General features: G+C 35.8%; 11 protein-coding genes and 1 long non-coding RNA gene across 21 annotated transcripts; 7 read left to right on the top strand and 5 right to left on the bottom strand.

Annotated features, from left to right (window-relative positions):
- The first annotated feature begins 563 nt into the window (after nt 1-563).
- Nucleotides 564-2752, top strand: LOC147569147 (small COPII coat GTPase SAR1A-like). Its single transcript, XM_086655595.1, has 3 exons — nt 564-1105; nt 1220-1351; nt 2204-2752. Exons 1-3 carry the CDS (start codon nt 977-979, stop codon nt 2522-2524), a joined length of 582 nt encoding a protein of 193 aa, XP_086511721.1. The 5' UTR covers nt 564-976; the 3' UTR covers nt 2525-2752.
- Nucleotides 2753-3481: 729 nt separating this feature from the next.
- Nucleotides 3482-5913, top strand: LOC147569146 (small COPII coat GTPase SAR1A-like). The gene is made up of 3 exons (XM_086655594.1): nt 3482-4141; nt 4244-4375; nt 5371-5913. Exons 1-3 carry the CDS (start codon nt 4013-4015, stop codon nt 5689-5691), a joined length of 582 nt encoding a protein of 193 aa, XP_086511720.1. The 5' UTR covers nt 3482-4012; the 3' UTR covers nt 5692-5913.
- Nucleotides 5914-7265: 1352 nt separating this feature from the next.
- On the top strand, nt 7266-11626 carry LOC147569145 (acetate--CoA ligase CCL3-like). Of its 3 annotated transcripts, none has more exons than XM_086655592.1 (4): nt 7266-7355; nt 8358-8626; nt 9801-10391; nt 10642-11626. In XM_086655592.1, the coding sequence occupies exons 2-4, from the start codon at nt 8411-8413 to the stop codon at nt 11536-11538; spliced, it is 1704 nt and encodes a 567-aa protein (XP_086511718.1). In that variant the 5' UTR covers nt 7266-7355; nt 8358-8410; the 3' UTR covers nt 11539-11626. The 3 variants fall into 3 exon arrangements, with proteins under 3 accessions (XP_086511718.1, XP_086511717.1, XP_086511716.1); XM_086655591.1 differs by having other exon boundaries at nt 7311-7380; nt 8346-8626; XM_086655590.1 differs by having other exon boundaries at nt 7313-7373; nt 8346-8626.
- A 169-nt stretch (nt 11627-11795) lies between these two features.
- Nucleotides 11796-14329, top strand: LOC147569144 (Late embryogenesis abundant protein (LEA) family protein). The gene is made up of 3 exons (XM_086655593.1): nt 11796-12538; nt 12682-12901; nt 13966-14329. Exons 1-3 carry the CDS (start codon nt 12333-12335, stop codon nt 14179-14181), a joined length of 642 nt encoding a protein of 213 aa, XP_086511719.1. The 5' UTR covers nt 11796-12332; the 3' UTR covers nt 14182-14329.
- Nucleotides 14330-15409: 1080 nt separating this feature from the next.
- On the top strand, nt 15410-19624 carry LOC147569143 (transcription initiation factor TFIID subunit 13-like). Of its 3 annotated transcripts, none has more exons than XM_086655588.1 (6): nt 15410-15631; nt 17132-17302; nt 17401-17438; nt 18675-18734; nt 18841-18915; nt 19354-19624. In XM_086655588.1, exons 2-6 carry the CDS (start codon nt 17188-17190, stop codon nt 19462-19464), a joined length of 399 nt encoding a protein of 132 aa, XP_086511714.1. In that variant the 5' UTR covers nt 15410-15631; nt 17132-17187; the 3' UTR covers nt 19465-19624. The 3 variants fall into 3 exon arrangements, with proteins under 3 accessions (XP_086511714.1, XP_086511713.1, XP_086511715.1); XM_086655587.1 differs by having other exon boundaries at nt 15410-15701; nt 17154-17302; XM_086655589.1 differs by having other exon boundaries at nt 15521-15651; nt 17186-17302.
- A 1509-nt stretch (nt 19625-21133) lies between these two features.
- On the top strand, nt 21134-32704 carry LOC147569142 (uncharacterized). 4 transcript variants are annotated; one of them, XR_015231205.1, is made up of 24 exons: nt 21134-21613; nt 22052-22131; nt 26704-26790; nt 26868-26918; nt 27048-27165; nt 27270-27326; nt 27670-27734; nt 27907-27990; nt 28215-28334; nt 28444-28494; nt 28595-28657; nt 28735-28781; nt 28996-29065; nt 29152-29214; nt 29767-29856; nt 29933-29971; nt 30379-30528; nt 30644-30721; nt 30858-30943; nt 31063-31111; nt 31417-31497; nt 31579-31672; nt 32001-32116; nt 32185-32704. XR_015231205.1 is itself a non-coding variant. In XM_086655580.1 (23 exons), exons 1-23 carry the CDS (start codon nt 21496-21498, stop codon nt 32057-32059), a joined length of 1800 nt encoding a protein of 599 aa, XP_086511706.1. In that variant the 5' UTR covers nt 21134-21495; the 3' UTR covers nt 32060-32704. The 4 variants fall into 4 exon arrangements, 2 of the variants coding, with proteins under 2 accessions (XP_086511706.1, XP_086511707.1); XR_015231206.1 differs by lacking the exon at nt 28215-28334; XM_086655580.1 differs by having other exon boundaries at nt 32001-32704.
- Nucleotides 32705-34717: 2013 nt separating this feature from the next.
- LOC147569141 (Tetratricopeptide repeat (TPR)-like superfamily protein) lies at nt 34718-36311 on the bottom strand. Its single transcript, XM_086655585.1, has one exon. It carries the CDS (start codon nt 36255-36257, stop codon nt 34800-34802), a length of 1458 nt encoding a protein of 485 aa, XP_086511711.1. The 5' UTR covers nt 36258-36311; the 3' UTR covers nt 34718-34799.
- A 5207-nt stretch (nt 36312-41518) lies between these two features.
- LOC147569140 (uncharacterized) lies at nt 41519-44105 on the bottom strand. The gene is made up of 3 exons (XR_015238571.1): nt 43628-44105; nt 42120-42424; nt 41519-41850 (listed from the first exon to the last, which is right to left on the bottom strand). It is a non-coding gene; the product is annotated as an uncharacterized LOC147569140 (long non-coding RNA).
- Nucleotides 44106-45592: 1487 nt separating this feature from the next.
- LOC147569139 (uncharacterized) lies at nt 45593-54334 on the top strand. Of its 3 annotated transcripts, none has more exons than XM_086655582.1 (24): nt 45593-45714; nt 46413-47004; nt 47521-47600; nt 47845-47931; nt 48033-48083; nt 48214-48331; nt 48450-48506; nt 49001-49065; nt 49238-49321; nt 50477-50527; nt 50628-50690; nt 50774-50820; nt 51004-51073; nt 51156-51218; nt 51744-51833; nt 51909-51947; nt 52338-52487; nt 52600-52677; nt 52809-52894; nt 53025-53073; nt 53189-53269; nt 53346-53439; nt 53679-53791; nt 54033-54334. In XM_086655582.1, the coding sequence occupies exons 2-23, from the start codon at nt 46887-46889 to the stop codon at nt 53741-53743; spliced, it is 1686 nt and encodes a 561-aa protein (XP_086511708.1). In that variant the 5' UTR covers nt 45593-45714; nt 46413-46886; the 3' UTR covers nt 53744-53791; nt 54033-54334. The 3 variants fall into 3 exon arrangements, 2 of the variants coding, with proteins under 2 accessions (XP_086511708.1, XP_086511710.1); XR_015231207.1 differs by lacking the exon at nt 45593-45714 and having other exon boundaries at nt 46428-47004; nt 54033-54087; nt 54175-54334; XM_086655584.1 differs by lacking the exon at nt 45593-45714 and having other exon boundaries at nt 46585-46794; nt 46856-47004.
- A 255-nt stretch (nt 54335-54589) lies between these two features.
- Nucleotides 54590-55439, bottom strand: LOC147569138 (uncharacterized). The gene has a single exon (XM_086655586.1). The coding sequence runs from the start codon at nt 55354-55356 to the stop codon at nt 54757-54759; it is 600 nt and encodes a 199-aa protein (XP_086511712.1). The 5' UTR covers nt 55357-55439; the 3' UTR covers nt 54590-54756.
- Nucleotides 55440-59484: 4045 nt separating this feature from the next.
- LOC147569137 (uncharacterized) lies at nt 59485-59835 on the bottom strand. The gene has a single exon (XM_086662047.1). It carries the CDS (start codon nt 59833-59835, stop codon nt 59485-59487), a length of 351 nt encoding a protein of 116 aa, XP_086518173.1.
- A 1440-nt stretch (nt 59836-61275) lies between these two features.
- LOC147569136 (zinc finger protein GIS3-like) lies at nt 61276-62356 on the bottom strand. The gene is made up of 2 exons (XM_086671716.1): nt 61701-62356; nt 61276-61379 (listed from the first exon to the last, which is right to left on the bottom strand). Exon 1 carries the CDS (start codon nt 62334-62336, stop codon nt 61710-61712), a length of 627 nt encoding a protein of 208 aa, XP_086527842.1. The 5' UTR covers nt 62337-62356; the 3' UTR covers nt 61276-61379; nt 61701-61709.
- Nucleotides 62357-67698: the final 5342 nt, after the last annotated feature.

The following is a 67698-nucleotide window of genomic DNA, read 5'->3' as shown; positions in this document are numbered from 1 at the left end:
TTTCCTTCGTCGGAGGTCTGGTTCACCAGAACTCGAAGGTCTGGTTTAACAGACCTCCGGCGACGGGCAACCCCTTCGTCGGAGTGTTTAGAGAGAGAGGGGGGAAAGATTTTTTTTGTAATGTTTGAAGGTCGTCGGCCAGAAAATTTTCCGGTCGGCGTCCTTTGCCGGTGAAGAGATAGGTGAGGTGGAGAGAGAAAAAAAATATTGAACTGACGTGGCAGAGAGAGAGGTGAGCGAGAAAGATGACGTGACAGAGAGAGGTGATGAGATAGAAGAGAGAGAGTTAACGGAAATTTAGCTGTAACAGAAAAAGTGACCATCTGAATATTTTTGACAAAATAAGGAGCTATGCGAAAAGTTGGTCACAAAATAGGGGGCTACGCGCGAAGCTGGTCACATAGTAGGAGCCTTTCGGGAAATAACCCAAACAAAAAAAACTAAGACAAAGACAGGCAATGAATTTGCTTCACTGCTCGTATGAGCAAAATCAATCCCGCACGTGTAGCACGTGGGTAACAATGAGTTCTAGCTGTTTCAATCCAACCATCAATAATGGATCCGGGCATCCAAGTAGAGATGGAAACCGTCAATTCACAACTAAGCGGTTCGATTTGACAACTAATATCATTGCTGGCTTGTTGACCGGACATAAACCGACAATCCCAAGATTCCAGTCATCCAGACTGTCCATGGGTCCATGGGAACACACAATTTAACCGCCTCTTCCGGTAAGCCGTCAGACAAACCAAATCCAGCTCTAATGTCTAACTAGCCATCCAAATTAGGTAGACTTCTGAAAAAAAAAGATACTAGTAATAATTTTCTCTCCATTTTCTCACTGGTTTCCTCATCAGTTTCTCTCTAGGGTTTTCTCTCCCTCTCACTCTCTCTATCTCTATCTGCTACGTGGGGAGAAAGTTCTATTATTAGAATTTTGAAACATTGGTGGGGAGAATTTGATTATTTAGAAATCATGTTTCTTTTGGATTGGTTTTATGGAGTTCTTGCTTCGTTAGGATTATGGCAGAAAGACGCTAAAATCTTATTTCTAGGGCTTGATAATGCTGGAAAGACCACTTTGCTTCACATGTTAAAAGATGAGGTATAAAAATTTTCACAAGAATTGATCTGTTCTTCATTTCAAAATCTTTTTTTAAATAATTCTGTCCCAATTTTTCTTTGAATCTAGAAATGATTTTTTTTTTTTTTTTTGTAGAGATTGGTTCAACATCAACCAACTCAGTATCCTACCTCGGAGGAGTTAAGTATTGGAAAAATTAGGTTTAAAGCTTTTGATTTAGGAGGGCATCAGATTGCTCGTAGAGTCTGGAAGGATTATTACGCAAAGGTAAGTTCTTTCATTTCCTCTTTAATTTAATTCTATGATCAACTCTGGTTTGAATTAGGTCATGTTAAATTTAGTTAGCTTAATTATCAAATAAGCTAGTACGATTTCTGTAATTATTGTTGATCTTTTTATGAACAATGTGGATCTAAGAGCTCCGTTATAGCTCCAGAGTTTCTTTCTGAACGCCTGATTTGTTCTAGAAAATAATTCCCTTCCTCTATTTCTTAAATAATTCTCCGTTAAGTAGTAGCTTGCCTTGTTTTTGCAAGATTTTGTGATGCCTACTATGGTTTAATGTGTGGGGTCTGATTTTCAATTTTTATAGGTTGAGCACATTAGAAAGCTCTTAATTGTTAGGATTGTATCTCTAGATCTAGTTGTTGAGGTTTGACGAAGGGATTGTGTGCACAACTCATGATCAGACCTTACTTTGTTACAAAAATTCAAATTTTAACCTCACTCTAGAGCCTTAGATTTCGTGTGGGATCAATCTAGACTTCCTAAATCCATTGACTCACGGGGGGAATCAAACCAGAAAACCAGCTTCAAATCAGAAGAGCGCCAATCCAGCAGTCAAATAGTGTGTTGAGGGCTTGAGGCAACATGGATCAATTGCTATTGTCAAGCTGCATTGGTGGGGAGGGGGGATTGGTATTTGTGATTGCATTCATTAGGTTTTTGTGATTGCATCATATTCTGCAGTGTTGTAATAATTACTGCAACTATATTTGAAAGATGTGTTCTCTATCAACAGTTAAGCTTGGATTTGATCATACGGAAGACATCTGTCTGCTAACCTTAAGAGCACTCGGACCATTGTATTTATTTTTTTGCCTTATTGACGAGGTGCAGGTTGATGCGGTAGTGTACCTGGTGGATGCATTTGACAAGGAGAGATTTGCAGAGTCCAAGAAGGAGCTAGATGCATTACTTTCAGATGAAGCTCTGAGTACTGTCCCATTCCTGGTGTTGGGTAACAAGATCGATATTCCATACGCAGCCTCTGAAGATGAACTATGCTATAGTTTAGGACTGAATAACTTTACAAGTGGGAAGGGGAAGGTGAATCTATCGGAGTCCAACGTCCGCCCCCTCGAAGTATTCATGTGTAGTATCGTTCGAAAAATGGGGTATGGTGATGGATTCAAGTGGGTTTCTCAGTACATCAAGTAGGGCACTGCTTGTGGCTTTGGAGGTGAAGTGAAGGGCACTGGTTTTTTGTTCTACTTGTAGGTTTGAAATGTATGGTTCATTCTGCATTATTTCTTTCTTTCTCTCTGTAGAGATGAATTGAATGATTGGGGAAACGGGGTGTCAACTACTACACATAACTATTTAAATCGAATTTTTTACCATTTTGTAAACTGAAATTGATAATGTGTTCAATTGGATTTCTCCAAAGCATTCGTGTAGGTATATTTTGGGCAGAACAACAGGCGTCTCTTCAAGTGTAACACAAAGTAATGTCAGTAAGAGCATTTTCCGAAAAGCCTTTTAGACTTATTGTCGAAATTACCCCTGACTGTCAAAAATTATAAGATGTCGGGTAATTTTCATATGATGCGGTACACAAATATCTACGAGTCACTCGTTTTGGAACTATCCCAGCTTTCTTCTTTACTTCACTAACACTTATGACACGACGACCTTCTCTCTCCTCTCTATCACCCTAGATGAAGGTTACTAAAAATCCTCGACCAGGGAGAAAAACAACATGGAAAGGAAGAGAAACAGAGATGATGGTGGCGGTGATAGTGGAGGTCGCCAGAGGAAAAGGGCGGTGAATTTATTTGTCTGAAACTAGCTGCGAGCAGATAGTCGGGCAGTCACCTATCAATGACTAATTCCCGAGAATCCCCACTAGAAGAAACAGAGAGCTGGAGAGAGCCCGGGACCAAAAAAAGCAAGTAACTTTCTAAGTCCTCAGAATGATTGCCTTCCAACACAATAAAATAAAGGCTAGATTGACTAGTTGTTGCATAACCCTTTTGTCCTAGCAACTGTCTCTAGACCCTAGTGTCCCTAATACATCTTGAAATTCCTTATGAATCTTGTAGGTGTCGCTGAATAGTGTATAAAACAGTGCAGTTGAAAGTGTAGTACTAATGTGGCCAAATTTTAAACTAAAACGTCGCAAAGGTACAAAATAATGACGAAAAGTTTTCACATAAACGTTACCGTATAGCATTTCACTAAGTTCAAAAACTGCGACATTGATATTACATCGTCGAGAGGGCATCCAGAAGATTAGAACCATCTGAAAGTTCAACAAGTACATTCACAACCGTGTAGCGAGATAGTCCAAAAAGTACGAAAAATTCCCCCGAGAAGACATCACAAATGCGTCGGCTAAAGTGCCACAAGTGCCTCTGCTAAAGTGCCACATAAGCGTCGCCTGAAAATGCCTAATCGGTCATAAATCGTGCCAATGAATGGACAACTATTAATGCATTTTCTATACGTTTTTATGAGAAAAAAACGCTTTTCGAGGCTTACCTGATCTGTCCCATTCTCTGAGTCTGAGTATCTATCAAGGGTTTTCATAAGGAGTATCTAGTATAACTCTCTAATCAATTTTGGGAGAGATTTTGATTTTGATAGATCTGATTTTCCACTCAAAACCAATCCAGAGTCTGTAGTATCTGATCTGAAAAATCAACAATGTTTCTTCTCGATTGGTTTTACGACGTACTCGCATCACTTGGTCTTTGGCAAAAAGAAGCTAAGATCTTATTTCTAGGTCTTGATAATGCTGGAAAAACAACTCTCCTTCATATGTTGAAAGATGAGGTTTTTATTCTGTTCTTTTGGATTTCCCCCAAATTTCCGATCTGATTTTTAATTAATTGATTTTTCAGGAGAAATTTAGTAGTATGAATTAATTGTTTGCAGAGATTAGTTCAGCATCAACCAACACAGTATCCAACTTCAGAGGAATTGAGTATTGGGAAAATCAAGTTCAAAGCTTTTGATTTGGGTGGTCATCAAATTGCTAGGAGAGTTTGGAAAGATTACTATGCTAAGGTTTGTTTCTCTTTCTTTCTCTCTTCTTTTAATGTGATTTGTTAGCTCTTCTTTATGATTTTATATTGTTATTTTTATTTGATTTGATCTTCTGTTTACAAATTCAAAATTCATTCTTTAGAGAACCCTTGTTGATCTTCAAAGTTTGTTTTTTTAGGGTTCTTAGATTTTGACAGGTACTACTAGTCTTGCTAGGTTATTTCTTTTGTTTCAAGAGTGAAATTTGAATTACCCATTTCCATGATTCCATCAATTTGCTTGAGTTGGAACAAGTTAAATGCTTGATGTGTGTTAACATTATGAATCATTTGTCAGTTAGGGTTTATTTTTTAAGGTATTCTTCTCTTCATTACTTTTATGAGTGTGAATGATCCATAATCAGCAGAATTTGTTGCTTTAGGTCTATATACTTTCTTCCATTCATTACTTTCTAATGTGAGATTGCTGTGAAGTCTGAACACTGAAAAGAGAATAGATGAAAAACTAATTTCCGAGCATCACTCTAAATTACGGACACCATTTTTACGTAATAGACATTTTATTGTAAATGAAATTTGCAGGAGTGGTCTGCCTCCTAATATAAATGGTTCGGAAAGCCTGAATCGTTTGCCTTCCTCTCTTTTGAAATCGCATATTGGTGTATGATTTTGATCGTGCAACCCCCGTATTTCTAGTATTAGTTTAGAAAACCTAAATTATCTGCATTTGTATATCGAAAAGCCAATAATGCAATAGGGTTTGCCTACATAATACATGACCTTGGTATGTATATTTGCAAGTTGTTCAGAAAAGGGTTGACTGAAAAGTGTTAAATCTATGTTTTTGTTATATGTCCCTCCACTCCTTGGTGCAGGTTACCCTTCCGTTGCTTTTTCATCATTCACACAATTCTTCGACGATTGATGCTGAAAAACAATTTTGTTTTACTGGTTGTCCTTGTTTAATACCTAGCGCATAGTCATTAAGACATGTTTATGTGATTTTCTGCGAAGTAGGTTGATGCAGTAGTATACTTGGTCGACGCGTTCGACAAGGAGAGATTTGCAGAGTCAAAGAAGGAACTAGATGCTCTTCTCTCAGACGAGTCTCTGGCAACTGTTCCATTTCTCGTCCTTGGTAACAAAATCGACATCCCATACGCAGCCTCAGAAGATGAGCTTCGCTATAACTTGGGGCTCACCAATTTCACCACTGGCAAGGGAAAGGTGAACTTAGCAGACTCTAATGTTCGACCACTTGAGGTCTTCATGTGCAGTATCGTACGCAAGATGGGTTATGGTGACGGTTTCAAGTGGGTTTCTCAATACATCAAGTAGAACAAGGTAAAGAAAGCAAGGGCTTGTTTTCCTCTCACTTTGTCTTCTCTCAGTTGAATTTGGATTGAACATGTTGTCTCTTTGGATCTCTTTTTTGGAAGGTTCAAATCTTTTTGCAATTTGGATCATCAAGACAGTGATATTTAATCAAATACTGTTATGTAAAGCAAACTTGTAGTAAATTTCTTGATGGTGAAGCTATTGTTGCTTCATTTCAGATAATTTTTTTTTTATTTTCGAGTGAGTCTTTTATCTCATAGGTTTCACTTTCACCCGATACCATTGTGGTAGCCAATGGTCCATGGAGGTCACAATTGGGCAATCTTCATATAGTCGTGATACATTTATAATAGGATATAAGGTGGTTTTCAAAACTAAATGTTCACAAGTTAAATGTTTGCCTTGAAAAATTTCAAAGCTTCAACCATGGTATGTTTACCTCGGAGTTGCTCTATGTCTTCATACACTGTCTCTTAAAATAAGTTTTTATTTGCGAGATTAGCCTTAAAAATAAGAGTAAACGGGAAGTAAAACACCTCACTGTCGTGGGATGATACAGACCAATTTTCTGGGCTGCTAGTAATACTGTCTGTTTTGGCACTTATGTGTTTTACGATTTTAAAAGGCTTTACTAGGAAAAGATACTTAACCTTTTAAGAGGAACACCACACTCCGTCTCACCACCAATGTGGGATTGTTTACAAAACACCCTCCCAAGACCGCATCATAGTATAGCGAATCATGTTGAAACGTATTGTGGTATGATGCGGACCATCCTTCTGGACTCCTAGTGATATTGTTCGTTGTAGCACTTAAGGGCCTCATGGTTTTAAAAGACCTCACTAGGGAAGGGCACTCAACCTCCTAAGAGGATCATCACACTCCGGCTCATCACCGGTGTAGGATTGTTTACAACACACCCTTTCAAGACCACATCATAGTAGAGCGAATCGTGCTGATAACGCGTTGTGTAACAATGCAGACGAGCCTTCAGGCTACTAGTGATACTGTTCGATTTGGCACTTCTGGGCCTCAAAGTTTGAAAAAGTCTCACTAGGGAATGATACTTAATCTCTTAAGAGTAGCACCACCCTCCGTCTCACCACCTTAAGAGTAGCACCACCCTCCGTCTCACCACCTTAAGAGTAGCACCACCCTCCTTCTCACGGGTGGGATTGTTTACAACACTCACTTGTTTTTAACATTTATCAACTCATAGTTGGTTTTCTACCTAATACCATTTATTAGCCAAATTAGTTAATTTTCTTTTGTCTGGTTCACTTAAGGTGTCAACTGCATCAATAGAAAAACTATTAATTAACATTACGGTCGAAGAAAAATACTACCATTAGCATTTGGATCAAAGATTTGTCTATTATTGGGCCTCGCTCATAGACTAACCGTTGTCCCAGTTGATTAGAGACGTTCAGTAGCAATCTGTCTCTAGTCAACTGGATCAATGGTTTGTCTGTGATACAAATCAATAAGGGGACTACCTTTGACCCAAACGCCTATGCAAATATTTTTGTTTGACCTTAACACTGCATATTTGTTTATAAAATGGTTGTCCACGTACGTGTGATTATCTAGGCTAAATATCCCTTTTTAATATTAAAACCAAACGTTGACAAAACTCTTATTTCAGAAGAGAGTAAGAGAGAGAGGTTCAACAAAAAAAAAAGGCGATTGGTAAGGGGAGCTGGAAATTGTTGTTGGGGAGCTGTAGTACAAAATCAGTTTTTTGTATTACAGCTCCCCATACCAATTTAGTATTAGGAGCTATTTTTCCGGATTTGAAATTAAATAATGAATTAGAGAGGGATTAAAAAAAATAGTTACAACTAAAAAATTGTAATAGTAATTTTTCTTTTCTTTCCTATTTTTTCTTAAACCCTAAATATTTCAACAACAATACCTCTCTTTTCTTCTCCACAATCAAGATACAAAACAACCATTACCACTATCGCAAGATATTTATGATGTTGCTTCTTTAATGGAGGAAAAATATATTTTTCAATCGAATCACCAACCACCAACCCAATCAAACAGTGTTAGTATAGATGAAGATCTCTCTCAAGATGTAAGGAATTTGCAAGACAAATATTTTCGGTTAAATTTTATTTCTCTTTTTTCCTTCAACTTTAAAAATTTGCCCAAAAAGAGGCAAACTATTTCTGTTCGTTCAACAATTTCCCTAGGGAAATTTTTGTAAAATTTCCCCCCAGGTTAGGAGAAAAAAATCAAATAGTTTATCTATTTGTGAAATTTCTCTATTTAGAAAAAAGTAAAATAGTTTCTCGATTTTGGTTGATGTCTTCTTCATTGGGGAAAATACTTGGGTAGAAGTCGCCGTAAATTTGTAGTTGATGAAGGAAAAAGATTGCAAGAAGGATATTTAGGAGATTCGAATTCAGAAGAGAGAACGAGTGAAAGAGGAAGAAAGCGTTTTTCTTTTTGTTATTTCTGAGATATTTGACTATATTACACTTGAGTCCATCAAATTATGAGTTTCACATTTAAAATCCGTAACATTAAAGGTCTTTAAAATAATAATCTAAAAGTCTTATCTCCCCTTACTAATCTTTATAGCTCCCCACCCATAATAGCTCCCCAACAACAACTTCCAGCTCCCTTTACCAATCGCAAAAAAAAAGAGTAAGAGAGAGAGGGGTGGGTTGGTGTAGAGAGAGAGAGAGAGAGAGAGAGGAAATCAATTGGGATGGCGATTGAAGGAGATATAGATGATCTGCGAAAGAATGAAGCGAATTATACAGCTCTAACACCACTCTGGTTTCTGGAAAGAGCAGCTTTAGTTCACCCACAAAGGAAATCCATTATTCATGGATCTTTACATTACTCTTGGCTTCAAACTTACCACAGATGTCGTCGTTTAGCTTCTGCTTTAACCAAAAACTCCATCGGACCTGGCAAAACTGTAACCTTCATTCCAACTTAACTTTCATTTTCTTTTCTTTTTTTCATTCATTATTTTGAGCTTACTCTTTTCAATTAGGAACAAGTTCTAATTGTTTTTATGGGTTTGCTTTATTTTGATTGTTTAATCAAGAATATACAATCAGATTATGATATTGTTGATCAAGATTAATTTGGGTACTCATTTATTGTTGATCTTTTTGAGGTTTGATATTATCTATCTGAATTTGGAATTTGTTTTCATCTGAACACCATACTACCAATCCATACTACCAATCTGGATATATTGATTTTGAATTTGTTATATGATGTGTCAAAACAATCTAGGATTTTGATGAAGTTATTCTTGATTTCTGTTGGACTTTATTAGAAAGCCTATATATGGTCTAGAAACTTTGGGTAGTCCCAGATGGTCCATGGTATTATGATAACGTCTATAGACTGCTTGCTCTTCCACTATAAGAAGGGATATTAAAGAGCCCTCATTTAGGGGATCCACAAACACAGTTGAAAGTGCATTGAATATGAGTTGGCCATCGATGGGCAGTTTATCAATACGGCAGCCCCCATTTACATTATGTTGCCTTAGTCTACAAAGGGCGGCTGGTGATGTTTTCGGAACTTTTTTGTGACTCGGTTTTAGAAAGAAATCATGGAGGCACATAGTGCTGATGGTGTTGTGGCTAATTATATATAGAAGCTCTTGAGAAGTCTTGTTGTCCTTGTTCTTCATATATGGCGAAATCATTGTGCCATTGTTCGTGGTGGAGTAGGGTTATGACCGAACCATGTAACCCTTTGTGTTCCTGTGTGATTGTTTATTCCCATTATTTCTTTTCTGGTTTGCTAGTACTAACAAACACTCGTTTCCAAGGTGAGGTTAATTATCAGCATTGGGGGTCCATATCAACTCTGACAAATCTGCCATTGCTAGATCATAAGTTAACTTTTCCCTTTTCTATTTTAGCCTAGAAAGCGATACTCAATTTTGCAGTATATGTTCCTCGGGAAGATAATTTACACCAATATTTTCCTTATTACAAGCTTGTCTTAGTGGCATATTCCTCTGCTACAAGATTTCACTTGTTTAATTATGATTTTGTTTTGGTGCTGTTCAATATTGTATTTGATTTCTATTACAATCGGATCATGTATTTAATTGCACGTTTTTGCAGGTAGCTGTTATAGCACCCAATATTCCAGCCATATACGAAGCTCATTTTGGAGTTCCAATGGCTGGAGCTGTAGTCAACTGTGTCAACATTCGCCTAAATGCACCAACAATTGCGTTTCTTCTAGGGCACTCGGTAGCTTCAGTTGTAATTGTGGACCAGGAGTTCTTTCTCTTGGCGGAGGAAGCTTTGAATATATTAGCAACCAAAAAAAATGGCAACTTCAAACCTCCACTTCTGATTGTTGTAGGTGACGAAAACTGTGATCCTTCACAACTCAAACATGCACTTCAGAAAGGGGCGATTGATTACGAGACCTTTTTGGAAACCGGTGATCCTGAGTTTGATTGGAAACCGCCAAATGATGAGTGGCAAAGCATTTCCTTGGGTTATACTTCTGGTACAACTTCAAGTCCAAAAGGGGTGGTATTGAGCCATCGGGGTGCATATGTGATGTCTCTTAGTGGTGCCCTTATATGGGGGATGACTGAAGGGGCGGTTTACCTTTGGACTCTACCTATGTTCCATTGCAACGGTTGGTGTTACCCTTGGACTCTTGCCGCTCTTTGTGGTACAAGCGTATGCCTTCGCCAGGTAACTCCTACAGGACTCAAATTTTAATTCTCTATTAAACAATTGAAATCAGTCATCACTATCAATGGGAAATGCAAATTATTTTTTTCTTCATGAATATATCTATCAGTTTTGTATTTTCCTCAATTATGTTGTTTGCATTTCTCAGTCATTTGTTTCATTTTTTTGGTTTTGCAATTTCTCCAATAACCTAGCTTGTTTGTGTAAATTAGGCTATTGTATTTGATTCGTCTATTTTATACACTTTCAGGTGACAGCCAAGGCTGTTTACTCAGCCATAGCTACTAAAGGAGTAACCCATTTCTGTGCTGCACCCATTGTTTTGAACACCATTGCAAGTGCTCCTCGAGATCAAACCATTCTCCCTCTCCCGCGTCAAGTCAACGTGATGACAGCCGGTGCAGCACCACCTCCTCCTGTTCTAGCAGCCATGTCCAATCATGGCTTTCGCATAACCCACACTTATGGTCTCTCAGAAACATATGGCCCGTCAACTGTTTGTGCCTGGAAGCCCGAGTGGGACTCACTACCATTGGAAGCTCAAGCCCGTTTAAATGCTCGTCAAGGTGTTCGGTACATAGGATTAGAAGGTCTAGATGTCATTGATACAGAGAAAGGGACACCTGTACCTTCTGATGGAAAAACCATGGGAGAAATTGTTGCACGTGGAAACTCTGTAATGAAAGGATACCTAAAGAACCCAAAAGCAAATGAGGAAGCTTTTGCTAATGGGTGGTTTCATACGGGAGATCTTGCAGTGAAACATCCGGACGGGTATATAGAGATCAAAGATAGGGCTAAGGATATAATCATCTCAGGAGGCGAAAATATTAGTAGTTTAGAAGTAGAAAGTATATTATACCAACATCCTGCTGTTTTTGAAACATCAGTGGTGTCGAGACCAGATGAACAATGGGGAGAATCTCCTTGTGCTTTCATAACACTGAAACCAGGAATGGAGGGATCAAACGAGAATGATTTAGCTCAGGATATCATGAAGTTTTCTCGACAGAAAATGCCTTCATTTTGGGTACCAAAATCAGTTGTATTTGGACCTCTGCCGAAGACAGCAACAGGAAAGATACAGAAACATTTACTGAGAGCCAAGGCGAAAGAAATGGGTCCTGTTAAGAGAAGTAGATTATAGAATTTTGAGTGTTTCAGAGGTTGTTGTACCAAGTGTGAACATTCATTTGATCTTTCATACAAATATATAAACTATGGACGTTGATTTTCATCAGTGAGTTTTCATAACAGTGGATGTTGTATTTGACTTTGGGTTCGTTTAACCGATCCATAATCGTTTCTCAGGCCAATCCTGCTCAAGGTTTGGGTTGTAATCAGGACTCTATTTATTTAGCCCGTATCAGGGTCTATTTTCTGTGCATAGTTGTAGGATCACATGAGGCTGCTTCGGTTGCTACTGGCGGTGTCACAAAATGCCACCAAGCTCATGGCGTACTCAAGGCACGGCCACTACAGAGTACAGACAGATAGCTTGTCCCTTCACCTTTTAATGGTTATGGCTAACGATCATCAAAGCTTCTCCTAAGTAAACAAACTTGGTTTTTCATTTCCAATCTTTAGGGCTTCACTTGTGACTTATTTAGTAGGATAAGTTATATGAAATCTTTTTGGAAGTTCAATTTAGGATAGTAACCCAAGTTAAGGGTTATTTTAGCGCGCCTGTAAAGTGTTAGTGGCGCCCCATAAAGACAAACTTTGCTTTGGAAGAAGAATGTGAATAAAAGGAGCGCCAAGAACACTTTGATGAGGCGTCTTTAAGATCACCCCCAAGTCATTACTCATTAATCTCATTCTCACCTAACCATACTCCAAGCAGAGTAGACTTCTTCAAACTCTCAACCCCTCTATCAGTTGTCCTGTCGCATACAGAGAAAAGAAGAGAGTAGAGAGAGAGAGAGGCAGAAGAAGAAGAAGATGGCTTGGATTACTAGGTTTCTTGTTGCAGTAGCTTTCCTAGCATTTGGGATCATATTTTCTCCAGAAACTTTCGGATCAAAATCAGATGGTGAATATTCATCCAAGTTCAAAATTGCCCTAAAACTTTGTCATCTTTTGAGCTTCTCAACTTCATGGGGAGCAGCTCTTTGGGTAACCTTCATCGGTGGAATCATCATGTTCAAGTATATATATATTGTTCTTTCTCTCTCTCTCTCTTTAAAACTTCAATTACATTATTTCTCTTTAATCATAAAGTTGATTCTTTTATGCAAAAATTTGACTACCCAAAACCCTAAAATTTGGATTCATCGATTGATACAAACAGGAATCTTCCAAGACATCAATTTGGGAATCTTCAGAGTAAGATGTTTCCTGCTTATTTCTCAATGGTGACTGTTTGTTCTGCTATATCACTGGCTTCATTTGGTTATCTTCATCCATGGAAATCATCATCATCTGTTGAGAGATACCAATTGAGTTTTCTAATCTCATCTTTCGTTTTCAATGTCTCTAATTTGGTTGTCTTTACTCCCATGACAATTGAGGTAATACCCTTTTCTCTTCCAAGTAATTTCAAGATATAAGAATTGATCATCCCTGGTGTTTTTTTTTTCTTGTTTAGGGTTTCTAGTTGGATTTTTAATTTTCATGAAAGTAGAACAAATAGGGTTTAAGTTTGTTTGTTCTCTAATAAGAGAAGTTTTGAGATCTTTTGGGAAGTAATTAGGCAACCCATGTTAATTGATATATGATAAAATTCAATGGTTGTTTAAGTCTTTCCATGGAAAGCTTGATTTCAGAAATCCAGTAATGGTGTGTTTGGTTGCAGGATTCTTAAGTAGGATTCCTATCAAAAGTGGAATTTGGTAGGAATCATGAATCCTTGGTCTGTTTGGCTACCAAGAATCCTAGGACTCTTGAATCTTAAGGATTACTAATTCCAAAATTTGTATTGGACCAAAATCCCACCTTACCCCCTAAGATTTGCGAAGATCTTGGATTAATGAACCTAAATTTCAAACTTAAAATCAACAAAAAAATATTTCCTTCTACAAAATCATTATTTTTTTTCAAAATCATTATTTTTTTTCAAAATCATTATTTTTTTTTCAAAATCATATTTTTTCTAAAGACGTTTAAAAATACTCAAATAATAATAAATCATAGGATTCTTAGTTGCCAAACAAGCCAAAAAAATATTACTTGGATTCATGAATCCGTGGAATCATGAATCCCAAGGACTCATGAATCCGCGGATTCATGATTCCGCCATCCAAACACACCATAAGCCTTTTTATTGCGGATTGGGATCACTAGGCAAAAAGGAGCCAGAGGCAGCTCCATTAGGAAACGAAATACTTAACAGTGCATCTCAAATGGTTTGAATTCTAGAAATAATAAACGCTTAGCCGAGTTCTTCTCTCTGCTCCTATGGAAAAGCGCCCGCCGAAGTACGAACCAATTCTGCGACCAAGTCTAAGATTTGCAAACCTGATCTTTCATCTAGATAGTGTCAGCTATCTAATAAGATCCAGAGCTTGTTTCTTTAGGATTTTGTTATCTCTTAAAATTTTGTTTAGAGTGAGAGATTTTGATTTGTTGTGGGTAGATGATGAAGCAAAGACACAAATTGGAGAGAGAAGAGAACATTGGAGAGGAAGTTGGGTGGACCAAGAACAAGGACGTTGCAAAGGTGAACCCTAAGCTTGCTGCAATGAATAAGAAGTTTGGTATGATTCATGGGTTATCGTCACTTGCCAATATTCTATCCTTTGGTAGCCTTGCTATGCATTCATGGTACTTGGCAGGTAAAATTAATCTGTAAATTTCCTGCATTTAAGAAGACTTGTTCTACTATTCTAGTTATCTTTGTACTTCTACGAATAAACAAACTCTCTTTGTTGTGGATTCATACTTATAAGGTGATTACCCTTGAAAACATATCACGGAATGCAATTATTAGGTATATTGAAGATGTTTCAATGCGATTATTAGTTATATCGAAGATGTTTCATGTTTTGTGTGTGTGTGTGGCCGAAATTAATGTACATTAGCTTTACTATCCTGCTGCCGGAAGGGTGGCAATGGGAGCCTGCCCTTCTTGGATCTGTCTCCAAGTTCAACCTTTATACAGAGATGTTACAGATGTAGAGTGATTATCAAGCACATTTACCACTGGAACCACAAGCCAAATGAACTCACTGAAGTAGTTGCGGCTCCATTTCGACAATGTTGAAGCTTTTCCTTCACCTGATTTGGATACGTAATATCTTCCTTGTTAACAACAATAATCACCTCTTTTTTCATATTAATTGTCGCGATCCTGTCACGATGACTTCTTTGCTCAGATAAATTTTAAGCAAAAGGTCTTGATGAAAAGAAGTCCTTATGTAAAAACATCAACCACTCTTCCTCTCCATCTTCCACAGTGAGAGAGAGAGAGAGAGAGATGATACATATCCTTACGTAAAAATGTGAACCCACAAGTTAGTTATGGATCAGATGATCCTTGTGATGCCATGACATTTGACTGGTAGAAGGGGCCTCAGAGGGATATATCTAAGACTCATTAATGAGTACATCATCATTATCTTATTTTCGTTTGTCCACGGTCCACCTATAATAGGGAAAAGATAATTTTATACACCACAATTACAACTATGAATCCTGCCCCTCTAAGACAGTCTGCTAACTCGAAACAAGTCCATGTTAGCCCCAATGAGTAAAAGAGAAGAAAAAAATGAAACAGTGGAGGCTATAACAAGTTAAGACCCTTAGGACGATCCCAGGGGATCTAAAAGTCCATCTATTCATAGATCTATATTATTAATTGTCGAAATTACATGGGATAAATCTCCATATTAAACTATTCTCAATGGGGCTCGATTCCACGACCTCATAGTCTTAAGAGGGAGTCCCAACCAATGCACCAAAAGCGGTGGACATAGATATGATTAAGGCACCAGACGGTAATTTGTTAGGCCCAGTTCTGTGCACCCAAAGCGGTGGACATAGATATGATTAAGGCACCAGACGGTATTTTGTTAGGCCCAGTTCTGTTTATTGTGGATTCCACTCACGCAAGGCGACCAAGCTCAAACCAACTTCAAATGAACAAAAAAGAAAGAAAATTCCAGATTTTATTTCTAACTGATTTCCCCAATTTCACTTATTCGAATTTACTAGAGTTAGGGTTTCATCATGCGTTTGAAGGTCGATTAATCTTTTCAGTTCTGGAAACCCTAATTTGCTTCAGCTTCACTTACAGTTAGATTGCTTAAGCCTACAAGTTCAGGTCAACTTTTTTACTAGAACTAATTTTACACACTTCACATCCCATCAGGGGCGGCCCTGACTTTTCCGTGGCTCGAAGCGAGGTCTGAAAATGTGGCCCTTTCTATCAAATTGTAAAACGTATAAATGTATTTACATGAAAACAATAAGTACCGCAAAATATTTTCATCATATTTATATAATAAAATAATTGTTTTGATAATTACAATCACTGAAATTTTGTTTTTCTTAAATTTTTCGATGCAAAGTCACTAATAATCGTCGAATAATCCAGACTGTCAGCCATATTCTTCTCAATAGATAATGTAGCTAGCCCGTTTAACCTTTCTTCTGACATAGTAGATCGAATATAAGACTTAATCAACTTCAACTTAGAAAAACTTCTTTCTGCAGAGACAACAATAACTGGTATCGTTTAACATAATTCTATAAGAAACTCATGTGTTCGGTTAACAACCTTTCATATCTTTCAAAAAATCTAGCACTTCAGTTGGTCTTTTGATCTCATTTGGTAAAAGACGCTTCAACACTTTCAGTTCAGAAAATAAGTCTAGTATGTCTATGTCATATGACTCATTATGCTTGAAAAAGGTTTTAAGGCGAACACATGAATATCTCAAATCACCATCATCTTGGGAGTTCAACTTTTCAACTCAAACAGAAAACTAAATAATTCTTTGTATTTTTAGTTTGCTCGAAGCTGCTCTTAAATGAAGAAAGAGTCCGATCTAATATGTATATGTAATAATTAACTCTAAATGCTTCTTCAGGTGACATTGATGGATCTTCACACGCATTCTCGTCAAACTGTTTCTTTCTTCGAATAATACGTTTTTCCCGAAATGTTGTCTCAACTCCCATTTTAATGGCAATTTCTTTGCTTCAAACATGCCTTCTTCAAATCTCACTTCTCTATAATCTTTAAGATAATGAATGAGTCCATTCAATTTCTCTAATGCAACATCAATATCTATATATTCAGTTTGAAGTGTTTTGCTAACAGAGTTTACCGCAAACAATATATTATGCCAAATAACCATGCGCAAAAGGAATTCAAAATTTTCAAAGTCTTGTTTTAATATATTTTCGGCATCATAAACTGTTTTTGAATCATCACTTGTCTCCACCAGTTCTTCTAAAGCCTCTCGTAATTATGGAGCTTGAAACCTAATGTCTTGGTGGCCCTTTTTACTTAACATTTTTTAATGGGTTAAGCTTCTCGTAATCATCACTTGTCTCCGCCAGTTTTTGAATCAACATTTTCTACTTTACTTTCCCATAAATCAAACAAACTGTCAGGCCCACCATTCATTTAAAGATCATCAAATTTGGTGGCCCTTTTTACTTAACATTTTTTAAATGGGGCCCTTATAATTTTTTTTAGAGAGTCGAACTTCTTATATATTTCTTACAGAAATTAATGTATCGGTGGCCCCTAAAAGTCGGTGGCCCGAAGCGACGCTTTGTTCGCTTTGGCCCAGGGCCACCCCTGCATCCCATAAGGTGTATATAGACAACGAGTAATCGGGTTGCAGAAATGCAAAATTCTTCAACCACTTCGAACTCCAAGGGAAAAACATGGGGAGGAGGAGGATCTTCAATGCCGTCCGATGGTTCTTCCAAGCGAAAACGAGGTCTTTTCCAGAAAGATTGTAAGTTAATCAACCAATTGTCTTCTAATCTTGACTTATTTACATATTAATTAGGTTTATCTTTTGATCTTATTATTATAGTGTTGAATTTTTTTTAGTGCAGCACATGATGTATGGTTTTGGGGATGATGCCAATGTAAGTATCTCTCACTCTTCACCAGTTATGGGGGTTTTATATATATGCAATTGAGGAACAATCATAGTTTTAAGTGGGAAAACTGAATTTTGGTACTTTAGGGTTTAGGAATACTCAATGATTATGAATCTATGATGAAACTTGTACTTCTCAGGTTCATGAACTTAAACCCACAACTTATGTACAATTTTGATAGAGAAACCCAAGTTCAAAGAACACCAATTTTCGAAATGTCTATATGAAGTTTGTGTAGAATTCTTTGTTTTTTCTTGTGTTAATAGTCTCAAATGAATGAAGACATGACCAATAATGTAATTGATAGGGAGTTGAATGCCTGACAAACTTTATTTGGTATTCTAGCCACGCACACACATGATAGGCTCAAAGGTCGCACATGATACACTTCACGCAACAAAAGGCCGTGTCTTTTACTCTAAGGACGCCACACTTGAGGGGGTGTTTAAGAATAGTCTCATACGGAGAAACGGAGTCTCATGAACTCTTATACACTAATATCTAGTCATTGGATGCCTACAAACTTAATACCTCCGTTAGTCTTTAAACTTCATCTGTTTTGGGGGTGCCCATGCGATCTAGGTTGCCCTTTTGTATCTTTCTCTATGTCATCTAGGTTCCAATTTTCCTGTTCGTGTGGATTTGTTACTTGTTAGCACTTCTAGACATCAAAATTTAAGAGTTTAAGTACAGAAAAAACAATGACAGATTAGGAAGGTAAAATAGTTTACTTGTAAAACAATTACATTACTGAAACTGGAGTAATTTGACTTCTCTTCACAAACTTGAAATTTTGCGATAATTTATATCTGCATCCATATAGCTGGAATGGGGAAATTGGGTACATACTTCTGGGAATCTCTCAACCTGGAATTTACTTCTCATGATGGTTGGTTCGCTCTTTGGCACTTTTATGATTTCATAAACAATCACGAGAATTTCAATAGGACTGTGTTTTTGCATTGAAAGGATTTACATTTTTCTGAGATTGAGCTTCAATTTTTTCCCTGTCCCCATTGTTCAAAAAGGGTGCAGGAAAACAAGTCATTACTCATCAGTTGGAAGTGTGAATTTGCTCTGCAAAGTGTAAATAATAGATTAATCACATTAGACTTCCACCCCAGAACTGGACAATCTCCGTGGAAAATATGGATTCCTGCTAGATTTCAAGCCTTCACCAAATTCTAACCAGATTTAAAACTTCGTTGTTGTCCTTACCAGCCACTTCCGGAGACAGTTGCTCTTGTGGAGGACATAGTTGTCGACTACGTCACAGATTTAGTAAGTTTAATTTGTTGACATTTCATAGACCAGAAGACCGCTCAAGAAGTAAGGCTGATTCTTCAACATTAATAGATAACATCTTTGGGTGTAAAAAATTTGGCAGGTGCATAAAGCCCAAGGGATGGCGTCTAAAAGGGGAAAGTTTTTGACCGAAGACTTCCTATATCTGATGCGTAAGGTACATTCTGCAAAAGTTGATATCAACACCCTTCGATTTTCTTTCATTTATTGTTGAACTCAGCGGGAACTAAGCTGATAATGTTTTTCATTCAACAATATTGTGTCTGAACTCCATCGAGTCGGGCTGTGGCTAGCAATGGACAACTGGTTCCTTTTTCATCCTTATTGAACATATGGAGTAGTAAATCGATGCGTAAGAGCCTACACTCAGGCTCAGATCAGACATAATATTCGAATACAGTATACGCTTATATGTTTTTGTCATTCACATACAATAAAACTCGCTTTAAATTCCTGAGTTTACAGTCATTTAGTCGAATAAACGTGCCAAGTGGAAGAAACTTTAGGTCCCACCTTATTGGCTACATTAATGTTGTTAATTAATTCGGTTATGTCAAGTTTAAAACTAAATCTGAACATTTCATTGTATCCACAGGATATACCAAAGTTCAACCGTTGTACAGAACTTCTGTCAATGCATGAGGAGCTGAAACAAGCGAGGAAAGCTTTTGAAGTGGATGAAGAGAAGATAGCAACAGCAGACTGATTTGGGGAAGTTCGTGCACACATGTTATTGGTTAATAGAACAAGTTAAATATGAATGCATTTGCATATAATGTACATAATAGTGTTACTATAATCTTTTACATCATTAAAGAACAAACATTTGGATATCATTTTATCTCACTTAGACCTTGCGTTTTCAAGACGTTATTATCATTCATTGGGGGCTTGTACTCTACATAATCCCACTTCCCTAATTCAGCATAAATGTTGGATAATAGAATATAATTACACGAATTCGATGGCTCAAGATGGATGATGAGCTCCTTCGATGCAAATTCTGCAAGCTCTAAATCGCCATGGATTCGGTAAGCACTAAGCATGCACTCGGAATTGCAGCATTTGGCTTCATAGGCATACCCTGAATCAGCTCGAGCTTGCCCACTCCGCCCTAGAAGATGGACCATACACACTGGCTCAATTTTGTGTTGCGGAATTATTGAATCAAACAACGCCCTACACTGACACGGCTTGGGTACAGAAGCATTAGGGTTTTTGTATACCGAATTGGCCTTTCCCATTCAAAGCAAGGGCAAAAATCATAACATTCCATGAAAGGATCTTGGTAATCTCCTTGAAATTCCTTGTGCAGTAGAATCCATGAGAAAGTTTGTTACTGAAGAAATCTTACGAAGAAGTCCTCTGAAATCTGCGTAAAAATGAAGCAAATTGCCAGCATCGAATGGCCCTAAATGTCCACATTTGCTGCATCATCTGGTTCAATAGCAGCATCCCACATTTCACGATAAAGTTGTAAAGATTCGATATCTCGGGGACTGTGTGATAAACCTTCAATCATTGAATTCCCTGAAAGATAATTCGTTTACAAGTCCCCGTATTATCTACCTTCCCTATTGTACAGATCCCACAAATCATCATACTAGACCTATTTGAATACAAGGATGGGAATCAAACCCAACAGTCAGGAACTCAACACCAAATTTGGGACTAGGTAAATTTGAATAAGACGTCAATAATGGGGACTAAAGTGTATTGATCTGGCAAAATTCCACGATCTTTCATGAGATAGTAAAAGTAAAGAATCTTCCGAGGGTTCTGAAACTGAATACCCTTTGATCATGGAATTTAATAGGAAGATATTAGGGTTTTCGATTTGGAAAAAGAGTAGACGAGCGTACTCCATTTTGTCAGAGCGTCCACAAACAGATACGAAGTAAGAGAGGAGGCTTGATTGATGAAGGTTATGGCGGATGATGTTGGGATGGATCTCTTTGAGCTTAGTTCGAGTTTGGCATCCATGGAGGAACCGAATGAGTCGCAGCTCCGCCTCCCCTCTCGGAAAACCCATTAATCCTCTGATGGGAAAATGTGTTTCATATGCAAAACTGATTTAGGTGAAACGAGATTAACTGAAATTTGAATATCAGCCGACTGCAAATGAATTTATATTCAGTAGAACTAATTCTCGTTTAGCCCCCTAAGATATGACTAATCTTCCATTTGGTCTCCAAAATGGCAAAATTAGACCAACTCCATTTGACTTGTACGGTTGTACCATATCCAAATGAGGCGTTACTTTACTGGGCGAGCGCCTTCTACCATGAGAACTTTTTTCGTAATGGGATGTAATATGTAGTCCCATGGACAAGATAATGGGCCTTTAAGGGTCAATATTTGTTGTTAGAGTTGCTGGCACTTGTGAGAAACTAGGCAGGCGCGGCCGGGCAGGCGTGGTGCCAAGTAAGTGTTGTCACCCGAGCCCGTCTGGGATATTTCCATCTCGGGCATGAACGCCTGCCTGCTATTTTGGGCCCCGGGCCCTTGTAATGGGCAGCTGGTCAGGGGAAAATCCCACCCCTACCTACCAGTCTACCACTATCCCAGGTGGGGGGGTATATACGAAGAAAGGACAATCACTATTGCCAAGGTCACTGCGAACCGTACAAGTGTGTAGGATTTACTTCGAGATCCCATTTCACTTTTCCCGCTGAGACATACAAATACGTCGTTGACATGAACCAGTAGTAGAGAGAGAAAGTGAAGTTAGAGAGAGATGAAGTACGTGGTGGTGACGGGAGGAGTGGTGAGTGGACTGGGGAAAGGAGTAACGGCAAGCAGCATCGGTGTTGTTCTTAAAGCATGTGGTCTTCGTGTCACCTCCATCAAAATAGGTTTACTTCATGATTCCGTTTAATCTTATCTGATTCTGTTTATAAATTTTAGTTTCATTGGTTTAACAAAGTTCTAGTTATAATTACTCATCTGTACCATTTAATCTGTGTTTCATCTTCATTTTTGGGGCTAATATTACTAGTATTTAGTACTAGTTTTACTAAAAATGATCTCCAAATTTCTTATTTTTAGTCATATATTTTGATGGATTTGGTTGAATTTGATTCTTCTGAGTTATTTATTTTTTATCGTAGTTGTTAATTTGTTATCTGTAAGCTCAATCTCACTCATCAACATATAAGGCATAAGGAAAAAATCTTTAGTTTCCATTATGTGATTTTGTCGATTACAGGGCCCTTTAAGTTCTAATTTAGATATTCTTTGAGTTCTTGTTATATTTGAAGTGATTATTTATCGTTTTGTTCATATAAGTGCAGATCCATACTTGAACATTGATGCTGGTACAATGTCCCCATTTGAACATGGGGAAGTTTTTGTTCTCGATGATGGTGGAGAGGTTTGGTTTCTTCGTCATCTCTCTTTAAATTACATATTTACATCAATAAGTAGTCAACCACTTAGATAATTGGTTGGTCCTTGGGTATAATCATATCTACTTATCTTCAGGAGATGTTGGTTGGTATCTCTCTGATGTGCGGCAATCACCAGTCATATCCCTAGGAGATGTTGGGAGTATCTATTATATTAAAACAGATCAGTCGGTTATCCAAGGGATAAGTCTGGTCGTCCATTTTATTTTAGAGATTTACCTTTGATTAGATCGAACGACTGATATAAAATCCTTTTTAGTGTAATTTGACTTAAAAAATAAGGGTATTAGTGTAAACAATTAATTATTTTGAATATTCGGTTACAATCTCCCTAAAATAACTATATTCGGTTACAATCTCCCTAAAATTACAATCTCCCTAAAATTACAATCTCCCTAAAAATAAGGATATAAAATCCTTCTCACTCACGATTGCACATCTACTTTCTCCTTAATTTTAGTGATTAAGTTAGACTTCTAAGTCAGTTCAAAATTGTATAAATACGGTTCTCCCTCTCTACTCTTCAAACACATGGTTATCACTCTCCCCTGTAATTTTATCTTATTTATGTTGTGATTTAAATTTATTTTCTTCTCCTCGAAGGCGTTAGCCAAGAGGGATCTTCCCCGTCCGTAGGACGGGGAGGGAACCTAGTCCAATTAATAGGAAGGCAGATGTATTTCCAGTTTTCAAAAAGTTTCAAAACACAAATAGAGTTTGAATCTGAGAAAAATATCAGGTGTCTAAGGTCAGAAAATGGAGGAGAATACACTGGTATTAAGTTTGATATTTTTTGTCAAGATGAAGGCATCAAAAGACAGTTCACAGTGGCGTACTCTCTGCAACAAAATGGAGTATGAGAGCGGACGAATAAAACCTTGTTGTAAAGAGCAAGAGCAATGTTGAGAGCTGCAGGAATGACCAAGTCATTTTGGGCAGAAGCAGTTAGGATCACGTGGTACCTGATCTATCGATCTCCACCAACCACAATTGATCTAAAGACGCTAATGGAGACGTGGATAGGTGAACCAATTGATTATTCTCGTTTACGTATGTTTGGAAGTCCGGTACGTGACGTACAACACCGAGGAAACATCAAGCTGGATTTGAAATCCAGAAGATGTATTTTCTTAGGGTATGTTGATGGTGTGAGTGGGTACTGTCTGTGGGGTCCCGCTGCTCACAAGGTGATAATCAATAGGGACATGATATTTATAGAAGACAAAGTACATGCAAATGATAGTACTTCAAAAGAGAAACCAGAGACTAATATAGTTTGTTTACAAATAAACAAGAAGATCAAGATTCTTCGGAAGCGAAACTAGAGCACTAAGAACAAGAAGAAGCTTAGACTTTAACCCCACTCATTCGACAGTAAACTCGGGAGCGAAGAGAACCAACTTGGCACTTGGGTTGTTTAATGGAAGAGAATATTGCATAATGTTTGCTAAAAGAAGATGAAGAACCTTCAACTTATCATAAGGTTATACAAAGGTCAAGAAGCTTCTTTATGGATGGCAGCAATACAAGAAGACAGGGGCGGAACCAGGATTCTCAGCTAGCCTGGGCAAGATTAAAGTTACTCTAAATTAATCGTGTAAATATTATTTATGTGTACTAATTTCACATATTATTATGCATATATGCATTAATCTTGATAATTTTTACCAATAATAAAGTAGGTATTAATGTGAGGAACGAAAGAGGAAAGAAGAAAATGAGACTCGGCAACGAAGAACTAGTCATTATTTGCAAACAAGTCTTGTCTTTTGCGAGAAAACGATGAAATAGACAAGACAACGACCTTAAACACGAGGAAAATAAGAGAAGATAAAAATAACAAATCTCTTGGTCTCCCTCATAGTAACTCTATCTTTCATAATACAAAAATAATAAGGGTGAAATTGAAATTAAAATAATATATAATCACTAGCAGAAGAAAAAAAAAGTAATTTGAGAGTCTGTTTTCGAAGCTGGTCAAATTATGGGGGTCATTCTATGAGTTGGTCATAATAGGAGGACTGAAAAGAACCAGCTCTTTAAAAGGAAAAAAACATGCAAAAATAGGGATGAAAATGCTTTAGAGGGGATTTGAACCTCAGACCTTAGATGCACTAGGCAGCAACCCATCCACTGGGCCGGATCCTTGTTCGTGTCATGAGTTTACAGAGGAAACTAAAAATTCCAGCCTGGGCAATGGCCTAGGCTGGACTACACATAGGTCCGCCCCTGCAAGAAGAAATAAAAGCTCTCCATAAAAATAATACAATGGGTCTTGTTCATCTACCAAATGGAATGAAAGCTATCGGAAACAAATGGGTTTACAAGATCAAACAAGATAAAATGACCAAATGGAGTGGTATCGTGCTAGATTAGTGGTGAAAGGGTTCGCTTAAAAAGAAGGTATTGACTTGAACAAGATATTTTCACATGTTGTACGACTTAGAACAGTTTGGGTAGTCTTGGCGATATGTGCTACATATGACTTGTACTTAGAACAGTTGGATGTGAAAACTGCATTTCTTCATGGTGAACTTGAAGAAGAAATTTATATGTTCCAACCAGAAAGCTTTGAAAAAAAGAGCTTGGATTGCAGGTTGAACAATATCTAGACGGTCTCAAATAGGCGTTAAGATGTTGGTATAAGAGAATAGATTCCTTTATTACGAGCCTTAGATACAACAGAATTAAGGCAAATCCTGGTACTTACAACAAAAGATTGGTGATGGTGATATCATAATTTTCTTGGTGTATGTTGACTACATGTTGGTTGCAAACCCCAACAAAGATAATAGTGAAAATTTGAAGGTTTAATTGGCTAGAGAGTTTGAAATGAAGGACTTGGGACCAGCAAACAAGATTCTAGGGATGAAAATTCACTAAGACAGACTTAATAGGAAGATTTGGCTTTCTCAAGAAAATTACTTGAAGAAAATTTTTTGACACTTCAATATGCAAGATCGTAAGTGAATCTCTACCCATCTTCCTATTAATTTCAAGTTATTTTCAAGTATGAGTCCTAGCAGTGAAGCATATAAGATGGATATGTCTCGAGTACTGTATACATCAGTTGTGGGTAGCCTAATGTTTTTTTATGGTATGTACAAGACTAGACATTGCACAAGCAGTGAAAGCGGTTACACGGTATATGGCAAATCCTGGTAGAGAGCAATGAAATTTTGTGAAGAGGATCTTAAGATATCTCAATGGTACCTCAAATGTTGTATTATGTTATGGAAGACCAGACTTTCTTGTTAGAGGCTATGTTGATTCGGATTATGCAGGTGATCTTGAAAAAAACAAGTCCACCACAGCGTATGTGTTTACTCTTGCTAGCAGTAAACTGGGTTTCGAAACTACAATTTACCGTGGCTACTTCTATAACGGATGCAGAATATGTGGCATACACAGTCTAGCAAAGATGCAATTTGGTTGCAAATGTTACAGGAGGAGCTTGCACACAAACAAAAGAAGGTAACTCTGTTTTGTGATAGTCAGGGCGCTTTGCACTTGGCAAAGAATCCAACATTCACTCGAGGACTAAACACATATGAGGTCAATATCAATTTGTACGTGAGAAGGTGGAAGAAGGAAGCATTAGTATGGAGAAAAATCCATACAGAAGACAACCTAGCAAATATATTAACAAAGCCAGTACACAATAACAAGTTTATGTGGTGTCGATCCTCCGTCGTCCTAGCAGAAAACGTAAGAAGATGAGAAGAGCAAAGTAAATAGGACGGAGAAGTTACAGGCAAAAGTAACTTTAATTGGGAGAATGTTGAAAATGGATGTTACAATAGGTGTAAAGATACTGTTGTTGCTCAAACATGAGATGGCAACATAATGGGATAAGGTGGCATCTATATAGGTGTAGGTGGCAGCATATGGGCGTAATAAGTTTGAGGTGGCTTCTTCCCATGTGAGTACTCATTTGAGTGAGACACTTCCTTGTGTTGAGGTGTCCATTTCATTTGAGGTGTCCTCAAGTGAGACTCCCATATGACAAATGTCAACCCCATGAAGAGACACCCTAAATATACAATGACACCTTAATGGATGAGGTGTCAACATAATCTTCATTTTCCACACTATAAAAGGGGGAGAAGCGGTGACCTTCAAATCATCCTATTCTCATTCCATCCAAGACATCTTCACAAGTCAAGAGAAGAGGAAGTGAGTGAGTAGTAGAGACAAAGTGTAGTTTCTTCTACATACTTGACTTTTTCTTTTGTGAGAAAGAGTTTAGAGTATTTCTCCTTGTATAGAGAGAGGTTGTTCATAATTGTTCTCTCCTTATTTAGAGAGAAAAAGTTGTAATTCATTTCTCTTAGTAAAATCCATCTACAAGTTGCTCATCTACGTTTTTTTATGAATTCGGCTTTAGTTGCAACTGAGTGTCTAAGACTCACAACCTCTATAAACAATAACCACTAGCCACTATCAACACCTTCACCAGCAGCTCTTTGTCATTTTCTAGATTCATAGGTATTGCTCAACAATAATATTTGTGACCTTTGATTTGTTTCTTGAAAAAGGTTGACCTGGATTTGGGTAACTATGAGCGCTTCTTGGATATCACACTTACTAGAGACAACAATATAACTACAGGAAAGATATATCAGGTATTAAAATATGTTAGATTCTTATAAGTTATCCCTAAGTTGCTTTAAGATAATCAATATCTTTTCTTTCGCCCCAGTATGTACTTGAGAAAGAAAGAAAGGGTGATTACCTTGGGCAGACTGTCCAGGTATTTCCATATAAAACATGATTTTCACTCTTTATTTTTCTTTTATAATCTTATTAATAAGATTTGAGTATCAAAAACTATAGAAATGTTGCTTATGTGGTATAACTTGCATGTTTGAGTGGATTTCAGGTGGTTCCGCACATTACAGATGCCATTAAGAATTGGATAGAATCTGCTGCCCTCATTCCTGTCGATGGCAAAGAGGGGCCGGCTGATATTTGTGTAATAGAGTTAGAGGGAACTGTAGGTAAGGGCCAATGAAGACAAGCACGTATTGCCTTTTTGTGCAATGCTTTTTTTTTAGCATCCTGGCCATTATCTTTAATATTAATTTAATTTATTTTATATCAGGTGACATTGAATCCATGCCATTCATTGAGGCTCTGCGACAACTGTCATTTTCTGTCGGTAGGGCTGCATTTTGCTTTTGTGCTTTTCTCTTCATCAATTAAATTGTTATTGTTCTCTCTATTAATTATGTCATGAGGTTATTAGTTTCACTGAATGGCTCATGCTAGTGCATGTATAGATGGAAACACACTTGACCCAAAACTGACCTTCGAGGCATGTCCAGCGATTACAGTTTCCGTTCTGTTTTTTTGTATGATAAATCTAAACCTCTCGTACAGGAGAGTTTCTATACACTTAACAGATTCTTTTGTTTCAAATTGCAAATTTCCCATTTGCACAAATAAATTATGTTTTACTTTACTAAGTGCTTTGTCATCTCAGACTTTGATTCCTTCTCCAGGACAGAACAACTTCTGCCTCGTTCACATGAGCCTTATACCAGTTTTGGGCGTAGTCGGTGAGCAAGTAATTCTCTGAATTATAATTTTACTTCTTAAAATCAGTTTTTGTGTTTTTCTAGCTTCTATTTCATTTCCCCACGGATTCGTACATCCTTATCAGCAGTAGTTATTCTTTTGCTGGGGTTAACCTTTTTCTGAAAAGATAGTTTTATTTACTTGCATCTACGTTTTTGTAGAAAACAAAGCCTACACAACATAGTGTGCGAGAATTGAGGGCACTGGGTTTGACCTCTCATTTGTTAGCATGTCGTTCAGCTCAGGTATTTCTGTTTCCTACTTGTACCATGATATCTACTGACATTCACCTAATAGTTCGAAAGCAGCTATGTCCTAATAAACATCTCAGGTAGGAGTAAGATCAATAAATTGTTGGCTACAATAAAATATTGTTTTTTTGCTCAATCTAGATGAACTAGTTTGTCTTACCTACGTTATACAGACTGGTATTTTGTCCATCTCTTACAAATTTATGTCCAAGGATTAGCGACGGGGGGCATGTATGTGGACATCTACTCTTAACACTTCATCTTCGTCAAGTTGTACGCTGATACTGAATCCTCAATTGTTGACTATGTGTATGCGTCCTTTCCATTATTTCAACGAGGTCAACTACCACAGATTTGTAGTTCTAGTTACGTGTAGTCCTAAAAGAAAAAAAATATATATTCTTGTTCTGCAAAAAGAAAATCTAATATTATGGTGTTATTTTGCAGCCCTTATTGGAAAATACAAAAGAGAAACTTTCACAGTTTTGCCATGTCCCTGTGAGTGGTTTTTATTCTAGCAATCACTCAAGGAATTCTTAAATGATTCATAGCCTCACTTTATGGTACTATATTTTCTTTCTTTTTTCTATTGTCTCAGGCTGGTAATATTCTTAATATCTATGATGTCCCGAATATCTGGCATGTCCCACTCTTACTCCGGGTTAGTTTGACATCTTGGAATCAGCTAATGTTTCTTTTATCATGCCCAGATAACTGATCCAGTCACCTTTTTTTCAGAACCAAAGTGGTCATTATGCCATTCTAAATCAGCTAGACTGTCTAAAGTAAGTACTTGTGTTTCAGCCCGTCTTCTTTGACTTCCATCTATTATTTTAGACTGGAATTCTAGGATCTCAGAGCACTGATATTATCTGCTGTCCTCAACATGTTCGCGACCTATATTACTATACCAGAAACTGTAACAACTTCACCGCCTTAAATCTTTAACTCTTTGTAGTTAATTGTGTGATTTGACTCTTTCTCGGGATCTTGTTTCAGCAATTCACAACCTCCTAACTTGGAAGAATGGACTAGGAGAGTAGACACCTATGCTAACCTCACAAATTCTGTTAGTAGCATTGCAATGAAAGCGCTCCTCTTTTGAAGTATATCTCTTCTAGCACAAGTCACATCAATCACTCCTAATGAATGCAGGTCAGGATAGCACTGGTTGGGACGTATACTGGTCTCACAGATTCATATTTGTCTGTTGTGAAGGTAAGATAATGGCTTCTTCTTTCCCTCTTCAACAACCTCCCTTCACTCTGTAGGCCTGTACTTTTATTTCCTTTTGGCAATTTCACTGGCTACGTATGAGGGGTGTTTGGCTGGTAAGTGTCTATCTGCTAGTATATGCTGCACATACTTCGGCAAAGGAGAAGATAGTTTATTGTTCGATAACTTCGGTTACCATCTAAACTTTTAAGAAAACTATCTTCTTATAGAGAGTGTGATGTGTTATCTCTCATCCTTTCCATCTTGCAAGTTCGCATACTTTTGTCTCTAAAAGACTAAAACCTTCATACCTGGTACCTTATGATTACAACCCAGTCCTTAGTCCTTAGCCGATATGGAAAAGTAATAAGGCTTCATGAAAGAGATCGGCAGTACACGAGGAGAACCATTTTTATCCATGTAACATTGGCTTTTTCTAAAAGGTTGCTTCTCAGACCTAATTTGTATCCACTTTGTGGATTGAAAAGGTTTCCATGTAATCTCAGTATCCTTGTTGAGTAGTCTTGTTGTGCTTGGTTATCTGCACTTCTGCAGGCTCTCTTGCATGCCTGTATAGCGTGCTCTTTGAAGCCATCAATTGACTGGATTGCAGCTTCGGATCTCAAAGAGGATACAGCAAAGTCGGTATGAACCTTTGAATAATGTCATCTAGCTTGTGAATTTGTAGATTCTCTACTCTAAGCACAACTTCACTCCTCAGGCACCAGAAACTCATACTGCTGCATGGGAGACTCTAAGGGTAAGCTTTAGTTGCAACATTTTAAATTGTTCTTATCTATCATTTGAAAAGGCACACATGTAACCACCCTTCGCTAAGTTAACTCTAGTAGTTGATTAGTTACATCCTATCATTCGATCGTAGTCCAAGACGGGTCCATGATGAGCTTGTTCCTCATCTCTTACATTGATTAAGAGACAAAGGATTGGTCCTTGTGGCCATTAATAAATCAATCTTAGTGATTTGAGCTATAATTTTCACTGTAGTAGCTGCAGATCATTAGCCATATTGATTTGTTTAGTTGAGCTGAGTTTAACTAGACGTGCAGGTTGAGCACATTTGAGTCTATTAACTTAAATGTGTTCTATATAGCCAAACATTTTCTCCACTGTAAACTATTTATTGGGTCTAAAGTTTGGTATTTGCAGAATGCTGCATGTGTCTTGGTTCCTGGTGGACATGTAGATCGAGACGTGGAAGGAATGGTATTAGCTGCAAATTATGCCAGAGACAACGGTGTTCCTTATCTTGGGATCTGCTTGGGAATGCAGATCTCTGTGATTGAATTCGCTAGATCTGTATGTAGCTCCTTTTTGTTTCTAAATACGTTTCTTTTACTTTTTATACTAATGTGTTGTACATGACATCTTTTACCTTGTTTCTTTTTTTCTCTGGTTATGATCTGAAATTAAGATTTTGCATCTGGAAAGTGCAAACAGTGCAGAGTTTAAATCTGAGACACCTGATCCTGTTGTAACTTCCATGGCAGAGGTATGTTTTCTTGTCTTGCGATTTATGTGTTAAAACTTAGAAGTAGTAATCTTAAACGAAATTGTTAACCGAACGAGTTAGACTAACATATACCAACTTGACTAATCTTTTACTTTGCTTATCTGAATTCATGCAGGGATCACGAACACACATGGGGAGTACAATGAGATTAGGATCACGAAGAACATTCTTTCAGACCACTGATTGTATTACATCAAAGCTGTATGTGACATCTTATTTAGGAATGCCTTTTATTATGATCAATCTCCAACAATTACGTTCGATCAGTCTAAGTTTTTGTGTTCATGCTGCTTAAAGTAAAACATATATATTTACTATAGATACCAAAATTCATCTTATGTGGATGAGCGCCATCGGCATCGGTATGAGGTCAGTCTCAATTTATCCTTGCGGCACACAACTTCCTTCTTTTAATAAATCTATGCCAAGGAATGAAATTTCAGTTTTCATGGAAATGGAAATATTTCAGTCATTTCGATCGAAATTTTTCAAAATTTATTCCTTGACAAGGCATTGTTAAGATAAACTTTGTTAAATTTCGGTTTCGATGGAAATTTCGATAGGCATGGAAATATTTCGGCCATTTCAACCAAAATATTTCGAAATTTAATACCTTGGTCTATGGGCACTATTTATCTACGTTAACGTTCACTAACTAAAACAATATGGTGTAGGTCAACCCTAAGTATATCGACAAGTTAGAAGCAGCTGGCCTGAGTTTTGTGGGGAGGGATGAAACTGGAAATATAATGGAGGTAGATTACGGTCAATAAATACAAGTCCATTCAGTGTCAAAGTTCATAGAAAACATGAATGACAAATATTCTCTTGTACAGATTTTAGAGCTTCCTAGTCATCCTTTCTATGTGGGAGTCCAATTTCATCCGGAGTTCAAATCACGCCCTGGACGACCATCTGCTGTATTTCTCGGTACTATTTCTCGAAGCTTTATAGACCTTCAAATTTTGTAATAGCTTAATTGGAATCTTTCAGTTAGGTGTCCTCAGTCCTCGTGTTGATGTTAGAGTTAACCATCACGGTGGAGTGTATTATTGTAACTTAAAAGTTAAAACGACAGAATTCAATTAGTTTTCTGAATTTGTATACAAGTTTTCCTTTTAACCATGAACAGAGTTCTTTATGCTTTGATTTGATTTGAGAGTTCATATACACATATCGGCCAATCATAGTTGTAGAGAACTAGTTAAAATCATATGTTTAAAATCTCTGCTTGAAATAACGTTGATGCAAACTGCAGGTCTTATATTGGCAGCAAGTGGACAGTTGGAAACATACCTTCGCAGGCACCAAAATTGAAAAGTTAAAACGGAACTTGTAGCTGTTTCTAGCTGCTCTATATCATAATTTTCATTGGTAAAGCTTGTTAGAATTTTCAGCCTGTTAATATTTGATTGCTCTATATGATAATATTCTACGTGCAGTTCTTAATGTTCCACAACGGGCAGTATCAGCTCGGAAACAGCCAAAAGCAACCCATTTATTAGACACCTTAGGACGAGTAAGATATGTCCATGGGCATGTGCAGTGGCAGACCCGCCACAATCTGTTGTGAATTTGTAGCAGTACTTACTTGAGAAATTCATCACGGCTTTCTTGCTGGAAAAACAAATTGAAGCATCATGCATTTTTATGGGTCTAGAATGTGGTTTCTGAAGTAACAATCTCAAAATACTGCAGATGAGAGCTCTTTAATCCTATACTGAACTGAGTGATGTTACTTTTTTCACCTTTTGATGCTTTCTCATAGTAACTCAAACGAAAATAATTTGCATTTTGCTTTATTCTGTTTTCTGGATTATGATCCAAGTTAAGAAAAACATATCTCAGGAAGCATCTTAAGTATTTTTAGCACCCTTTAAGTGGATGCTAACATAATGTATCCTTAAAACCACTGGCCGGAAGCTGCAAAAATCATTTTATTAGTCGATTATTTGTTTTTTCTGTCTTTGAGCGTTATAATTTATTTAGTTGGTTACCTTCTTGACTTTGATTTCGAAAAGAGTGACACTGATCACTCTGTGTTTGTGTACTAAGTTGGAAGTTTGTTATCTTTCTTTATGTTGATGACATTATTCTCACTGGTTCTTTGTTGGAGCTCATGACAACTTTAATTGGGCAACTTAGTACTGAATTTAAGATGAAGGATTTGGGAATTTTGGGTTATTCCTTGGAATTGAGGTTAGAGCTCTCTCCAAGTCCTCTGGCTTGCTCCTCACTCAGAAGAGAAATGTGATCTACTGGAGTGTAAACCAATTGCCACTCCAATTCCATTTGGCAAACATTTATCTGGTCATGGTGGTGATCTTCTTGCTAATCCCACTTTCTATCGAAGTTTGGTGGGTGGTCTTCAATATCTTACCGTGACCAGGTTTGACATTGCTTTTGGGGTCAATTACGTTGTTCAGTTTATAATTCTCCTCGAGAGTCTCATACGCAAATGGTAAAACAAATTTTTAGGTGCCTCTGGGGTTCTCTTGGCTCTGGCATTCGTATTCTTCCTAGAGATTTGTCTTCTCTTACTGCTTATAGCGATTCAGATTGGGTTGGATGTCCAGGTCTCGTTGCTCAACCTCAGGGTATGCAGTGTTTCTTGGTGCTACACTAGCTATTTGGTCTTCAAAGAAACAACCTACAATTGCTCGTTCCCTCACTGAAGCAGAATACAAGGCTCTGGTTCTGCCTCTGAACTACTTCGGATTTCCGGCCTCATGGACGAGCTTGTATTTCTTCCTGTTCATGAACTTAACCCCACATCTTATGTACACTTTTGACATAGAACCCCAAGTTTAAAGAACACCAATTTCCAGTGTCTATATGAAGTTTGTGAAGAAATCTTGTTTGTTCTTGTGTTCATAGTCTGACATGGCGAAAGAGTCGAGTCATGATCAAGAATGTAATAGATGGGCCCTCTCTAATCTTTATATTAACTGTCAATCGATCACGAGTCGGATATCCGACAAATTTTATTTGGTATACTAGCTAGGTGCACACATGATAGACCCAAAGGTCACACATGATACACTTCAGCAACAAAAAACATATGTTATACTTTAAGGACGCCGCACTTGAGAGGCTGTTTGAGAATAGTCTCACGTGGAGAGCGAGTCTCGTGAACTCTTATATACTAATCTTTAGTCGTTGCGTGCCCACAAACTTAACAGCTCTGACTGCTTTGTTAGTCGTTAAACTTCATCTGTGTTTGGAGTTACCGTGAGATCTAGGTTCCCTTTTTCTTCTTTTACTATGTCATCTAGGTTCCAATTTTCAAGCTCATCGTACTTTTAGTATAAAAGAGAACAAACAGCGATGACAGATTAGGAAGGTAAAATAGATTACTTGTAAAACAAGTACATGACTGAAACTGGAAAATTGACTTCCTTTGGAATTACTTCTTCAAAAACTTGATATTTTGTGATAATTTATGTCTAAATCTATTTAGTTAGAAACTTAGAATAGGGAATTGAGGTACATCCTTCAAGGAATCTTGACTTGGATTTACTTCTCATGATGGACTGATGGTGTTAAAAAATTTAAGCGACGACGTCTAAAAGGGGGAAGTATTTGAGTGAAGACTTCCTATAATTGATGCGCGAGGAACCATATCATAAACTCACTGTGAGTTTCATGGTTACAGTCATTTCTTCTGCAAGTTAATTCTGTAAACGAAAAATCAACCACTACTTAATCAAATGAACTTCCTCAAGTGAAAGAAACTTCAGATCCGGTTTTATCTGCTGAGTAATTCAATTTAGTCAGTCAATTTCTAAACTTAATCTATAACATTTTATTATATCTATAGGATATTCCAAAATTAAACGATGTGCCGAACTCCTATCAATGCACGAGGACCTGAAACAAGCTAGAAAACTTTTGAAGGGGATGAAGAGAAGATAATAAGGGCATACTGATTTCAGGAAAGTTGATTGCTTCATCTTTTCATGTATCCAAACTAGTTAAAGATGAATGCACTGGCGTATAATGTAACTAATAGTGTTCCTGTAATCTTTAACATCATTAATGAACAAAAAATTTGATTTCATTTTATCTCACTGAAACCTTGCATTTTCAAGACTTTATTATCATTCATTAGCACTCGTACTTTCTCTACATCATCCCACTTCCCTAATTCAGCATAAATGTTAGATAACAAAACATAATTACCGGAATTCCATGGCTCAAGACGGATGAGCTCCTTCGAAGCAAATTCTGCAAGCTCTAAATCCCCATGAATTCTGCAAGCACTAAGCCATGCACCCAAAATTGCAGCATTTGGTTTCATAGGCATACTCTGAATCAGCTCTTGAGCTTCCCTAATATGCCCACTCCGTCCTAGAAGATCGACCATACACCCATAATGCTGAAGTTCTGGCTCGATTTTGTGTTCCGCAGCCATTGAATCAAATAATGCCCTACCCATGTCTACTAAGCCGGCATGGGTACAACATGCCAAAACTCCAACAAACGTCGCAGCATTAGGGTTTACGCCTTTTTTCTTCATCTTCTCATATAGTTCTATACCGAGTTCGCCTTTCCCATTTAAAGCAAGACCTGAAATCATAACATTCCATGAAACTACACTTTTTCTTGGTATCTCCTTGAAAATTCTTTGTGCAGTTTCGAGATCTCCGCTTTTGCAGTAGAAATCTACAAGCGAGTTGGCTACTAAAACAATCTTACGAAGAAATCCTTTCGAATCTGCATAAGAATGAAGCAATTTCCCAACATCTAATGCCCCTAAATGTGCACAAACAGGAAGAACAATAACAATAGTTGCATCATCTGGTTCAATACCAGCATCCCACATCTCACGAAAAAGTTCTAAAGCTTCAATGTCTCGGCCGCTCTGTGATAAACCTGAAATCATTGAATTCCATGAAACGATACTCCGTTCACTCATCTCCCGGAAAAACTTAATCCCCATATCCACATTTCCTATTTTACAAAACCCACAAATCATCATATTCCAAACTACAACATTTCTGTGAGGCATTAAATCAAACACTTTCCGAGCTTCGTCGATCCTCTTACAACAACTATAAAACTCAACTAGTCCTATTTGAATACAAGTATGAGAATCAAAACCAACATTAATAGTCTGAGCATGAATTCCTTTACCAAATTTGAGACTAGATAAATTTGAACAAGACTTCAACAATGGGACTAAGGTGTATTGATCTGGCCAAATTCCACGATCTTTCATGAGAGAGAATAAATGTAGAGATTCTTCAGAGGGTCCTGAAACTGAATACCCTTTGATCATGGAATTGAATAAGAGGATATTAGGGTTTTCAATTTGGGAAAAGAGTTGACGAGCATAGTCCATTTTGTCAGAGAGTCCACAAACGGAGACGAAGTGAGAGAGGAGGAGATTTGATTGATGGAGGTTGTGGCGGATGATATTGGCATGTATTTCTTTAAGCTTAGTTCGAGTTTGCCGGCCATGGAGGAACCGGAGGAGTTGTCGCTCCGTCTCCCGGAAAAGCTCGATCATCATCTAACGGGTAAATGTGTTTCATGTGCAAAACTGATTCAAGTGAGACAAGATTTTAACTGAAATTTGAATGTCCGCCGCGTTCAAATGAATTTATTTCGAGAGGGGGGCGGGGGCTAGTTCTCGTTTAGCCCCCTAAGATGTGATAAAGTCTTCCCTTTGGTCCAAAGAATTAGACCAACTTCTTTTTTACTAGGAATTTTGTCACAACTTTTTTTTGAATTGTCGGCATGTCTCGAACGTCTAAGATGGAACATTGTACTTCTTACAACTCCAATCAAGGGTTGTTAGCGTCAAAACATTATTGTTTATGTTAGAAAAATCTAAGTCACGTTTTATTTATAATAAAACCATTGTATTGTTTCAAAGTCAGCTAGAATGACCTCTTTTCCCACTTATAAATTTATAATGTTTATCTTTTTTTTCTCTTCAATATTCCTCCTCTTTTTCCTCTCTCTATTTTCTCTATCATTTATCCCATTGATGGGTTTTTGTTCCCCTTCTCATTTTCATCTCTTTTATGGCTTTGAGGTGGAATTCCATAGAACTCATGACGGTGGAGATTTGAAATCGCGCCGACCATAGATGGATTAACGGGAAAGTAATGAGTACAAGTAGAGAGGAAGAAGATTAGGCAATAATACAAAAGCAAGCAGATTGAGAAAGAGGAAGAAAGGAAAGAATACGGGGATACACTTGAGAAAGAAAGGTCTATACTCAATATTTTTCTTGACGGAATACTTTAAGAGGTCGCCAAAATAGAAACTGGTCAAATATGGGGGTTCAAACATATGAGTTGGTCGGATCTCAAGATATTACAAACATTTAGAACTTTATACATAACAACATGTGGTTAGAATCATGACTACACCATATGATATTGGAGCATCATAAAATATAATAGATTATCATGAGACAATCCGAAAAGCAATGAAAAATAGTCCTAAAGGGCCCCAACGATAGATTAACCTCGCCGCCTGTAGAAGGGATGTATATCCATTGAGCTAATAGTCTGTGCAAGTTCAAGTGAATTTGATACAAGGGGTAATTTCTAGAAAGGTCAAAATAATATTGAAAATGAATAGAAAAGCACAAAAAATTTGAAAATTATTATTCAGGTCAAAAAATGTGCAAATACTAAAATACCCCTTTTTGTCATTTTGTGTAACTAAATTCATTTATTTTTCTTTGAACTTTAAATCGATATAACTTTTTTTTGAGATGTCGAATTTTTATAAAAATTATATATTTAGAAATGATTTTTCATTAGCTTTCTTACGAGATCCACTTTCAATACTTTTTTTCAAAAAAAAAAAACCAGAAAAAAACGACGTTTTTTTTCCTTTACGTTTTTCTACAAACGTGTTTGCAACAATCTGTTATGCATTTGCATAATGTAAACTGCAAACATGTGCATAATGTAAACTGCAAACATGTGCACAATCTGTTATGCATTTGCATAATGTAAACTGCAAACATGTGTTTGCATAATGCAAACTGTGTTTGCAAAATATAGATTGCAAACATGATTTGCAAGCTTTGCAGAATATAATATTGGGTTGCATATCTTGCAAACTCGATTTGCAAATTAAGAATATAAACTAAGAACATGTATCTATGAAATCTTGAAGTTTCGCAAACTGAGTTTGAATTTGAGATTTTGCAAAGTGTGTTTGAATTTCAGATTTTAAAAACTGAGTTTGATTTTGCGATTTTGCAAACTCAGTTTGCAAGATTGTACAAACTTCTTCTCCTAATAACTTGTTATGTCTTCTTCCATAAGGGCGATGTAACTTCTTATCTTAATAACTTCATTCACATTTCTCTTCCTGTATTAAAAAATATGTGAATCAATTTAAGTGATTACCAAAAGTCTCGACATGTACAATTTCCATCTTTGAAATGGTGAAATTTGAAGGAATCTCTTAAAGTGATCTGAACCCCAACAATCATGGACATGAACTTGATGGCATTATGGCAATCTCCACAAACTCTTAAGTTCTTGAACACACGTATAGATGATTCGCCATTCAACCATTCAAATTTAGTATAGCAAAAGCAACGACAAGCTTCTCACTATGACTGCACAAAACTTGTTCTTTCTCTTTTTCGTCCACATCTTGGAGAACGCAATCCATGTTGGGTGAATAACCAGCTAGCCTCATCTTCTCTCCCAACTCATCTAGAAAGTCACAGATCGTTCACTTGAACCCATCTCCTGCTACAAAATTACATACCTTATTCTTCACTTGAACCCAACTACAACCTGGCATTTTCACTATCTCTTTTTCTCTCATTAGTTTCCTAATTATGGATGCATCATCCCATTGTAGACACCAGACATAGGCTTATAGGGATTAACTCACTCAAGGCAATGCCTAATTCCTTCTTCAATATTTATTCAGGTAAACCAAATCCTTGGTCAATATTGAGGTTGCTTTCTGTATTTAGTTTACTTTTAGGGCCGGTAATTATAAGGCCCAAAATGGGGAAGTTAAAGAGAATCAGGCCCAGTGTAAAATAATAATGAGAAATAAACCCACTGGGTGAAAGTACGTAACTACCCTCATTTATATAAACTAAAGACTAGAGAGCCCCAACCCTAGTTTTGCCGCCCAAAATTCATTACGTCCCATCATCTCTATTTTCAACCATCCCTCTTTATTAGCCGAACAGAGTGAAACGATTCACTTCGACTTCTCCTTCTCTCTCTCTAACTTTTTTTCGAAAATCTCTCTACAAAACGTTCTTGAGCTCCAACTCCATAAATCTTATCATTCTTCTCATCTTCTCCGTTTTGTTGTTAGGGTTCCGGTTTGAAAGGGTTTTTTCTTGGGTTCGATTTTGAAAAAGGGAACTAGGGTTGTGTCGTTTCCGGTGAGAAACACCTCTATATTCGACGCCGATTGAGAAGCAACTGTTTGAAAGGTATAAAAGAATTGTTTATGTTGATCCTAGAAATATTTTTGTTCGAACTCAAAACCCCCAAATGTTTCGTTTCCTGTAAGTGAACATCCACATAAAATTTCGTATTTTAGGGTTTTTTTTTATGTTTTGATTTTAGACTACTAATGTTTTGTTCGGACTAAGCAGCCTTAAACTACTAATGTTTTTTTGATGTTTTTGATTTTTAGACTACTAATGTTTTTTGATTTTTAGGGGTTTGCTTTTTTTTGTCTGAAGATCTTCATATTGTTTGTAAAGATCTTCATCATGTTTCTTAAGATCTTCATCATGTTTTGATGTGTTTAAAAAATATAGATTTTGTTCTTCAGAAATATTTGGTATGTTGAAACCTTGTGTCATTTTCGATGGTTTTATCTTCAGATTTACATATTAAAATTCTTCGGTTGTAAACATATCTGGTTTTGGTGTTACTAGTATGTGAGATTGATGGGTATACTTTGTTTTCATAACTTGAGGGTTTGTTTTTCAAAACCACAACATATTTGTAAACAAATTTCATATTTGTTTAGATATATGGTTTTGTGCATACTGCTTTCTTGATTTTTTTTTAACATCTGGTTTTATGCAGTAGCTTAAAACATTTTGGGTTTTGTTTCAAACACTTATGGTTTTGTTGTAGTTATTTTGAATTTCGTCTCAGACATTCAGGGGTTTGTTGGTGAATTTTGGGTTCTGTCCCAGACATTCAGGGGTTTGTTGGTGAATTTTGAGTGTTTTACTAGGACATTCTTATTGTCTGAAAGATTTTGTTCTCTGTTGCATTGAACCTCTTTGTCTATAGAACATTCTTATTGTCTGAAACATTTGTAAATATGTTTGTTGTTGAAAGATATGAGTTTTTGACATACAAATTGATTGTTTGCATATAGTTAAATGTTCATATCTTGGCTGTTATTATTTTTTTGATGCTTCTAATTGTACTGATATTTGGTTATTTGTCTGATTCAAGGAGACATCTGTTGTTGCTAGAGGCAGAAAAGATAAAGCAATTGCGGAAGACAACAAGAAAAAGGGCCCATCAATACAGTTTAAATGTAGCTTATATTTTTAGGAGCAAATCAGGTAACTAAAACAAACATAGTTATAATTTTTCTGAGCATATACTCATGTGCTCTAAACATACTAAAATATGTTTTGTTTTACCCGTAAAAATTAAGTGTACATATCCCTAAATTATTATCTGATGAGTAAACTTTAACTTTGAAAACATATATTTTTCTAAAAAACATAATTTCATTTGTTCTAAACATATCAACATGTGTTGTCTCTATACTTTAATGTGTTTATATATCTACTGGAATGCTACGGAAGAGGTAAGAGAAGTCTTAGTTGATAAAACTCGTTATTATTTGAAACATTAGTAAATATGTTTGTTGTTGAAGAAATATGTTTTCAGCAGTCAAAATGAGTTATTTGCATATAGTTAAATGTTCATAACTTGTATGTTACTATATGTTTAATGTTTTTAAATGTAGACAATTGATTATTTGTTAGCTGCAAGGATAAATCTGTTGCTGTGCGAGGGAGAAAAAAGATCGACATTAAAGAGAAAGTCATCGTTGAAGTTAATAAGAAAAAAGGGACATCACAATCTAACATATGTTAGTGGATTGGAGGATTAAGGTGTCATGTTGTGGATATTTTTGTGAACAATTTAACATATGTTCATCTGTATCGATATTTTGAAAAAACAAAGTTTGGAAAATGTAAACAATAGATGAAAAATGCTCTCGTATGATCGGCTTGTGCTACTTGCAATTTCGGAAAAGCAAGAACAACTTAATATTTGCTTTGAGCATATATATAATTTTGTTGAGAATACTTATTTCTGTTGTAAAATAACAATGAATATGGTAGGAAATCTTCTTAACACAAAACTAAATGTTGAGGAGTTCAGAAATAAAATTGTTGAGAACATTTAGTAGAAAGCAAAATAGATTGTATTTAAAATTGTTGAGAACATATGTAATTATGTTCTGAACAACATATATAATGCATTAGTCAAAATAATATTTGTTCGTCAACGGATTTGTTCAAAAATTTACAAACTTGGTGAGACAAACTAAGATTTGCTCAGGAATTCAGAAATAAAATTTAAAACATCTTAATATTAGGTAGAAAGAAAAATAGATTGTATTCAAAACAAAATATTGCAAAAAAAAAACCAATTTTTGGAACATTTGTTAAAATGTTGACAACATATATAACTATGTTCTCAACAACATATATAATGCATTGGCAAAATATTATTTGTTCTTTAATGACTTTGTCAAATACAAAGAATAATATGCATAACATTTACTCAGTAAAACACCCAAAATTCATTAACAAACTCATGAATGTCTGGGACACAACCCAAAATAACTACAACAAAACCGTAAATATTCGAAACATAACCCAAAATTTCTTTAACATAACTTTAAATGTTTTCAAAACCACCCAAAATGCTAACCGAAGACAAAAGCTTTTTTACGAAGTAAAACACTTAAAAATCATCAACTTTTCCCTGAATGTCTGAAACAATCACAAAGGATAATTTGTCTTCCATATTCACTTGAAGAACCAACTTTTCACTGCATTGTAACAATCTTGTCTCTTCTTAACTCTCTGCTTCCAGCTCCTCCTTAGCCTTGAAGAACATATAAACGATTTTATTATTTGAACAAAGTAAAATATTTCACAAAATATATGTCTTATTATCTGAACATATTAAAATATGTTTCATGCAAAACTGGACAGATGTTGGCTAATGCAGACAAAGTTTAGTATGCAAGTAACACATTTTAGGTATTTCAGAACATATCTGAATATGTTTACATCCAAAAAGAAATTGGCTCATCCAAATAGAAACATATCTGAATTTGTTGACATCCAAAAAGAAATTGTTTCCGAAATTACCTAATTTGCTTTCAGCACATCAATTTCTTTCTCCAAACCTGCAAAGAAGTAAAATAAAACATGAAATCTGAAAAACATGAAACATCAATGAAAACATACAGATGAACAAGAAAGTTTTATCAAAACGAAATTTCAGAAAGAGAAAGTTCAAAGAAAAAAATAGAAAAGGTTCAATGAAAGGCTTCCACTCCTCCATCAAATATTTGACCAATATGAGTAAACACAGGGCTCCAAGATTCAGATACTAGTGGTTGGTCCCTTAATGGTGCCTGATCTGGGTGTAGGTCAACCTCCATATGCAAATGCTGTGAAAAAATGTCTTCAAATTAATATATATTATAAGAACACAAAACTTTATGTTGATGGAGAACAAAAAATACTCTGAACAAAAAAGTTTGTGTTTGTGGAAGTGAAAATATGTTTCATGAAATTTATTAAAACAGAAAACATGAAATCACAAAAGGTGAAAACAAAAAAATATATGCTTCCAAAATCAGGGAATTATCTGAACAAAAAAAGTTTGTGTTTGTGGAAGTGAAAATATGTTGCATGAAATTTAGGAAAACAGAAAACATGAAATCACAAAATTCGTGAAAACATAGAACATATGCTTCCGAAAACAGAAAATACTTTGAACACAAAAAGTTGTGTTTCTGGAAGTGAAATATGTTTCATGAAATTTATGAAAACAACAAAAAATGAAGTTTATGAAAACAGAAACACATGAAATTTATGAAAACAGAAACACATAAAATTTATGAAACGGAAAACATATTGGGGTTTTGTTAGGACATAACTTGCTGTGTAACAAAATATGAGTGTGAAAACCAAACAAAATTTCAGAGAGACAGACTTTAAAGAAAAAATAAATGGAAAAGAAATGAAGATGAAGAACAAAGAAGGTTAAGATGTTTTTTTTGAAGAACACAAACTCTCTACAAACTAAAGAAGACTCCAAAATACAGCATACATTTTTCAGTTTGCTCATTGTATTAACATCGTGCTAACAACATATTCTAAAATGCTTAAAATACTTGTCAATTTGTCTGTTAAACATCAATATCTACTAAAACGTAATTTCCAGAGAGAGAAACCGAAAAATAGATCTAAGTTTGTACTTTTTGAATTCTTAAACAAAAAACTCTGTAAAAGTTGTTCACCATGTTAAGAAATTAATTAATGAGGAAGTAATTCTCAGAGACGAAATTTCTAGAAACATCAAGAAAAACCTCATTAATGGTGTTTAAAATCTTTAGATCTGAATTTTTTTTTCTCTAAAACATCAAGAAAAAACCTCATTAAATGAAGATGAACATAAAGAGAGGGAGATTGTTAATATGAAATGAAGATGCAATGAAGATGAACCTAGAGAGACAAGGTTTAAAGAAAACAAGAAGTGAAGATGAAATGGAGAAAATATGTTTTAGTTTGAAGAAATGAGGAAGATGAAACAACAGGTAATCATTTATTAAGTTGCAATAAAAGATTAAAGATGAAGATGAACATACCTTGACTGTTATTCCAAATGAGTTGAAGACCAAGGAAGAAGAAAATAATCAAATTGTGATGAAGATGAAGATGAAAACAAGGTTGTTGAAGATGATGACGATTTTGTTGAAGAAGATGACTGTTATATGGCGAAAAATCCGGTGGAGTTATATGAAGAAAAGGAAACTTTCCGGTGGAGTTATATGAAGAAAAGGAAACTTTTGTTTCTCTTAAGGAGAGGGAGAGCAGAGAGAGGAGAGAGAGAAAAAAGGAAGGAAAGTTTTGGAGAGGGAGGGAAAACTATGAATTTATAATGGAAAGAAAATTCTAAAATCTGGGAAATATATATATATAAAGGGTATAATAGGGATTAACAAAAGAAAGGGGTTCCTAAAGATGGAAAAACTGACCTAGGGATCCGAAATTGGGTTTGATATGGGTTTATTTTTGAAAAAAAGGGTTTGTTAAGTATTATAATTCTAGGGTGGGCCTTATTTTAGTTAACACCCCATTTTTTGGGCTCTTAACTAATTTTTTCTTACTTTTAGGATGAGAAATCATTATATAAAATATGATATACACAGTGAATCTCTGGAAACTGCATAATGCTAGAACCTCCAATGCGAAATAATAGGTACCCGCAGCTTCCATAGCCTCATCTATAGCATTTATACACTGTAACTTAAAAACTTTCAAGGATGGACAAGCTCGAGCTATAAAGAGCACCCCTTGGTTTTTCTTGAATTCTGAATCCAAAATCAAGGTCTCAAGAGAGGTACAGTTAGACCTAACAACTTCCAACGAAATATCAGTAACTTTGTCGCAAATTGCTATTCCATGAGATTTGAGGGACTTACCACAGCCAACAGCTAATTCCACCATGCCTTTATCGATAAAGCCTTCACAAAACCGTAAATTAATATCTTCAAGTTGCTTACAGAACTGCCCCACAACTGTTAGTCCTTGATCACCAATATAACATCCCTACATGCACAATAAGAAACTCTCACAACTTACATTATCCATTACTATATAAATAAGTTATTTTATTCCAACTCTTCAAACAACTATTTAAAAGGGCATTGAAAGATGTTACTGTTGGATCACATTTTAAGTCAGACATTTCATCAAACGTCTAGGGGCTTATTCAAACATACCCGACTTTCCATAGTCGACCGTGAATCCTTTATTTAAAATGTCATGCAATTTCTTATGAAGTCCAAATATTTCTTCAATTGATTCAAAATGTTTGGTCGAAGCAAGACGACGAACAATGAATTCATAGACTCCATGCTCGCAGCAAAAAACATTAAGATTCATAAGATTTTCTGAATTTAGACTCTTATATAAAAGAGCACTTAAACGGAAGAACATATCACTTCTAATTTAGGGTTCTTGAGCTACTTACTTCACTTCTAATTAGGGTTATCTGGTTGGGTGTTCTGAGTTGATTGAGTAGAAGAAGAAGAAAATGGGGGGGGGGGGGAACGAAAAAGGTCGTCGACGTAGACACGTTCAGTAAAATCAGAGACATGAGCAGTTGCGGCAGCCATAACTGCACATGAATAAATCTTCGAGAGCCATTAATAGATTTCTGTAAATCTTGAATCAATAGAAACCAGAAGATGGGTTTTGTAAGAAACAACGTCATTGTTGAAACAGAGAAAAGGATAAAATGCCGCCATTGAAGCTGTTAAAGCTTAAGATTTAGCTGCGTTTAAGATCCGAAACAGAAGAAGAGAAAACGAGAAGAAGGAGAACGAGAAGGCTTTAGAGCGAGAAAGTGTTTTTTTTATCGTATAAGGGTATTTTGGGATAAAAATAATAAGAAATGACCTGATAAGTAATTATCCATATTATTTTAAACCTTGTTTATCAATACCCATAATATTTTGCTAACTTCTGGCTAATAGAAAAAAATAATGATTTTTTTATTATTATGATAATTTTTCAAACATAAATAGTCATTTTCTCTTGATACAACAGACTCACATTTGACTCTTTGAGCAAGGAGAAAAAGGTAGAGGAAGAGGAAGATAACAGGTGGTAAGGAGTGAGGGAGAGTGTGTGTGTGTGACTTCTCGAGAGAAAGTAACTTGTGGATCTAGTAAAAAAAGGGTTATTTCCCTAATGGCCCCCTACTTTGTGACCAGCTTCCCGCCTGGCCCCCTACTTTACGAGAAATACCCATATGGCCCCCCATTACCGTTAACTTTAACTTTCCGTTACTCTCTCTCCTCCATCTCTTTTTCTCTCTCTGCCATGTCACGCCACCTCATCTCTTAGGCCACCTCATCACCTTCTCCGGCAGAGGTCGCCGGCCGGCCAAATTTCCGGCCGGCGACCTTCAAACTAAAAAAAAATAATAATTTTTTTTTTTATCTCTCTCCTCTCTCTCTCTCTAAGAACTCCGGCGAAGGAACCCTTCGCCGGAGTTCGTTTGTTCTCACGAACATACCAGATCTGTTCGTGAGAACAGATCAGTCTGTTCTCACGAACAGACGAACTCCGGCGAATCCTTCGCCGGAGTTCTTAGAGAGAGAGAGAGGAGAGAGATAAAAAAAAAAATTTTTTTTTTAGTTTGAAGGTCGCCGGCCGGAAATTTGGCCGGCCGGCGACCTCTGCCGGAGAAGGTGATGAGGTGGCCTAACAGATGAGGTGGCGTGACATGGCAGAGAAAGAAAAAGAGATGGAAGAGAGAGAGTGACGGAAAGTTAAAGTTAACGGTAATGGGGGGCCATGTGGGTATTTCTCGTAAAGTAGGGGGCCAGGCGGGAAGCTGGTCACAAAGTAGGGGGCCATTAGGGAAATAACCCTAAAAAAAAAGATGAGTGGAGCAAAGGAGAATTTTAGGTTTTAGTCTTTCAGTCACTTAGACAACGAGATTTTATGTATGTAATTAGTAAATAATTTTTGAGTTAATGTGAAACTTTTTTTAAACATTTAAAAATAGGGAGAGTTGACCCATCAAATCATCAATTTTAAATTGAGTATGAATTGGACTATTAACTTTTGGGCCGCTAATCATTTTAAGTAAGAATTTTGTTGTCGTAGGTAAACCCCAATTTGGATATATACAAAGAAAGGACGATAAATCTGCAGGGATTTACTTCAAGTTCCCTCTTTTTTACTTTTCCCGCTAAGACATTAACACAAACACCTCGTTGACATAAACCAGGAAGTAGTAGTAGAGAGAGAGAGAAAGACAAGTTAGAGAGAAAGAGAAGTTAGAGAGTAAGAGAAGTTAGAGAGAGAAAGAGAAGGTTAGAGATAGAGAAAATGAAGTACGTGGTAGTGACGGGAGGAGTGGTGAGTGGACTAGGGAAAGGAGTAACAGCAAGTAGCATCGGTGTTGTTCTTAAAGCATGTGGTCTTCGTGTCACCTCCATCAAAATAGGTTTACTTTCTCCTTCATAGATTCTTCTCTTTAATCTTAATCTGCTTAGTTATTTCTTAGTTTAATTTCTCATAAAAACCTCCATTTTTTATTGATGTAAATTTTAGTTTTGTTTGAACAGAGATCTTGTTATAATACTCATGCAATTGCTCTCTTTTCTTTTTATTAGTTTCAAGATTCATCTGTACCATTTAATCTTTGTTTTCTCTTCACTTTTGGGGGTAATATTAGTAGTAGGATTGACTAGTTTTATTTAAAATTATCTCCAAATTTCTTGTTTTTTTTTTTCATTTATCTTGATGGACTTGGGCTGAATTTGATTCTTTATTGTTAATTTGTTTATCCTAGTTGTTAATTTGTTATCTGTAAGCTTAATCTCACTCATAAGCATATTAGGCATAACGAGAAAACATTATGTGATTTTGTCAGTTTTCATAAGTTCTAATTTGGATATTCTTTATGTTCTTATTATATATGAAGTGATTATTTATCTTGTGTTTGTTCATATAAGTGCAGATCCATACTTGAATATTGATGCGGGTACAATGTCCCCATTTGAACATGGGGAAGTTTTTGTTCTCGATGATGGTGGAGAGGTTTGATTTCTTCGTTATGTCTCTTTAAATTACATATTTACATCAATAATTAGCCAAAAACACATTGATAATTGGTTGGTTCTTGGGTATAATCGTATCTACTTATCTTCTTATTTAGTAGTAGAACAGTTAACGATATTTACTAGTCACTGTCAACACCTTTACCATCACGTCTTTGTCATTTTCTAAATTCATACATATTGCTCAACTATTAATTACCTATGATTTGTGTTTCTTGAGAAAGGTTGACTTGGATTTGGGAAACTATGAGCGCTTCTTGGATATCACACTTACTAGAGACAACAATATAACTACAGGAAAGATATATCAGGTGTTAAAATATGTTTGATTCTATTTTGATACAATAAAGTTCATATTCTAAGTTATCCCTAAGTTGCTTTAAGATAATCAATATCTTTTCCTTGGCCCCAGTCTGTACTTGAGAAAGAAAGAAAGGGTGATTACCTTGGGAAGACTGTTCAGGTATTTCTTGATATAACCTAATTTTCACGCTTTACTTTTCTTTTATGATGTTTATACTAAGATTTTAAGTATCAAGAACTGTAGAAATGTTGGTTGAATGGTGTAACTTGCAAATTTGAGTGGATTTCAGGTGGTTCCACACATTACAGATGCCATTAAGAATTGGATAGAATCTGTATCTCTCATTCCTGTTGATGGCAAAGAGGGGCCGGCTGATATTTGTGTAATAGAGTTAGGGGGAACTGTAGGTAAGGGACAACGAAGACGGGGACGTATTATTGTCTTTCATATTGTTGAAATTTAGTGCAATGTTTTTTAGCCTCCTGATCATTATCTTTAATATTAATTTAATTTATTTTGTATTAGGTGACATTGAATCCATGCCATTCATTGAGGCTCTGCGACAACTGTCATTTTCTGTTGGTAGGACTGCGTTTTACTTTTGTATTTTTTTCACTCTTCATCACTTAAATTATTTTCTCTCTATTAATTTTCGTCATTTAGTTAGTAGTGTCACTAAATTTCTCATGCTAGTGCATGTAGTTGGAAACACAATGGACCCGAATGCTGACCTTTGAGGCATGCCCACCAATGAACAGTTTTCTTTCTGTTTTTGCTTTTTTTTGTTACGTTGGCATTTGAATGCATGAATTGTAACGTCAGGTGACCGCTTGGAGCTTTTTTTAATAGCTACAAGTCTAGAATTAATCCGGTTAACCTGATTATCAGCATCTTCGTTGGGACTTGGAACAATGGATATATGATATATCTAAACCTCTCGTACAAGAGAATTGTCTACGTGATGCAATTCGGAGATTCTTTTTTTTTTTCAAATTGAAAATTTCCCATTTGCACAAATAAATTATGTTTTACTTTACTAAGTGCTTTGTCATCTTAGACTTCGATTCCTTCTCCAGGACAGAACAACTTCTGCCTCGTTCACGTGAGCCTTATACCAGTTTTGGGCGTAGTCGGTGAGCAAGTAATTCTCCGAATTATAATTTTACTTTTTAGAATCAGCTTTTGTGATTTTCAAGCTTCTATTTCATTTCCCGACGGATTCGTATATCCTTATCAGCTGTAGTTATTCTTTTGCTGGGATTAAATTTTTTCTGAAAAGATTGGTTTGTTTACTAGCATCTACGTTTTTGTAGAAAACAAAGCCTACACAACATAGTGTACGAGAACTGAGGGCACTGGGTTTGACCCCTCATTTGTTAGCATGTCGTTCAGCTCAGGTATTTCTGTTTCCTACTTGTACCATGATCAAGGAATGAAATTTCGGTTTCGGTCCAAAAGTGGAAACTTTTCGTAGAAACATTTCGGTCAGTGTGGAAATCTTAGAAATCTACATAAATGATAGAGATATGATGCAATTATGTATAACAAGATTATTAAACCATAATGAAGCATACAAATGATGTGTCTAACGGATTAACATTATTTATTAGTTTGAGGGAATATTAACAATTACACAGTTACGTCTGAGGGTAAATTGGATACTTTTTTTTACTATAACACGCAAAAGATAACATTCTTAGTGATATTAGCTAACAAACTATGTTAGTTTGAGAAGGTAGCGTCAATTACATTGTTATATCAAGGGTGTTACTACGGCAAAATCAGTTTAGGCAGTTAAGTCAGGGCGTAAATCGTTCAAATAGATCTAGAAAACTTTAAAAACATAACATAAAAATAAAGAGATATCTTTGAGAAATGAAGATGAAAAAGATGAAGGAAGAGATATGTTTCTAGTATTAGTTTTCTGGTTTTTTTGCTAGGTTTTTATTATGTCGCTCGAAATTTCCATCATGTCATTGGAAATTTTGAAGTTTCCAACAATTTCGGTGGAAATTTCGATCATGTCAGTGGAAATTATGCGGGAAATAGTTGTATGTGTTATTCCGTGTCTCTAATCTAAGTTTAGGAAACGTTTCGCGAAATTTTGGTGACTTGACCATGATATCTACCTACATTCACCTAATAGTTCGAAAGGCAGCTATGTCCTAATAAACATCTCAGGTAAGAGTAAGACCAATATCGTTGGCTACAATAAATTATTGTTCTTATTTGCTCAATGTAGATGAACTAGTCTGTCTTACCTATGTTATACAGACCAGTCAGTTGTCCTTATCTCACAAACTTATGTCCAAGGATTAGCAACTAGGGGCATGCATATAAACATCTACTCTTATCACTTCATCTTGGTCAAGTTGTACGCAGATACTGAATCTTCAATTGTTGACTATACTTAATGCGCCCTTTCCATTCTTTCGACAAGGTCAACTACCACAGATTTGTAGTTTTAGTTATGGCTAGTCCTAAAAGGAAAAATCTGTTCTTGTCTTTCTTCAAAAAAAAAAAAAATCTTATGCCATGGTGTTATTTTGCAGCCTTTATTGGACAATACAAAAGAGAAACTTTCGCAGTTTTGCCATGTCCCAGTGAGTGGTTTTTATTCTAACATTTACTCAAGGAATTCTGAAATGATTCATAGTCTCACTTTGTGGTAATATGTTTTCTTTCTGTTTTCTATTCTCTCAGGCTGGTAATATTCTTAATATCTATGACGTCCCGAATATCTGGCATGTCCCACTCTTACTGCGGGTTAGTTTCACATTTTGGAATCCACTGATGTTTGTTTTGTCTTGCTCTTTTGCCCAGTTATCTGACCCAATCACTTTTTTCAGAACCAAAATGGGCATTATGCCATTCTAAATCAGCTAGACTGTCTAAAGTAAGTGCTTGCGTTTTAACCTGTCTTCTTTGACTTCGATATATTATTTAGGACTGGGATCTTAGGGTCTCAGAACACTGATATTATCTGCAATCGTGGACATTTTCATGACCTATTTGACTATACCAGAAACTGTAACAACTTGATTGTGTAATTTGACTCTTTCTCTGAATCTTGTTTCAGCAATTCACAACCTCCTAACTTGGAAGAATGGACGAGGAGAGCAGACACCTACGATAACCTCACAAATTCTGTCAGTAGTATTACAATGAAAATGCTCTTCTTTCGATGTATTTCTCTTCTAGCACAACTCACATCAATCGCTCCGAATGCAGGTCAGGATAGCACTGGTTGGGAAGTATACTGGTCTCACAGATTCATATTTGTCTGTTGTGAAGGTGAGTTAAAGGCTTCCTCTTTCTATACCTCTCCAACAACCTCCCTTTACTCTGAATGCCACTACTTTCATTTCTTTTTGGCAATTTCACTTGCTATATATGAGGGGGGTTTGGCTGGTAAGCGTGTATCTGCTATGCTGCACATACTTCCGCAAAGGAAAAGATAATTATTGTTCGATAACTTTGGGGGACCATCTAAAATTATATAGGAACTATCTTCTCCCAGAGAGCGTAATGTGTTATCTTGCATCCTTTCCATTATGAGTTAACAATTATTTTGTCTCTAAAACCTTTGTACCTTACAATACTACCCAGTCCTTAGTCCTTACCTAATATGGAGAAGTAATAAGGTTTCATTAAAGAGATTGGCAATACAAGAGGAGAACCACTCTTATCCCTGTGACATTGGCTTTTTCTAAAAGGTTGGTCTCAGACCTAATTTGTAGTCACTTTGTAGATTGAAAAGGTTTCCGCTTAATCCCAGTATCCTAGTTGAGTACTCGTCTTGTGTTTGGTTATTTGCAGGCTCTCTTGCATGCCTGTGTAGCATGCTCTCTAAAGCCATCAGTTGACTGGATTGCAGCTTCGGACCTCGAAGGGGATACAGCAAAGTCGGTATGAACCTCTAAATAATGTCATCTTGCTGGTGAATTCGTAGATTGTCAATACTCTAACAACTTCACTCCACAGGCACCAGAAACCCATACTGCTGCATGGGAGACGCTAAGGGTAAGCTTTAGTTGCAAAGCGTTAAAATTGTTCCTATCTATATTCTGAAGAGGCACTTATGTAGCCGCCCTTCGCTAAGTTTACTCTAGTAGTTGATTAATTACATCCCATCATTCGATCGTTGCCCAAGACAGGGCCACGATGAGCCTGTTCCTTATGTCTTACATTCATTAAGAGACAAAGAATTGGTTCCTGAGGGCCATTGATAAATCAATGTTAGTGATCGAAGTTATATCTTTCACTGTAATCGCCGTGAATCATTAACCATATTGATTTGTTTAGGTGAGCTGAGTTAAACTAGACGTGTAGGAGCAGAGTTTATGAGTCTAGTTACTTAAATGCAAAGTATTTAGTGGTCGGAAGATATTACCTAAAATTTGGTATTTGCAGAATGCTGCATGTGTCTTGGTTCCTGGTGGATATGGAGATCGCGGTGTGGAAGGAATGGTATTAGCTGCAAAGTATGCCAGAGAGAATCGCGTTCCTTATCTTGGGATCTGCTTGGGAATGCAGATTTCTGTGATTGAGTTCGCTAGATCTGTATGTAGCCTCTTTTGGTTTCTAAATGCGTTTCTTTTACTTTTTATACCATTGTGTTGTTCCTGACATCTTTTACCTTGTTTCCTTTTTTATCATATGATTTTAAATTAAGATTTTGCATCTGGAAAGTGCAAACAGTGCAGAGTTTAAATCTGAGACACCTGATCCTGTTGTAATTTTCATGCCAGAGGTACGTCTTTTTGTCTTGAGATTTATGTGTTAATAATAGTAATCTTAAGAGAAAAGTGCTTACAGAGAAAGTTAGACTAACATCTACCAACTTGACTAATCTTTTTCTTTGCTGATATGAATTACATGCAGGGATCACGAACACACATGGGGAGTACAATGAGATTAGGATCACGAAGAACATTCTTTCAGACCACTGATTGTATTACATCAAAGCTGTATGTAACAGTTTTTGATTTATCTAGAAACACTTTTTATTCAGATGAATTTCTAACCAACAATTACCTTCGATTAGTCTGAGTTTTTGTTTTTATGTTGCTTAAAGTATAACTTATTTATATATTATAGATATCATAATTCTTCTTATGTGGATGAGCGCCATCGGCATCGGTATGAGGTCAGTCTCAAATTTATCTGTGGCACGAACCTTCAGAACTTCCTTACTTCTTTTATTAGTTTATGGGCACTATTTATGTACGTTAATGTTCACTAACTAAAACAATATGGTGTAGGTCAACCCAGAGTATATTGACAAGTTAGAAGCAGCTGGCCTGAGTTTTGTAGGGAGGGATGAAACTGAAAATAGAATGGAGGTAGATTACGGCCAATACTTACAAGTCCATTCAGTGTCAAAATTAATCGAAAATATGAATTATATATTTTGTGCAGATTTTAGAGCTTCCTAGCCATCCTTTCTATGTGGGAGTGCAATTTCATCCGGAGTTCAAATCACGCCCTGGGCGGCCATCTGCTGTATTTCTAGGTAATATTTCTTGAACTTAATTGGCATCTTTCAGTTAGATGTCCTCACTCGTCACATTGATCTTGGAGTTAACCATCACTCTAGAGTGTATTATTGTGACATAAATGAGAGAATTTTAATTAGTTTCCTGAATTGGTATATAAGTTTTCCATTTTACCATCAGCTATAGTCTTATAGAGAATTAGTTAAGATCTTATGTTTAAAATCTCTGCCTGAAATAATGTTGATGCAAACTGCAGGTCTTGTATTGGCGGCAACTGGACAGTTGGAAACTTACCTTCATAGGCACCAAAATGGAAGTTAGGGTGGAACTTGTACCGTTTATAGCTGCTCTACATCATAATTTTCATGGGTAAAACTTGTTAGAATTTTCAGCCGGTTAATATTTGATTGGTCTATTTACTAATATTTTTTGTGCAGTTCTTAATGTTCCCTAGCGGGCAGTGTCAGCCCAGAAACAGGCAAACACGGCCCCTTTATTAGACACCTTAGCACGTGTATGGGCACGTGCATTGGCAGACCCGCCACAACCTGTCGTGAATTTCTAGCGGTTCTTACTTGACGTGCTCATCACGGTCACGGCTTTCTTGCAGGAAAAACAAAGTGGAGCATCATGCGCTTTTGTGGATCTAGGGTGTTGATTCTGAAGTAAGCAATGTCAAAGTACTCCAGATGATAGTTCTTTAACCCTTTATTGAACTCATGTTTACTCTTTTCACTTTTTGATGCTTTCAGCTTTCTCATAGTGACTCAAACGAAAAAGAGTAACGTTTTGCTTTATTCAGTTCTGTTGATTATGATCCAAATTAAGAAAATCATATCTCAAGAAGCATCTAAACAACTTTTTGCACCCACTGAGTGGATGTTAACGTAATAATATATCATCATTTTATTATTCGATTATTTGTTTCTTTTTGTCTTCTAATGTTATGATTCATGTTGAATTATGCTTCCACCTGATGTTATCTCGTATGAACTGTTCAACAACTCTTAAGTGATAGCAAATTAGGTCAAAATTCATGTCTGTGTAGTGTGTAGTTGCTGGTAACTTGATATAGTCATTAAACAGATCTACAGAACTTCAGGCTCTTAACAGATAGCAGTCTAATAGATGCCTCTCAGGAAATCGCTATAAAACTAAACTATCGTGTCCATCAATTTGAATACCGTGTTTATTGTAGAACTCATAAAAATCCATATAAATCTGAACAAAATAATCTCACAATATCTACAATAATGCCGCCGATAAGCCAAGAATAAAAATTACATGAAATAATTCAAAAAATAGATATAGCTGATGAATCTGTTTTAGTTTCTTCAATTTGTGCCTCTGTTTATCATTTCATTGTATTGTAGATAAGAAATTTGTCTCTGTAGTTTCATTTGTGCATGAAACTTTGTTATGAATTCTTCTGCTTTTAGATCGATTCCTTCATCTTCGATTATAATAACTTCTGCAGCATTTAACCCGTTATCCTCTTCGACATCAAAATCGTAATCTTCACCTCTGCCATCCTTATCATCATCTATTAAGAAACTCTTTCTTGCTTTATATATAACATCATCATCAAACTCATAATCAAAATCAACCTGTGGTTTTATACATGGAAGATTAGGCAAGTGAAATCTCATTGAATTAGGTCTATGCATTTTGAATTGAAATAGAGGGGTTTCATCGAAAGATAATTCTCGTTCTTGATATTGAATAGAACTACGAGGTTGAGTGTGATGGCCTAAACTCTTGATATAATTGGGCAGAACCCGAAGTTCCATCATGAATGCTCGCTTCGAAAAACCTCCCTTTCTTGCCCATAATAAAGCTACTCGTAGAAGATTCCATGCCCGACGACTAAAAACCCTTTTCTTCTTGTTGGTCATATTTGAATCCATTTTCTTCTTGGGCGTGTTTGAATCCATTTTCTTGGTAAGATTTGCAGGCAGGTTATAGTAGTAAGTTTCAGTTGCAGTAATGGTGAGAGAAAATGTTGTGGGTTTGTTTGTGTTTTGGAATGGATTTAAAGTAAGGGATATATTTATATTATGATTAAACGCGGTGACGTGGAGTCTGAAAAACTAATAAACATTGGTTGTGCAATCTCCTGGAAAACACGGTTGTACGCGGCTGTCAAGTTCGGCCGTTATATTTCCCATTTTGCCACTTCTCTTTATTTACTATAGTATTATATCCAACCCTAGATTCCAATCCAAATAATTGATATACATCTCTTTATATGTGTTCACATTTGTTAGATAGAGTAATATGTGATTCTCTATTGGAGAGAGCATAGTTCAGATCTTATTGTTTCGAGTTCTATTTGGTACGAATGATTTGGTCTATTCAAGCCTGTCTTGTAGTTTAACTGTCGAGTTTTTGCTAAATATACGCAATGGGGTTTTGACTGAAGTCTGAGTTATAGTCTACCCTAATACTAATGCCTTTTGATAGAGGTTTATTTTGTAAATGACCAGGGTAGTAACCCTTTTTGCCCATCATCTTGAAGTTATAGCCATACTATGACATAAAATAGAGGAAACAATTATGTTTGTGAACATGAACAAAAAAGAATTCATTAAAACAGTTCAACATCACTAAATTGTTACGTGTCAAGATCCACCCTTAAAGATCTATAAGTATTTAGTCCTTTGTCTAAAATGCCAAAATACCTTCAGTCAACAGATTCTATACATCTGGTAGTTTGTGCAATGCATCTGGTAGCTTGTTTAATGCATCTGGTAGCTTGTATATTGCATGTGACAGTTTGTACAATGCATTTTTAAATATGTAATCCATTTTAGTCTATGATTTTAGGTTCTTAGCATCTAAAAAATTATGTTACGAATATGACTTTGTATGAGTCTTATATGTAATGCATTTCTAATTCAATGTTGGTATATTGTATCTGGTAGTTGGTACAATGCATTTTTAAGTGTGTAATTGTATCTGGTAAATTGTACAAACTATGTGAATAATGTACAATAATTCTGAAAAATGCATGGAATATCGTAAGTAATGCTTGAAAAACATGGTGAGCAATGTAAGGTATAAGTTCGACAATGTTAGAGTAATGGTTGAATTATAAAATACAAATGAAATATACATTGTATGAATGTATGGTACAACTAATACAATGCGACAATAGTGGTTCAAATATAAAAGAAGCTTGAAGAAAATACATTGTATTATCATTCCTTACACATTCTTAAAAATGTACATATTGTAAATCATTAGACAATTATAACATACATTTTAAAAAATGCACAAACTATCTGAATAATGTACCACACTATCTAAATAATATACCATAATTCTGAAAAATGTGTACAAAATTATATGTATAGAGGGGTAAAGTTGGAAGAAAGAAAAAAAAATCCTAGAGATGGGATTTAGTGCATTGAGATCCGTTTTTTGGACTAGATGTGAGTTTATAGAGAGTTTTTGGACTTTTGATTCATTTTGGGAGATGGATAGACTATTTGTTCCAACAAGAGTTTTTGGACCTCCCGCCTATTTTTTCATAATTACATAGCTCATTGTTTAGTGCAAACAAGAACCTATACTATAGTAACACTCTATCCATATAGAATTCAGGCACAATAATATATTTCCATTTCACTATGTATGGTTAGGGATCCATAAAATCTGAACATTTGAACTATGAAACTTACAGGGTTTTTACATGAAAATAAACAACAATTATTTGGGAATTGAAAATGTGTAGGGGCAATAAAGTCATAATAAAAGAGGAGTAGGACCCATGAACTTTCTTAGAGGTGAAGAGTATTTGGTTGGAAGTTGGTCTGGCTGTCCAATTTTGGACATTAAAAAAACAGCACAAAAGTGAGAAGACTTTTGTTGTTTGGCAACAATAATAATGGAACATTGTTCAACAAAAAAAAAAACAATAATAATGGAACAAATATTTGTCCCTTTCTCCTCCTATATTCCCTTTATAATCCTATTAGAGAAAGAATCCAGATATATAGAGAGAGAGGGAGTCAATCAGGCCTTCTTGTTCTTCCTATCAATGTTATTTGGGCCTTGGGAAGGAGTCTTCTATTCTATGCTCTGTTTTTCTATTTGTGATTAAAAGACAATGACTAGTCTAAATATGTGATTCGAAAACAATGATTAGTCCAAGTATGTGATGGCATTAGGTATTTAATTTTTAATCTATAGTACTATATTATATTCTATTTAGTTTGATGAACGAATGAATTTGAGTTTAGTTAGCGGAGCCACGACCTATTCATACATCTAGCCCCATGTAAGATTTTTGTACTTAAATGTAAATGTTAACATCCCCTCTAGAGGAAATGGAACTCTTTTTTTGAGACTAAAAAGGGACTCTCAGGGATTTTTTTTTTTTCTTGTTGAGAGGAGACTTATAAAGACTTACAATTAGAACCCAAATTCATACCTCACCGCCCTATAGCAATAAAAGAATTTGTGAATGGCCAAAATGACTATGACTCCTAATTAAATTTGTTGAGAAAGCACTTGCAAATAGAGAGAAAATTTTATTATATTACAAGATAATTTTCAAATTATATTAAAAGATGCATTTTTTTTTTGGGAAAACATTTTCGGTTTAAACCTAAGATGGGAACTGTATTCATCACTTTTCAGACCAAACTCAGAAGCGTGGAAGAAAGGGTGCAACAGGTGCCGTCGCACCAAACCCTCTCTACATAAACGCCATATTTTGAGTGATCAGTTATAACCTAAACATCTATTATTCTCTATTTCTCTTTTTTTTTTCTCTGGTAGCTACTAAATGCAGTAGAGTTATATACCTTGTTTTCGAAATCATATTCATTTGTTATGTGAATACTTCTTTAATTCATATAATTCCAACTTTCAAAATATTAAGTTAAACTGTGTTATTGGATTAATTTGATTATATCAAATATACTTTAAATATTCGTACTGATATTATATAATTATTGCATGCATTAATACCTTCTTATTGACATATTTTTGTAAGGATAATACTTTTTTTTTCAGTTAAATTGTTCATATATTTATCTAATAAGTCGCATGAAAATATTTTTTCGGTTTTATCATATGTCCCCGATTAAAATTTTCCCGACCCCAAAAGTCTCTTCCACGCCACTGAATAAACAAAATAATTTTTTGTTATTTGCATTTTCGACTTGTATACATTATTACTCTATAAATCAATTAAATCACTCAAATGATCGCAATGCTAAAAACAAAAAGTAATTAGTTGTTATTTAAGCATAATTTGTTTCTTGTCAATGGAGATAAATTCGGCAATGTATTAGAAAAAAAAAACTTACATGGATAACAAACTATTAGAAGCTTTGAACAAAAAAAAACTATTAGAAAAAAAAGAACAGATATGTATACATCTATAAGGAGTTCTAATCAAATTGATAACCAGTTCTAATCAAAATAATAACGAGTTCTAATGAGATTAGCAATTTGTTAATAAAAATTTCAATGAGACAACTTGTCTTGCGAGAGAGAAGGTTTGCTCGTGTACTCCTTATTCTCGAAGAAAAAAAAGACTTCTAAAAGTATAGAACGAGGCAACGAGCCCAAATTTTTTTAAATAAAATGTTTGTTTTGTTTTGGGGTGATTTAATAAAATTTTGGGCTGAAATATGATGCGTTAATGGAAATTTTTTACACCTATGAAAATACTATTTGGCCCGAAATGGGAGTTGACCACATAAACGAAAGGTGACATGACCACAGTTGGGTGTGGTGTCTGCTCCAGAGATGCAACCCACCTATTTGACCAGGAAGCTCTAGAGGCACCCCAAGTGGACTTAACTTGACTTGTTAGTCTATTTTGGTTGTGTCTTTGTATTTCAACTTCATGATGTAATTTTCATTAGCCTTTTGGCCTATAAATGAAGTTTGATTCAGAAAAATAAAATAAAAGACTAACTCCAATTAAACTGGACATGCAGAAAAAAAATAGGCTCCCATCAATAGGAAACCGTTACATTAGCATTCGGATTGTGGTCGCCCCTGGGCCAAATATCATTTCCCCTTTATTTTTCTCTCTAAAAATTCTAAATCCCATGCACAATATCATGCCATTTCCTTTTAATCCAACGAAATCCTTTCTTGCATGAAGATTTAACTTTACCTTCAACCGCATAATATTTATATTTAGCAACTCTCTTTTTTCTCTTCATCTCTGGACCATTCAACCCCCATGAAGACGACGATGAAGATGCCTTATTGGGTGGTTTATGCTTAGAATTACTGGAACCAGCTGGTTTTTGAGGTAGCTGAAATGGTGGGGATTCGGGAGGAATTGAACGAATTGAACTCACTGTGTAAAGTTTATTCGTATTAACCACATTTCCTTTAACAGTTTCAACCTTTCTCTTATCTCCTCCTACCCATGAATCGGTCATCTCGATCGACGAACTCAGTCGATCGAGACACCAATGAATATAGGGAGAGAAAGAGAATTTGCAGTGATGAAAAATGGGGTTTTTTTCAATTTGAAGGGTGAGAATTTTGAGTTGGTTAATGTACTTGTATTTGGATGGTTGTCAGTGATTTTCTCTTTTTAAAAATGATAAAATAAGGAAGCCGGTTTAATTGAGTGAAATAGAAAAATTTAGAAAACAATGGATATCATGTTTTCTTTTAAATGGGTAATGATTTCAATGAGATAAACCAAGACCTCCTTATTTGATTTTGAGATATTGTGTAACAACAAAAATGAGTGTGTTTGAGCAAAAAAAAAAGTGTTATGAAGGTAGTCTTGCCTGGTGAAGTTGTTGGTTGACTTTGTCAAACTTTTGCAATTTGTTCTTGGATAGATTAATCCACCTATTAAGATCTTGTTCCTAATTTAGAGAACTCATTAGCTTCTATAAATTTGATTAGATTTACTATGGAGAATGATTTGAGGACTCCCTAAACCCTACTCCCAAGTGTACTCCCCCTCATATGGGAAGGCTATTTTAGTCTTTTCAGTCTGACAACAACTCTGAAAGGACCAAAATGGCTTTACCATGTGAGGGATTTTACACTTGGGAGTAGGCTTAGGGAGTTCCCCTATCACCTTTGATTTACTATAGCGAGCTACCCATAGTCTCTGCATTAGTTAAAACTAAAGGCAATGTTTAGCATGCGGATATCGCGTGAGAATGTGATTCCTGGGAATCACATTCCCGACTACTGTTTGGCTCGCGGGAATGCAAAGGAAATCTTATTCGTGGAGGAATGAGATTCTCCCTGAATGGGATAATAGCAAACCCAGGGAGGGGGTGAGTTTGTGATTTAATATTTCTGGACAAAATAATCCTTGGTGAAACCCTCCTCGAGGTCTTGTTCCAGCGAAGGAAGAGCTTCCTTCGCCGGAACTGTGTATGAGAGAGAGAGAGAGAGAGAGAGATGGTAAGAGAAAGAGGGGTCGAGGGATAGAGAGATCCCCTTAGAACTAAGAGAGAGAGATCGATATTTAGGGTTAGGGTTTGTATTTGAAGGTCTAAGAGAGAGACGGTAAGAGAGAGAGGGGCAGAGATAGAGAGGCAAACTATAAGAGAGAGAGAGTGGGGAGAGGAGGAAGGAAATGGTGGTGGTTGTACCAGAAGATGGTGGTCGGAAATGGTGGCCGGCGTTGAAGAAGAAGAAGAAGAAGAAGAAGCAATGTTTGATTTCCCCTTAAAATTTGTTTCTCCGGAAAATTTCTAAAATTTCACATATTCTCTTCTAAAATTTCACACTCCGGAAACTATTTTGCTTTCCCCAAAGTTGTGGCCATGAGAAGAATGGGTGCATAATAGTATTAAAAGGAATTCTAAAGACACCACATTGTTTTAAACCTCAAATAGTGACTTTTATCTATGGGAAATTCTAAAAGCGCCCCATTTTTGTGTACTCCCATGACGGCGTAGCATTTGCCAATAGACTAGCAAAACGGACCGCTATCGGAACTTCTCTTGACCTATTAATAGGCGTTTGCGATAACACAAGTGCATCCCAAAAATAACTCGATTAGTCCACAGATTTCTACTCTCCGCAACTGATGGAAACTTTCTCCAAAGAAAAACTGAACAAGCATGTAACTGTAACTTAAGTACTTGAACTAATGATATACTAATAAAGAAGAAAAAATATCTTGCGTTCAATTTTACTATGAAAAGTACAAAACTATATAAATAAGATAATAAATAAATAAATATACATCAAAATAATATGAATTCGTTTAAAACAAAATTACCATCGAAAAGGAATAAAAATAATAATAAAAAAAGATCCAACCTACCAAGGTTTATCAAGGAGTAGAAGAAGGTGCTAGACTGAGATGCAAATCTATTCCAACATCTACTTCAGAATTCTTCCCTGAAAATTCATTTACCAAAGAACCCCTATTACTATTAGTTGAACCATTTTCATTCATAAATGTAAATGTTGGTGGTCTTGGAACATAATACCAGGACGGAATTGGATGACTAAATGACGTCAACATCTGATGTGGCGACGAAGTTGTGTAATACTCGGCCGTCGTCGGCGTGTGAAATTGCGGAACTGATGTACCGACATTAACACCGCTAGTTTGACCACTTGAAAAAATAAAAGGTCCTGATCCAACTGCATGAGGACTAAGAATTGATGAACCAGTTGTGAACTGTCTAATATTTTGATATTGAGCTCGTTTAGCCCTTTGTCTCTCTTTCTTATGTGCATTTTGATGTCCTCCTAATGCTTGAGAATTAGCAAATTCTCTATGACAATATTGGCACTCAAATTTCCTATTTTTTGAGGAAATTGGTGCTTCTTCTTGTTCCGATACGGAGAACCCGAATAATTTGAGAACCGGATTCGGTCTTATACCGGATTGGTGGTTCGAAGTTGAGATTTCCGGCAAGGATGACTTTACTGGAAATGAACTCTCTCCCATTCTTTATTTACCTCTGAGGATATACTTTTTCTTAGAGTAACAAATGGTTTGATTGCCCTTATTTATAGGGAAGATTTATAAGCGTACAAAATGGGTAAAAGAATATTAATTGACAGAAATATCCTCATAAACGTAATAGTGTAAAAATATCCTTGATGATAAAATTGACGTTTTACTATTTTTTTCTTCATCGAAATACTATAAAAGACTATCATTTTTTATGAGCCCGTGTGTTTTTTTAAACAGTTGACCTTCACAATGTATCATCTAAGTCCAACTCTAACTCGGTGAAGAAAAAATATCAATCTAACTTCAAAATATGGTATTCGGTTTCAAGCTCAATAAAGCATTTGTTATTTACTTCATAAAGGCTAAAATATGTTTCAAGGAGCCCGGGGAAGACGGGGAGAAAGTTGTCCATACCAAAAATAAAGGTTGTGTCTCTTTTTTTTTCCTTTTACGTGTCTTAACAATTTCTCTATTTTGAGTCATTTCTAGTATTCAAACCTAACTTCTTTACTCAAGATAATTGAGTTGATGTAGATATCATCATGTAATATATATGGGCCACCCATTAATTAATTAGATATGGTTTCATTAAAATCAAATTAGTGATAGAATCCTAGGTGTTGATTCCAACCTTAAATGCCCAATTGTACATTATGCATATAAGTTGTATTTAATATTCAAAAGTAGAATTGTCTTGGAATTAGGGACGGAACTACAGCTAGGTCTGAGGGGGCCATGGCCCCCCTCGACCTAGCCGTAGTGATTTGATGTGCAGCATTAATTCATGAGGATTACTGTATTAGTGCATAGGATACGTGAAATTAGCAAGAAAGTGTTGAAGGCTTTTTGGTAGGAATGTGGGCTTATGACCTAAGTAGTCTGGGTTCGATCCTCAGAGGCTATCAATTTTTTAAATTGTAAACTTAGTTTTGAGACTAATTTGTTTCTTTTTTAATTTGGCCCCCCTCGGTCTTTAGTTCAGGTTCCGTCCCTGCTAGTTGGAAATCACATTTAAAGAATGGAGAACCCTCTGTTGCCCTAGTATATGAGTTGCATATTGATCCAACACTCTTTTACACCCTATATTAATGTTTAATTTCTCATGCAGGTTTCAATATTTTTTAATCTATAATTCACAAATATCATTTTAGTGTCTGAAATAAATATTTTCGCAGTATTATTTGTTTTAAGATCTTAAACGATAACAAAAGAACATATAGAAGACACTTCAATGGTAAGGTAGACTCACTTTGACATGACCTTATTCAATTACGACTAATACATCCAACTTCTTTGATTAAAAATAGACAACAATACGTACAAATATAAAAACAATTTAGAGGATCTCTTAGACAAATCATACGTCAAAGTCTGGCTAACCGTATGACTACAACATTATTATTCTTACAAGAAAACTAGTTAACCGTCTAAAAGTTATATTGTAAAATAAAAGAAAATTCAATAAAGAGAAAAATAAATGTTATTCTTTAGATATATGTATATTTAAATTAATCCAACAAAGGTCTAGATTGGACAAGTTACCCGTTGAATTTCCTCTAGAATGATAGAAGATGAGACAAAAAAAAAATATTAGTGATTAATTGTATAGTTTAAACTTGTTTCAATCAAAAGTGATTACAAAAGATTGGGAAATATTTGTGTTATAATTATGGGTAGCGTGTGATCAAATCATGTTAAGAGCTAGATTAATGAGAGAAAAAAGAGTGTCGGCCATTAAAATAAGCCTAGAGGGATATTGACAACCTTGGTTAGCCCTAATAAGATGATAGTATTGTCTCCCACCATCACAGCGTGATTGACGTTTTCCCTCTCTTAAATAAAATCTTAAACGGAAAACTATAACAAGTCCTTGTCTCGTCTTTCTCTCCCTATATCTCTCTTATGTCAATTGTCATTAAACAAACCCTAACTACCCTACTAATCTCACTAATGGTGAGTCAAGTCACCTTTCATTGGTTTATTTACTTTGATGATGATATGATATGAATCTTTAAAGTGATATTTGATTATTCTTGATGATTTGGATACCCATTATTCAATTTAAATAATTTACTAATGGAGGTTAATTTATGTTTTGAAATTACTTTTTTTTTTTTATAATATGAACCTTATGTTGAACTTCACATGTATAATTTATGGTTTCAATTAAGTATTCAAGTTTCAACAATATGTGAACTTATATGCATTCTACACAATTAGATATAAATTAAAATAAAAATAATTTTAATTTGTATCCAATGTTTTCAAGTAATTGGAGCTGAGAATCATAACAATGATCTAAATGACAGAATTGGACCCACCATGCACTATATAAAGTGTTGCTAAGGCCTCAAACTTTATAACACACATTACATTGGTAGGTAGTTTAGCTAGCTTTAGGGTTTAAGAACTTGATTGTTTTTTGAAACCCACAGTGGGGTTACGTATAAGAGGAAGGGGTGCTCCATAGCAACCCCGAAAATTCAAATAAATGAATGATGCTTTAAAGTCAGTATCAGCAAGGGGACTTTGGACCCTCATGAAATAAGGCCTTTCATTTCAACACCCAAGTACATATTTTTTTGGCCTACCTATGCAATTTTGTTCCTCCTTTTCTTTTTTCTTTTTTGTTAAAATTGTTCCTCCTTTTCTTGTTCTTTTACAACTTTCACATGAAGTTCCTCTAATTTTACTTCCAAAAGAAAACCCTATCTTTGGTCCACGTTTCATCATCTCTTTTTTTTTCCCTTTTTCTTTGTCTCCTGAAAAGACGAGAGGTACCCATTTAAGATTGGGTAGGATTTCGATGTTTCATACTACTAGTTTAAAATAAAGCAGTTGTAAAAAAAATGAATTTGTTTCTTAGATAGTGAGAATAGTCCCACATGAGAGAATGGGTATGTAGCAACCAAGAATATAAGGTCTAGGTCCTCTCCACTCATTGTCGATTGGGTTTGAGTTGGATGGCCACAAACTTAACATGGTATCAGAGCTAGGCCCACACGTGACAGGCTTAAAAGCTACACGTGCTCCACGTCACTCGTAAAGAAAAAACACACGTGTTAGGTTCAAAGAACGCCACACGTGAGGGGGCGTGTGAGAATAGACCCACATGGGAGAATGAGTATCTAGCAACCAAGAATATAAGGTCTAGGTCCTCTCCACTCATTGTCAATTAGTTTTGAGTTGCATGACCACAAACTTAACATAGATCAATCAATCACTCTTAGAAACACAATTGGTTGAGAAAACAAAAACCATTACTGAATGAATTTAAGTACAAAGTAAATTTTGCATGTACATAAAAATAACAATAAAAAATGCCAAAAATATATTAGTCTTATGCCTTTAGACTTTGATATTACCCTTTCTACCAAAATTTAGGTATAGAAGAACTGTATACAGATGGGTATTTAGATCTTCATAGGAAAGAAACAAAGATGTAAAATGAATCAATGTACCACTAAATTTTAAAGAAAATTGAGGTACTACAAGATTAGCTTAATTAGGATGTATTTATGCGACACACCGACAAATAAAATACAAATTTAGTTGTTTAATTGGATTATATATTCCCATGGGCAACCATATAAAATTTAAATATTCAATTTGAGTGGGCGAATATAAATGAAATCGACCTTGGAAGAAAAGAGGTTTTTGATTTCAAACCCCTAGCTTTATCTCTCCATGGTCATAGTTTCTACCAATATATTATGTGTTTTCTACAATAATTCATTAAGCTATAATAAGATCTGATTAGATTGATCTCGTGTCCACATTACTTTGCATAATTTTACCTACTAGGTGTTGATTGGTTTTTAGAGATAGAAAGAGAGAAGAAAGTAACATTAAAAGAAAGAAAAACAAATTAAGAGATGAAAGTAACATCTAAAGATTTGGCAAATCCATAATATGACCCACCAATGTCTTCAACTCAAGTGACTAAACATCACTAAAGGGTTTTAAGTGCATGGCAATGAGAGGGGGTTTTGGGTTTTCTTTTAGGTTAAAGTCAAACCTCACACACATCAAATCTACCTAATGTACTAACTTGTTTACTTTATTAGCAATAATCTTATGGTTTCCACATATCAATTAATAATGAATAGCCTTTTCTTAATAAAACTCTCTTTGAGAAGTTAAGTTTCAAGAGAAAAAGTAAGATCTATAAAAGATCATTGAGATATCTAGATGGATGTTTACATTTGTCTTCATATCTAGAGATGATTAAGGGAAATAACCTAATGTTTATATATTATTTTATTTAGAAATAATTAATCACATAACCTCGTGACTTTGGTGGATTGACTTCCATTCGCCAATGCACAATTTAGAAATAAATTACATTCGATATATCAATATTTATGTCACATCAGTGAGGCTCTATCTTATTAGTATATCAATTGCTGCTCTTATTAATAATTGAGATCTATGAAACCCTAAACTCTGAACTAATATACCTAAAAAAGATATTTGTAGGTTTGAATTGTGTTTGTCTCTGAAATATAGTGGGAATTGGTGATATTTTTTGGGTATGGGTTGGGTTTTGTGAAATTGGCAGTGCTCATATAACTTCCATAGTTGAGTAGCTCTCTTAATCTGGGCCTAAACCAGAGATCAATATCTCATGGGAAATTTATACACACCGTTTTTGATATTAATACTGACCACCCAAATTTTTTCATCAATTGCGCACAGCAGTTAGTCACACGCACCACCTTGTTCCTTGGCCAACCACACAACGAGCACCACCACGTTCTCGCTCTCCAAGCAAATTGTGAGAGGAAGACGAGTTGGAGACATGATTGTTAGAGAAAGACAAGTTGGATTGTCAGAGGAATAAGAGAATAGAGACGGTCCGGGTTAGGAGGTTGCATGCAAAAATTGGAGAGAAAATGGTTTGTGAGTAATACTTGACTTGTTATAGTAAATTGACAAAGTTAAAGGAAATGTGGTTTTGAACAACATAACAGGTGTGTGCAAATAAAATTCACGTAATACTGGGCAGTCGTAATTGAAAATTCTATGCGCACTCCCTGATAGGGCTAAGGAAGCCTAGCTCCATAAGATATATAGTTCATATAAATTTCATTTACAAAACAGTAATTGAAAAATCTATAGGCACTCAAAAGGCTCATGTGCATGGCTATATGCACTCCCAATTCAATAAGCGCCCCTAAAATTATTTACAGAACTCTCAATAGTCATGTAGATCAATTGACAATTCTCAAATGATGAGACAACAAGGTGAACAAGTTTGATATTCAAAGGGGTAAAGATGGTAACGTGAAATTCAAGTTCTTATTCAATTTTTACATTTGTCTTTGTATTAAATTCACTTATATATATATAT

This window comes from Eschscholzia californica, unplaced genomic scaffold (genome assembly GCF_041429995.1).
Source record: "Eschscholzia californica isolate CP2 unplaced genomic scaffold, dmEscCali1.0.p SCAF_1, whole genome shotgun sequence".
Lineage (NCBI taxonomy): Eukaryota > Viridiplantae > Streptophyta > Magnoliopsida > Ranunculales > Papaveraceae > Eschscholzia > Eschscholzia californica.
The sequence above is the reverse complement of the archived record's forward strand: the minus strand, read 5'-3'. Positions and strand labels throughout refer to the sequence as shown.

What these genes read in the sequence shown, in the direction of transcription:
- LOC147569143 (XM_086655588.1), top strand. Translation starts at nt 17,188, where the DNA reads ATGCAAAATTCTTCAACCACTTCGAACTCCAAGGGAAAAACATGGGGA. An exon ending in GTTTTGGGGATGATGCCAAT is followed by an intron (nt 17,439 to 18,674) that starts GTAAGTATCTCT and finishes TGTCCTTACCAG; the next exon opens with CCACTTCCGGAGACAGTTGC. An exon ending in TCGACTACGTCACAGATTTA is followed by an intron (nt 18,735 to 18,840) that starts GTAAGTTTAATT and finishes AAAATTTGGCAG; the next exon opens with GTGCATAAAGCCCAAGGGAT.
- LOC147569141 (XM_086655585.1), bottom strand. Translation starts at nt 36,257, where the DNA reads ATGATGATCGAGCTTTTCCGGGAGACGGAGCGACAACTCCTCCGGTTC.
- LOC147569145 (XM_086655592.1), top strand. Translation starts at nt 8,411, where the DNA reads ATGGCGATTGAAGGAGATATAGATGATCTGCGAAAGAATGAAGCGAAT. An exon ending in CCATCGGACCTGGCAAAACT is followed by an intron (nt 8,627 to 9,800) that starts GTAACCTTCATT and finishes ACGTTTTTGCAG; the next exon opens with GTAGCTGTTATAGCACCCAA. An exon ending in CAAGCGTATGCCTTCGCCAG is followed by an intron (nt 10,392 to 10,641) that starts GTAACTCCTACA and finishes ATACACTTTCAG; the next exon opens with GTGACAGCCAAGGCTGTTTA.
- LOC147569146 (XM_086655594.1), top strand. Translation starts at nt 4,013, where the DNA reads ATGTTTCTTCTCGATTGGTTTTACGACGTACTCGCATCACTTGGTCTT. An exon ending in TTCATATGTTGAAAGATGAG is followed by an intron (nt 4,142 to 4,243) that starts GTTTTTATTCTG and finishes AATTGTTTGCAG; the next exon opens with AGATTAGTTCAGCATCAACC. An exon ending in GGAAAGATTACTATGCTAAG is followed by an intron (nt 4,376 to 5,370) that starts GTTTGTTTCTCT and finishes TCTGCGAAGTAG; the next exon opens with GTTGATGCAGTAGTATACTT.
- LOC147569137 (XM_086662047.1), bottom strand. Translation starts at nt 59,835, where the DNA reads ATGACCGATTCATGGGTAGGAGGAGATAAGAGAAAGGTTGAAACTGTT.
- LOC147569144 (XM_086655593.1), top strand. Translation starts at nt 12,333, where the DNA reads ATGGCTTGGATTACTAGGTTTCTTGTTGCAGTAGCTTTCCTAGCATTT. An exon ending in GGTGGAATCATCATGTTCAA is followed by an intron (nt 12,539 to 12,681) that starts GTATATATATAT and finishes TGATACAAACAG; the next exon opens with GAATCTTCCAAGACATCAAT. An exon ending in TTACTCCCATGACAATTGAG is followed by an intron (nt 12,902 to 13,965) that starts GTAATACCCTTT and finishes TGTTGTGGGTAG; the next exon opens with ATGATGAAGCAAAGACACAA.
- LOC147569139 (XM_086655582.1), top strand. Translation starts at nt 46,887, where the DNA reads ATGAAGTACGTGGTAGTGACGGGAGGAGTGGTGAGTGGACTAGGGAAA. An exon ending in TTGTAATTTTCATGCCAGAG is followed by an intron (nt 52,678 to 52,808) that starts GTACGTCTTTTT and finishes AATTACATGCAG; the next exon opens with GGATCACGAACACACATGGG. An exon ending in GATTGTATTACATCAAAGCT is followed by an intron (nt 52,895 to 53,024) that starts GTATGTAACAGT and finishes TATATATTATAG; the next exon opens with ATATCATAATTCTTCTTATG.
- LOC147569147 (XM_086655595.1), top strand. Translation starts at nt 977, where the DNA reads ATGTTTCTTTTGGATTGGTTTTATGGAGTTCTTGCTTCGTTAGGATTA. An exon ending in TTCACATGTTAAAAGATGAG is followed by an intron (nt 1,106 to 1,219) that starts GTATAAAAATTT and finishes TTTTTTTTGTAG; the next exon opens with AGATTGGTTCAACATCAACC. An exon ending in GGAAGGATTATTACGCAAAG is followed by an intron (nt 1,352 to 2,203) that starts GTAAGTTCTTTC and finishes GACGAGGTGCAG; the next exon opens with GTTGATGCGGTAGTGTACCT.
- LOC147569136 (XM_086671716.1), bottom strand. Translation starts at nt 62,336, where the DNA reads ATGGGAGAGAGTTCATTTCCAGTAAAGTCATCCTTGCCGGAAATCTCA.
- LOC147569142 (XM_086655580.1), top strand. Translation starts at nt 21,496, where the DNA reads ATGAAGTACGTGGTGGTGACGGGAGGAGTGGTGAGTGGACTGGGGAAA. An exon ending in TGTCACCTCCATCAAAATAG is followed by an intron (nt 21,614 to 22,051) that starts GTTTACTTCATG and finishes ATATAAGTGCAG; the next exon opens with ATCCATACTTGAACATTGAT. An exon ending in TAGCATGTCGTTCAGCTCAG is followed by an intron (nt 27,991 to 28,214) that starts GTATTTCTGTTT and finishes TCCAAGGATTAG; the next exon opens with CGACGGGGGGCATGTATGTG.
- LOC147569138 (XM_086655586.1), bottom strand. Translation starts at nt 55,356, where the DNA reads ATGGATTCAAACACGCCCAAGAAGAAAATGGATTCAAATATGACCAAC.